Source organism: Sinohyriopsis cumingii, chromosome 16 (genome assembly GCF_028554795.1).
Source record: "Sinohyriopsis cumingii isolate HCF-2022 chromosome 16, ASM2855479v2, whole genome shotgun sequence".
NCBI classification, from domain to species: domain Eukaryota; kingdom Metazoa; phylum Mollusca; class Bivalvia; order Unionida; family Unionidae; genus Sinohyriopsis; species Sinohyriopsis cumingii.
In genome coordinates, this window is record NC_142976.1 from 61701948 (window position 1) to 61774036 (window position 72089).

At 37.2% G+C, this 72089-nt stretch overlaps 1 long non-coding RNA gene across 1 annotated transcript; it reads right to left on the reverse strand.

The window, feature by feature from the left end:
* Positions 1-9548: 9548 nt before the first annotated feature.
* LOC149780549 (uncharacterized) lies at positions 9549-31760 on the reverse strand. Its single transcript, XR_016414904.1, has 5 exons — positions 31081-31760; positions 30442-30563; positions 19595-19709; positions 10112-10218; positions 9549-9659 (listed from the first exon to the last, which is right to left on the reverse strand). It is a non-coding gene; the product is annotated as an uncharacterized LOC149780549 (long non-coding RNA).
* Between the last annotated feature and the right edge of the window lie 40329 nt (positions 31761-72089).

Here is a 72089-nt window from a genome sequence, read left to right on the forward strand (position 1 = left end):
AGTCATCTACTTTATTCACAATTTGCCTGTCAAAAGATTTTTTACTAGTACGTAATAAGACATTACTTTATTGTGCAGGTTGTTGGTATCAAGGCAAATAATCAGTTATCTTAACCTTTGCTTTTCGAGATTATCATCATTTCTTGTTTTACCATTTTACTACCTTTAGCTAGTATTAATCAGGATTTTCTACTTTTTTATCTGTGAGGTATCGTGATATTTCTACCTACCCCACCTCTTTCTTTGATGTATGAGCATACCATAATCTGTTACAAGTTCACGTTCTATGCATGATATTTTCAACTTTGCATCATGGGCTAATCATTGAGCATAATGATAGTGAGCACGGAGGACTAGTTCTAAAATTTAACAGCTTTACGGTAAACAAAAAACATTTTGATGGTATATGTGTTTAGTTGTTATAAGAGTCCAACATAATATCTTGAGTGTTGTGTCCATTTCACTGGCATATAATACTTTCAAAATCAAAATAAACGACTTGGGGAATTTGATACTGACATTTCAAGCTTGCAACTGAGACTTCTTCAGGCATTATCTCTATCGTTGTTTTAGTCATTATTGTTATAATTTTCATCCATTTAAATGATTTAGTCATATTTACAGACACATTATATGTCTATGATGTATGTTTATCTCTGAAGATATAAAATTTTAAATCATTATGACCATCATAATGAAACATTATTAGCATGTTTTTGTGTTTCTATTTCATTTTTTTTTTCTCGAACAGGTTAGATATACTTTCTCTCAGCTGTTCCACTGATGCATGTTCAGCCGTTTCTCACTTCTATTATTTCATAATCATTTGCTGATATGTCAGGTACATTTTCAAAATGACCAGGTGTCATCTATTTCTACCGGATATCGATTAAACGATTGAAAGTGTTTATCTAAGCTGTTGTATATTGATTACTTTTCTGCATGATTACTTCGTGTGTTTAACACAAAAATCCACTGCATAAATGAAACATCAGTTGTCTTCATTTTCCACGTTGACACAAGCATTCATCATCTTCTTCATCGATGCAGACAATTCTATGTAGGAGGTTCCTCTAATCGGTTGATACCCATGTGCAATTTTATATATTCTGTCCAGTCAAACATAGATCTTGTACATTCGAGGTGTTTATGATCATTGTAGAAAAAACGTCACCTCTGACCACATAAATTTTATATATATATATATATATATATATATATATATATATATATATATATATATATATATATATCACAACTGCTGTCTTATGCGTCATTGTCAGATTGATCTAATATTTTACTTATTATTTTTTTTATTTGTTTATTTGTTTGTCTTTATTTTGTATTTTTTAAATGATGCTCCCAAGTAGGGCTGGTTTGGTAATTTTAATTATTGAAGACAGATGAGGTCGATGCTCCTGGCATAACTGTAGTTTTAATTCAACAATATACTAATCTGTACAGAATATATATAAATACATACCATTTGCCATTATTCTTGTCGCACAATATATCCCCCCCCCATAACAGACCACCCCGATTCACGGTACCAGAAAGGAAAACTCAAATAAATTACAATAAAAACTTTGACATTTTAGTATTTATTTTAGAAAACCATGGTTTCTTGCACATTTTCATGGGAAATCAATCTAAGTCAGGTAATTTCGGAAATGATAAAAGCATCTTAAAATACAGTTGATATTTATTTAGAAAAAGGTTAAACTTATATATATATATATATATATATATATATATATATATATATATATATATATATATATACACGTTTTAGGTGCGTTGTGGGCAGTCATCCCGAAAGTGGGTTTACGGGAAGGACATGATATAGTTTACATTTCAAATCAAAATACATATACATAGGTTGTATTTCTTACATAGTAATTATGTATATGTTGAAAATAAGTATATACACTTATGTTATAGTCCTATTCATGTTTTCGGTTCGTGGGCAGATATATATATTTCATGGGCAGTTTTGACCTTTAGGTTGAAGATGACAAAGTAACTGCCCAAAAATACGTTCACGAAGAACAAACATATAGCATTCTGCCCGTGAATACGGTCACGGGAACAATATATAGCGTACTGCCCACGAATACGTTCACAAGTAACAAATATATAGCATGACTTTCCGGTGTGCGCGCGCAAAATGGTTGTCAAGACACGACGATAAACATTAATCTATTAAAGCATCCTTTGCAATGGCCAGCGTACATATAGCGGACGTGAGGTTCGTTTTTCACAGCTTGTTTGAAATAAATGGATGATTATATATCCAGTGTAACAACTTGTCTTGACAGCTTATGGATGCTAATGTTTGACATTTATTGTGAAGATGATTGTTCACTGCTTGTTGATGAATTCGTAGCTTCTGTTAATCGATGCTATAGCTCAATTTAACTGTCATACACTGATATGTTTAAGTCTGCTTGCACAGTTAACTATGCAGAGTTATGGAAATATAACAAATTGGTTTTAATAACTTTCAGAGTTTGTTTTACTATTACTCAATATTTGTTTCAAGTACTATAAAGGCTGTGATAGGTTGGGTGGCTTAGATTACAAATCAGGCCCTTCTCACTTGGGGGGGTGGGGGGTGGGTACTGCCCATTATGAATATTACTGGTCCTAGATGTCCAACCTGATATTTATGACATATAGGTTCAACATCTTACTGCCAGCAGAAATGGTGTTCTGTAGTATTTTTCCCAGTCAATAGTTTATGGATATATTATGTCATGTACTATGCTTGTTTAATTCTCTCATCTCAGTTCTGACGTTACCATTGAATGCTATAATGTTCCCAGACATCCGGTATTCTTGGTTATTAAAATTATATATATACACAGATAACTGAAGGTGAGTTCTCATTATTCCCTAACAATTGTAATTAGTGGGGCTGTAGCAATTGATGGTCTGAGAATTCAAGTTAACTGGTTCAAAACTTGGGTAAACAACAAACTGTTTTCTTCCTTTGACAGGCATCATAAAGTTTTGCATCTTTGTCTCTCTGATGACTGTGGTACACAAGTTACAGACTTTGCCTTAGAATGAGCCTGATTTTTGATACTTGTTACTGAATGGGGTGGGGTAGGGAAGTAACAAAATTATTAAAGGTGGAATGTATGCAAACCATGCTGGAAATAGATATGTGCCAGCAACTGCAACATGTAAGCTTCAATCAATTTGGAAACTATAAGCTTTATCCTGTAAATATTAACAGTTCACACCCTGTATAAAAGGTGATTTTGTGTTTGATTAACTGGAACTGTTAATTTATTATGTTAAGGAATTTATTGTTTTAACCCTAGTAAATGTAATATAATTAGGTCAAAAGTTCCAGTTTGTTTATTGTTTCCAGAGTTGATTATTGTAACTGGAAGAACCTGTTTCTAAGTGTTAAATGAAACGAAAGAGATATTGTTTACTCAAGTGATATAAAATAAAAGTTTAAAATGAACTGAAAGAAATATTGTTTATTCAAGTGATACAAAATAAATGCAAAAGTGTATATTCATTAAGAAGTGTATTGTCAATTGCAAATAAATGAAGATTTATCTTATTTTGTTCTTTACTTGTGTACAAAATTATACCTGGATTGGGCAATAATTACTTGGACTCCATTTGGAAAAGAAAAATCTATATGTCCTAAATACCTAATGTTCATATCATAATGCTCTTTTAATGGATGATTATGCTTTTCAGCTGACGTTACCATATTGCCAAGTGAACTAATAGTATGGCCTTCGGTGTGGCCCACTAATCACATTTGTAAATGAATTATGCATACAATAGAGAAATAGCTCTTAAAATATCTTATGAGTTGAACAATGTGTGTACAGAAATAAACATGATGCAAATCTTTGAACTTGTATGCCACACATGCAAGTGAATTGGTGGTTTTCATATGTAACTTGTGTACTCTTATGGCTTTTGTCTATATTACTTTTAGCCATTTCTATTCACACACCAGAACACAACCTTTTTTGTCTGATTCAGGTACTAATGCAAAACTTATTTCAGCTGTAACTGAAGTATACAGAATTTTTCCTGATGTTGAGGCCTACTGTGTAGACAGTATAGCTGTAAGTCATCAAATCAAATGGAAGACAACAGTGTGCAGTTGAAGAAAATGATTATTACCCAGTACCATTTAGAGTTATCTTAAAGAAAAGTCACAATGCACACTGATACAAGTAGTTTTAGAAAATGCATTTGTTCCACATACATTTTAACTTAACCCAAAAGTTCAGTCTCTTGCCTAAAATTCAATCAGATGTATGCATTTATTCCATAAAACACAAAGATATAATGAACCAAATCATTTTCATTATTGAGTTAGGTAGTAGGCTATGTTAAAGAGTGCAATCACTTTATCGATTTTTTTTTCCATTACATTTTTATTTATTATAAAATGACATTTCTTAGTGGAGTGCTAGCAACTGTAACTTGAGGAATATTTTGTACATGCTGGCCTAAGTGTCATGAATATACTGTGCTACATTTTGCTTTATTAGGTATAATACTATCATGAGACTTGCTTGATTAAATCCTGAATTTGTCAGTTACACTTACAAGTCCACTGGTAGAATTTAAAATCTGTGACAATTTGGGAACTTTTTTTGCAGTAACTGCAAATCACTTTGCCTTCACAGTCAATGAATTCAAGCCATTGATAATTGTCAAACCATTGTGACTGAAAATGTGATTGTCTCTTAGTTGTGTCCTATTTGATAATTTTGCTGCCACAGAGTCTGGATTGTGTCTCTGAAGAAATAGTTCATCTGGACTCTGTTGCAGTATTACATTTTATATGTTCAATTTAATGAATTTTCTTTCTTTGAATCATTCTTATGTCATAACTTGCGAAAATAGTTTAGTTAACAATATTTATTCAAACAGAAAAGATAACCTCACTTGACAAATCATCCTACTAAAGTGATCATGGCATACACTTTTATCTTTGAAATTCAAATATTGCCCACTCGTTAATTAACATAACTAATATTGCACATTGAAGGTGATCATATGTATCATCAGTTTTAAAAAAATAAAGACATAATACTATCATTTAATCACTGCATACAGGAAACAGACACTTGTGTCTGTAAAATGCCTTTCATTGGATTACTTTGGTTTATTAAAACCAAACAGCAATCCACTCAGGATTTTCTAGGATAGATACAAAGAATATATTATGGTCATTCAGAACGCTATCAATACATCAGACCAGATTGTTTTTATTATTATTTAGGCAAAATAACTTAGTAAGTCAGATGGCAAACATGAGGATGGTGATAGGTTATGTGGAATTTGCATTGAATCATCTGATCCCAGAAGATTTGATACAATGTCACTGGCTGTGGTAATCATCAAGTGCAGTTGCACGGCACCATAAGACTTATCAAGATACCATAAGCTAGAAAGATGAAGAAAAAGAAAAACGATGACCCAAAGACAAATCCTGCAAACTGTGTGCAAAAATGATTCCACAGATTATAGATGAAAACTTTACTATATTTAGCTTCAAGATATTAATAAATTCGGATTACTTCCTCCAGTCTGCTACAGTAATTCATGCCCATTGCACTCATAAATTGATTATAGTCCTTGCAGTATTTTGTGTGGGCCACAATATTTTAATTGATGCAGCTGATGCTCCATTCTTCAGTTCAGTGTTGATTCAAACATAGCAATGTCCCTTTGGGATGTGTGCATAAATAAAGAATGCCTGTCCCTTCATTACCACACTTGTTGAATTTATCGTGTCTCTCTGAAAACTGTACCATGTGAGAAAGAATTTTATAAACAAACTGGACATAAGTATTGCTAGACATATACTCAGACCTGAGACTTCATAAAAGACTGCTTACTTGTGAGGCATTATTAGTGCTAGGGCTTGAGGTAATAACTTGCTATATGTTTGGTAAGGCAAAATAAGGGGCCTTATGACTTAAATTGAAACTGTGAAAAAACAAAAGGTTCAAATGCAATAAACTTTTGTTTTTCCTCATTTGTTATATTACAGTGCCATGAAAGGTCATTTCTTTTATCTTTTTAATCCCTTGCCAATTTTAAGTCATCATCACTAACCAAGTCTCTAAATCAATTCTTGGCATATTTAGCTAAAATGGTGTCTACTGTTCCATTATATCATTGATTGTTTAGCTTGCTTGTATGGAGCTTAACACCATTTTTCAGGACATCATAGACTTTACATGGCAGCCAACATATTTATTGGAAGAAATCAACACACATAACGCTACTGGCAAGCTTTCTCATATACACACATTGGTTGGACTAGAGAGAGTTGATTAGTGATGTGTATGCCTAGACCATTCTATAATCCAGGGCCCCATGATTGAATACAGCTTAAAGAAATTAACCCTAATTCAATTTCCTTGTTGCATTTAAATCATAACACCCACCATGCAAAGTGACACATGTCTCAAGATTTTCAAATTTGTATATGTTTTGCAACTTTTAATTCTGAGTTGATGCATGTGGATGTGGAAATTCAGTTACTGAATACTTAGCTACTTATATAAGGAGCTCTCACACTGGTAAAAGCATGCAATTGGGATTGTATTTGCAAGAGGGCAATTAATTGTTCAAAATACTGTTTTAGCTAACTACATATGCGAAGGGTTGATGTATAAAAAAGAGGATCAAGAAATCCTAGCTGGTAAAGATAATTGTATCCAACTTGACAGAAAGTGAGAAGGCCTTTTAATTTTGTACAGCAGTTTCATTAAGGAACCAACTATAATACCATTAGAAGTTTATGAGCAGCAAAAACCACATTTAGGACCAACTAGACATCAAAACCATATGCATAGTTCCATTTACGGCCAACCAGACATCAAATAGGTCATCTAGTGAAAGCACAATGTCAAAATGACCAGCCATCTAGGAGAAGTAGCAAGGAAGGGGTTTTCCAGATGCCCATTAAAACAGCCATATTGGAGGTTAGATTGGCACTATTTTCATTTACGTCCAACTAGACATAAGAAGTCTTTCACTGATATGACGATTCATTCAGGAGAAGTAGTTATACCAAGATTTTCAGGATGGCCACATTGGTGGCCTTATAGGATGTCTGTACAGCACCATAATTCTCATTCAGGACCTGCTAGACATCAACATAAGTATTTTGTACACGTGTTGACACGCTGACACAATTATCCATTCAGAAGTAGCGATAAAAAGTTTCTTAATATGGCTACTGTGGCAACCACATTGTATGTGTGAGTGGCACCATCTTGTTTTTTCTTCCAGATATTTTCACACAAATATCATATTTAAAGATAACATGAATTCATACAAGATCTTGTCAGTTTATTTCATAACAGATTTTTCCCTCATATTAATATAATCTTTTGAAAACATTTATACATTATAGTTCTAGAAATTTTTCATGCTCTCAGAAACTATTAAAATCACAGCAGAAAGTGTTATGTTATATCTTTATTCAGCACTGAAAAATATTCATGAACTCTTAAAGTTTTTTCCCCTATATTAACTTAATTTAATGAAGATTTTCAGACTATAACCTTTCCATTGGATTTATTTTTTCAAACATGGCGTAAAAAGTATGTTATAGTAACCAATTTTTACATTGCCTTCACCATTGCAGAAATCTCTATAATCAATTTCCTAGTAAAGAAAAGCCAAGAAAATAAATGGACAGTTAATATTCACTTCAGGATCACAGACCTGAGGCAAATATGTCATTGTTAAATCAAACATTTTTATTGTGTTTCCTTAGACCTAAATATATATATATACTTGCTGTTACTCTAAACGAAGGCTGGTGATCCAGTTGATAACCTTTTGGGGGTTTTAAGGATGTCTTTAAAATTAAGGCCTTAAAAATGTTGAGATCTTATATTAAAAATGACAATTTGAGCCTTGCAGATTCATGTCCACAGGTGCCCAAATAAAAAAAAAAGGGGGGGGTGCAAGGGGCAAGCTTGTTGGTGTGTTATAAAATAACTGACTTATCATCGGTGTGCTGACAGGTGATGTGTAATTAAATCACTGTTGTAATATTAATAATGAGTGAGTCTGCACAAAGGAATTTCATACAGCTAAACTAGCTCAACAACTAGAGGCAATTAAGAAATATATCCACATTCGTGATTCTGTCAAATGGCAGATACAACAGCATCAGGAAGCTCAAGTGGCATTTACAGAAGGTAAAGAGCCGCTATACTTGTTATCTTTTTAGGGATGTGCTTGGATTTTGCCCTCAAGCTGGAGCAGTCATAGGATATATAATAAATCGCCACGGTCGGAATTTATCCCCAAGCTGGGGTAATCGATGGGTAAAGTCTTATCCACAGTCGGGGTTTTATTCAAGCTTCAGGTGCAAGTTTTTGTGCATCTCCATGCCCTTGCATAAAACACAGTTACACGTTTTTTTATATAGATATTTTTCAGTTGTAGACAGGAATAATAAGTATTTGCGAGTGTTTGAAATGAATGGGTTCATTATGAATTGAGTGGCACTACATTTCAAAAGCAAAATTGGATTGAAATGCAAGAACTGTAGTACGGAATTAGTGTTGGTTCTGGATCGTAGAATGGAATTGTGTGTGTGTGATTGGATTTTTAACGTAGCTTGAATAATTTTTCAGTCATATTGCTATGATGTCTGCAGTGTGGCAGTTTATAGTGATGTATAGCACTGGGGCATCATGCTGCAAACATGTAGTATGATGTTGCACCCAGTCACATTATCCTGACACCAGGCCGATCAGTCCTAACACTAACCTCTTAATGCTGAGCGTCTAGCGAGGTAGCTGTTAATACCATTTTTGTAAGTCTTTGGTATGACTTGGCTGGGGTTTGAACCCATGACCTCCCGCTTCTGAGGCGGACGCTCTAACCACTAGGACACCGGAGTGGTCAGAATGGAATTGTAACAATTACAATGGAAGCAATTTGTATTATGCTTGTTGGGGCATTCCTCACTGATGGCTGTCAGTGACATCATCATGGGAATGTGTAACAGCCACATTTTGTAAGAACAAGGTGTAGTTGGTGAACAATACAGACACTTTTCTGCCATTTCCACTGGCATCATCTCATATGATGTTATTTAAAAAAACTTCCTACAACATACTCACAACATATAAAACCTATATGCAAATCTGATGAAAGCTGCTTGTGTTTCTGAAACACATATTCCATACTGGTGGCAAGAATGTCCAAATCTACATTACAAAAATGAAAACATTACCATCCATCTAGGAGTTGCAAATGTATGAAATCCTCTTGTTGGGTAGTTTTACTAACAGGCTTTACAGCAGGGCCTTCCATTAGATTTAAATGTGGCAGGTAAGTTGACAAAGTAGGGTGGGGGGTTTGGGGGACCTACCCCAATGGGGATAATTCATTTTTTTTTTAAAGTAGCATGGTGTAAAGTAAAAGTAGATGGGCTGATAAGGAATCCACTGAATTTACAGACTAAAGGTTCAGACATTTGTTTTTAAGAGAAAAATGAAAGAAGGAAACAATACAACAGATATTTTAATATGACTTTAATGTTTATTTTCTAGATTTAATTAAGATTATGAATCAGAATCAGTCTCCAACTCCACTGTAAAGTTTATCTATTACTTCTTCTGCTCAGGCACCTGCAAATTAAAACAAAATTGTAATGCTTAAATAAAGTCATATCATCTCAGCACTAGTTACATATGCAGAAGTCATGTTAATCAGCATTATAAAAATGTATGAAATTTTCTTCACTGCACTTGTGCTTCCCTTACTATCGTTAAGCCATGATACAAGATAACTTTGCACTTACTTGTCATTTCTGGCAAGTGGATGGTGCAATCAATTTGCACAAAGATGAATTTATTTCATCCAAATATTTCATGTGAATAAAAATTCCAAATGGAGGCACTTGTCCGATCAGACAAGATATATGCATATTGTAGTTAGCTGGACTCTAGCTCTGATAGTCCTGGGCAATAGGATAAGCTGATTTTGTTATCAGTTTAGAAATGCATCCGCTTTGCAAATACTATGCTTTAAAAGACGAAACTGAATCCAATATTGATGAAATAAGAGTCATTTGGATTACCTTGTTTTTTATCATTCTGCGTTGGTTGGGTGCATAATTGAGGGTCTCTGATATGGTTTCTTCCATTCCATTTGCCTTTGCTTTGCCATTAGTTTTCAAGCAGGCTTCTGCATGAGTAATACAATGTTTTAAAATAAGTTTCACAACAAAGGATGCATTGCATTTTTCTAAATGCCAGCAATAATCAATGGAATATTTTTAAAACATGTACTTTGAAATGTGTCTCAAGTTACTTTATCAATTCATTTAAAAATCTCTGGCAAGTCACATGAAAAACACAATTTAAATCAAGCCATACTTACTTATCAAAGACTTTCTCATTCACATCCTTTACCTCACACAATAAATATCAGCAACACCAACATTAAATTCACACAATCAGTACAAAACCTAGGTGTTACTCTGGACAGTACTCTCACATTGCACCAACATGTCATGAACATATGCAAGGCTGCGTATCTTGAGCTGAGACGCATCAGCTCCATTCTCAGATATCTTTCAGTTGATGCCACTAAAACACTTGTGTGTTCATTACTGCTTTCAAGACTGGACTATGGTAACTCAATTCTGTCTGGTTCATCTTAATATCTACTGCAGAGACTTCAAAAAGTTCAAAACATAGCTGCTTGGATCATACTTAGAGTACCACAATCAGAGCACACCTCCCCGCTGCTCTGTACCCAACACTGGCTATCCATTCGATCCAGAATCAAACACAACATTAGTTCTCTGTGCTACGTTTCACTGACAGACTCTAGTCCAACATACCTATCCGACCTCACCTATGTGTACACACAAGCAAGATACTTACACTCCTCTTCCGACAATCATACACTCATTATTCTCACTATGAAAACAAAGTCACATGGACAGCATTCTTTTGCATACCAGGGCCCAGCAACATGGAATGAATTGCCCACTGAACTTAGACACAAAGACGCAGTGATCCCATTCAAGAGTGCTCTCAAAACTACTTATTCTGACTACAAAAACAAACTTAATGACTTAATAATGTTAACTACCTTAAATATTCTCAGCATGTTTTTTATGTTTTCTAATTTCATGGTGTTTGTTTTTGTAATCATATCATTGTGTATGTTTTTATGTTGTCTAATGTTGCAAAGCGCTTAGAGCTTCTAAAGATTAGGCGCTATACAAAGTCCTCATTATTATTATTATTATATTTAGCTTGGATGAATATTTTTTAAATCAGTGGCCATAACTAAAAAATGGGATTTTGTTTTATGATCATAAAAGTATGTTGGACACCATCCATGATGTACAATGCTGTCTGACATTTCTATGCACCTAAGGTTTCCATCTCAAATATTAAAGCAAAATGCATACCGAATTTGACAGATTGATGAAAATAAAAAAAAGCAATGCTTACCATTTGAAAAGAGGCAATTGTCACTAGAATATAAAATTCAAAATGATATTAATTTTGGACACAGGGGATACCACCCCCATGTTTTCCTGACTCGTGATATGTCGGCCTATTCTGTGCACAGCTTTAAAAGATGTAATGTTTATCCATCGAGCTATAGAAATGAAATACATTTACTGTAGACTGTTTCTGTCAGCAGTTAAGTTGAGTAATTAGGTCAGGTTTATAGCTAGTTTACAAAATTCAATGTAGAATGCCAATAAATGACAAGATGTATTTTTGCAAACTAAAGTATCTTGAAAAAAGATTAGTAAAGTTTAACATTTTATAAAAAATAAGCTATTATGTGGAAAAGAAACAACAATGAAATAGGATGCAATGTGTTTACGTCTAGTTTTGGAAGGTACTGTCTCTAAGGTACCGTCATAATTGTACCGTAGTTTAATGGGTGGAAAGGCCATTGAAAGGTAAGGGCAGTGCGGAGACCATCGAGTATGTTCCAGAATAGCTGAATCTTTGTAGATACATAGATCCATTCGTAACTTCAGTCCGCAAGCGAAACACTGTACTTCGTATCCCAATCCTGACTCGGGTCCGAAGTAGACAAATCCTGTTCTAGCTAAAACATACGAAGAAGGTAATCCTTCCCTATCCGTAGGCCATTTTTGAAACATGTCCAATCGACGGGCACAATCACAATAGTCAGGTAAGAAGACTGGAAAATGGTAGGGTTTGAACTTGGAGTTCTCACTGGATTTCTCACTCGATTCTTGCTGCGGCGAAGTCATCCTTCTGGTGGGTGGCTATCCTCTTACAACCAATGTTTTATACCGACATGTCCATACGGCAAAGTAAAGTGGGTGGGAAGCCGCACTCGCTTCTGCTACACGATTTGATAGACTTTTTCCAAGGGTCGACTGACGATGTGGTGTGTGGGTAAACGTACAATCTTGTTGGGTTGATAGGTGGTCACTATCTCTAGACTGCAAGGCTTCTTTCAATATGCCAAAGTTGACCACTCGACTGGTACGATAATTCAGAGTAAGTCCTTTCACTTTACACTTCGTGTGCACTTCTCCTTGTTTGGCCCAGTATTCGTAGCCGTAATTTTTGGGACCACCACTAACGAAACTTAGAATCTTGTCATCGGGGTGCTTGTCTGTCCAGGCTCCTAAACGGTCTCCTTCGATGTCAGGGTGCTGTTGACTCGGGTGATCGATATAAATGCAACTGTCCATGTCAAAGTACAAGACACGTTCCCCTAACAGTTCTAAAGCTTCGTACAATTTTAAGCGAGCATGAGCTGTCATGTAAGCTGCAATGATGACATTTCCAAAGGGGTCATCTTCTACAAAGTTCAGATCTTCTTCGTAATTCACCAAGATCAAATCCTCACGAACGACGTCCACGTGTTTCATGAATTTGGCTTTGTCGTGAATCATCTGAAAGTAGCGGGAAGGTTCGGTCAAATACTCCGTCTTGGGTAAACACGGTCATTGTGCCATTTTACCCCACAAGCAATTTAACATCACTTTGGCAAACGATCGCCTGCCTTCGTTTTTCTCAATGTGATCTGAAGTAATGCCTTCTTGTGCCCAGAATTTCTCTCTGAATGTCTTTTGGTCTTCGGGAGTGTGACACCAGGACAGATAGCCACTGGCTTCTTGCTCAGTTTCAAAAAGGCATCCACGTAGTCTGCGAAAATGCCTTTCTGCGTGGGGTCACCCTTGTGGAATTATTGTGTCTTGGGAAAGTGGCAAATTTCGTACACTTCTAACAGTTGGTATCCCATGTTCAGAGCTTTGAACAATTCTACGCTGACCCATGTCCCCGTCAAGGCCCGTTCTTCCTGGGTGTGATGACAAGGTTGATCTTGGTTGCACATTTCAGCACAAGTACGGCACAAAGGAAACATAAGTTTGCCTTGGCAATGGCGAGGTAAGACGGGATGGTATAGGTTCGTGGGAGGCAAAACTTTGCACTTGATCAAGCCTTCGTATTGTCGAATGTTTTTTAGGTCGATGTGTTCGGTGAACAATTGTGGGTGCCCTGCAGGAAAGCAACAATATTTGCACACGTAGGGATACAGTGAACACACGTCCAAGTATATGATTTCTTCTCCTTTCTCTTCGTCAGCTTGGTACAGCAAACAGGTGGCATTGGTCCTTCCTCCGTACAAACTATTACTTGGGTTCAGGGGGTCCATGAACTGGTAACTTTCCATGAGGCGTTTAAACTCGGGATCGGTGTTCAAACGGTGATTGTATTTGTGTTCCCACATTTCCACCACTTGGTATCCTTCCTGTTCTAACTTTAGGCGTGGCTGACAAATGGCCTGGTACAAGTCTTCCATGGTTCGTTGTAAGAACTGATTTTTAGTGCCGCGGTCAGGGTAACAGATGGGACATCCGTGAAATAAGCAACCGTTAAACTCGTACATGATCTTGGGGTTTTCTAAGTCCCAGCCATTGACCGAATGCATTCCGATGATCTTTCGCCCTGTCCGTTGCGGGCATGCTGAATCCATTTGTCTTCCTTGTCGCACAAGTAATGCAACCAGCATGGGGCTTTGACCGAGTATTGACGTTTGACATAGTTGGTCGTTTGAGGACTGATGACAGCCACAGTGTTTTCAAGCATGAATCGTTGTCGGTAGACTAAGGAACACGCTTTGGCAATGGTGCAAGCCTCTTTTAAATGATCAACCCCTCCGTGTTCCATGAACAGTTCTCGAAATTTTCCACAGCATCGCCGTAAAATGTCCATGTCGGAACGACGATACTTTAGCATTTCTTCCTGAAAGTCGAAAGGGTCGGAGGCGTGAGCCTGGTACCAAGCGTAGAAAGTTTCTCGTTCGGTACGCATGTTGTCAGGGTCGTAATAGTGAGCCTGAGGCAAATGGGGTAGAACGGCGTGTTGATTGGCTTCTGTATTGAAAAAGTGTGGAAAGTACCCTTTAGCCATTTCTGTCATTCCAAACATTTTAGGCATTCGACTCAAAGGCATGGCTAAGTAGCTCATCGAATCTTTAAACTGCACTTGTCCCACTTGCATGAAAATGATTTTGGCTCCGTTCAAAGTGATTTTAGGATGCTCGATGCCACGTTCCGTATAACATCTCAAAAGAAACTGTCCATCATATCCGGAGAAATTGTGAGCCATCACCGTGGCATGACAATGACAATCTCCATAATAATGTTCGATGTCCTCTTGGCTCCACGTCTTGTCGATGGGGTCTAAGACCCATTGTGTGAAATCGGCTAGTGTGTTCGGTCCTTGAAAGATTTTTTCACGCCCTCCAGGAATTTTACTGCAGTGAGGGCAATAACTCAAGATAGGTTCTTGAATCACTTCTCGCACGCTCGATGAGCCACGCAGAAATTAGGAATGTGAATACTGATCTCTTGCATGCATTCGAAATCGAAAAAGATGAAATTGCCTTTCTTCTTCTTGTGACCATCCTCTTTCTCTGGTTGGGATTGGTATTTTTGTATGTAGCATTGGTGTTCCAAGTCCACAATGCAGTGACAAATGTGACATTTTTTCTTTCCTGAACATACGTGTGCCTTGGTACTGTTGATACATAGACCTTGTCCACACATTGGGCACAATCTCAGGAGTTGACAAGCACATTTCTTCTGTGAACCTTGCATCTTCAGATGTTGTTGGTAACAGGCAGGGCTGACAAATGTGCGCAGACAAGCAGGACAATGCACTGGTTCTTGCCCTTCGCTCAGACAGGGTTGAGAGGCCAAACATCCTGAGCATTTCGATCCACAATGTTTGTGTTGCTCTCGATTATTATAACCATCATAAGTCACATTTCTCACAGTAATATTTGTATCCCAGGAATCCAGTGATAGTGGTAATGGTATCGAAAAGGTCATCGTGATGATAGAGGTGAATGTATTTTCCATCCTTAAAGTCTTTCCCTCGAAACAACAGAGACCCGCGCACTTCTTGAGGGTGCACTTTCAAGGTGTATCGTGGAGCTAGGGCATCTTGCAATTTTTGCATCTCAGGAATGCCACAGGATGTGTCTTTGGACAGGCATGCTTGTTGTAACAGAAGTTCTGCTTCATTTCGTTGTTTGGCTCGGTTCGATTTTCGAATGTTCTCCCAGGCTCTTTTCCATTCTACCGTGTCGTTCTTGTCGGCATAGGTTCATCCCACCACGATGGCTCGGGCTAAACACATGTGGTCTTGAAAATTGTTAATTTGGACAAGACTTGTTTTGGTAATGCGAAGGTTGTTGACCAATAAGGTCTTTCTGCATTGTCCGGTCCCTTGAGGAGGAGAGACGTGGGTCATGTCCAGTGTGGCTTTTCCATCGGTGATGTCAAACTGGTCATTAGATTGTTGCACGTGTTGAATCTTGTCCATGACTTTGGAAGTGGTCAATTCTGCAGGGCTGCTAAACTCGATCCAAACAGGGGATTTCAAGCCGTCATGTTGTATGGAAAGTCTCAAGCGATCATCTTCTTTGGGTTGACATTGTCGCTTGAGTGTGGTGAGCAAAGAATCCCACATGTCGGTGATGAACCCTTTTGCTTTCTCTAACAGTACTTCAGACTTGAAATCTTTAAACTTCACTGTGTATTTGTAAGCCGTAGTTCTAAATTTTCTAGAGGGACGCTTTTCCGTCTCTCGAATGTCATAGTACTTTTCAGGGTTGACTAAGGGTGGTAAACTTTGTTTAGAGGGTTTGGATTCTGGTTCACTCATGTCCTCTTCAAAATCACTGGCATGAATTTGTGCCAAGACTTCAGCCCTAGTACGAGGCGATAGATCACGTTTCTGCCTCTTACTTTCTTCTTCTTTCTTCTCAAATGAATTGGATCATTTCATCTCGATAGCAAAAAGTCAAATGACTAAAGTTTAAACACCATGGATTAATTTATAGTCATAGCAGACCAGCGTATATAAAGGGTATGTGTCTTGTCCTTTCACTATTCATTTCACTCTCAAACTGAGCACAACAATGGAAGAGACTACCAAGATTGAACGTTTCATCAGAGCTTTGCGAGGGGTCATTAGAAAATTCTCTTCAGACCAGCCGAGGGACTACTCTCCTTCCTTTCAAGATAAAAGTCAAGATACTTGCTATATCTGTCAGAAGAAAGGGCATTGGTCTTCAGAGTGTCCAGACCGTCAAAAAAGAAAAAAAAAGGGGTTAGAAGAGACAAAAGTCAAGATACCTGTTATTATTGTCAAGAAAAAGGACATTGGTCACCAGACTGCCCAAAAAAGAAACAAGAGGAGTCAGAAGAAGAGAGGGATTCTTCAGAGGAAGAGGAAGAAGAAGAGGAAGAAAACAGACAGGTGAAGAAAAAGAAACAGGAGAAGAAAAGAAGGGAAGAAAGTGAGGAGGAAGAGGAGGAAAAGACTATGACGGTGAAGAAATTAAAAAAACAGAGAGTGAACAATGAGACAGAATAAGTCTATGAACTTTTTAAAGTGCTCTGTTGTGAATTGTGAATTGTAAATATTTATAAAAGAATAAATTAATTATAAAAGGTAAGTGTCTTTGGGTTTTGATTTTAAAATAAGAACCTACACTCACGCACACTCATACACAGACAGGTACTATTGGGTAAAATGTTTTTTTTTAGTTATTGGCAATTGAAAGCCTATCTCTTTTCGAGAGACGTGGATGGCCCTGAAAAGGGCCTTTTTTGGTGTAAGGGGTGAGTTTAAACAATCAACTTTAACTGTCTTAAGCCTTTGCCATGGCCAAGGCCTACTTCTGGACTGCGTACTGTTGATGATGATTTCGTTGAAATCACTAAGGATGGTGCAGTAGGCGTAGTCACAGGGTTGGAGTGTTTAGCTTGGGAAGGTCGTATTCTCTTCGGCCGTAATAAAGAAGTCTGATACATCTGTTTCAGACTTCTTAACTAAAATGTCTAACAGTACCGTGACCGTTTGATTTTGACACCCTTGTTTCTTTGCTGCTGCGTCTTCTTCTTCTTGTTTTTTTCTTACCTCTTCTTCTTGCTGCTGTTGCTGTAGGAGAAAAGCTTGTTCCGCTTCCTTTTGCTGTTGTATAAATTTCTCCAATTCTTCTTTCTGTCTCTGTCTAAAATTTTCCATGTGCGGTAATGAAGGAGAAGGTGACGAAGGTTCAGGAACAAATTCTTGCAAGGTAAAAAAATCCACAAAATCCCAATTCACCTCTTCTGAAAGTAAGTCTGGGTTCCCTTGGGTAGTCTCCACCATCAGTGCACCCAAACTGATCGTTTTCTGAGTTTCCGTCATGTTGAAAAACTGTCACTTAGATTGACTACGCACAGGCGCTAGCGAATCTATATAGACTATGTGACGTCACAGACTGCTCTCTTCGGATTGGACGTGGGCTGACTGAATTTTGTAACGCGTGTTTGGATTGGTCAACAAACTCAATCCGTTTCAATCCTTCCTCCCCCTATAAATAAGTACAGTTCACTGCATTCCTTCACCTGTTACTCAGCACCCCAACATGTGGACCGATGTACAATCTTCAACGCTTGTGTCTTCGATGATGTTCCGGACGGACATATCAATGTATGTCCGTTCCAACTGGACAGTTATCCACAGGACAGACACCAGCCTGTGGATGCGAAGAATCTTATGTGGAGCATCAAGGATGCCTCAAAAGAGTCTTAATCTATGGTCCTGCAGTCAGGCACAGCCTAAGGTCAAGAAGAAGATGTCACAGATGCCCTTTATGTTAAGGGTATATTAACATAAAACCAAAGGCCCTTTTCAGGGCCATTCCTATCTCTCGAAAAGATCTTGACTTTCAATTGCCTACCCCTTTTTTTATTTTTTTGTTTAAAAAAATAATAAAAAAATAGAGACCCCTCCCTGTTTCAATTTTCGCCTGTTCCATTTTCATAGACCCATCAGGTCGGGACCTTATTAAAATAGGGTCCCGACCCTGTTCCATTTCCCCTAGTCCCAAGACAGTCCCACGATTTATTCCCCATGTTCAATTTCCCTTGTCCCTAGAGTGAATAGTTTTTTTTCTTTCTCCCATGTTAAATTCCCCTTGTCCCTAGAATGGATATTTTTTTTTTTTCTCCCATGTTAAATTACATAGTCCCCAGAGTGGATATACCCTTTTTAACATGGAAGTTCCCTAGTCCCTAGACCGTCCCTATTCACTACTACCATTGTCATTACCAGCCTGAAACCAAATTTAATGCCATTTGTATAAATTCATTTCAAATAAATATTATGATATAGTTGAAGTGTAAAGTCAAGCAAGTATTCTGTTTGCAGATTTTACATTTTAGATATTATAGTAAAGTCATATTTTCTCTTGTTTAGTAAACTTTATTGCAACTGGTTCCAAAATAGTAAATCTTATTTAATGTTCATTCACCAGAATAGGTATTAATACAATCCCGAATTAACTGTATGGTACTAAAATATACCCTGATCTTGTGTGAGATTGTAATATACAGAACTATACCTCAAGACAACAATAATATATTGAATTTATATTGTATCAAGACTGTCATGGTTATGAACTCCAACTTTATTCAGGTTTTTTCATAATAAATGATCATCTTGTGCTATGGTTGAAAAGAAATCAAAGTTCAGTTTAACTCCATTCTCTCCACATTTGTAAGTTGTTAAGAGGCATACTCATCCTCAGTGTTATAGTAAAATGTAATCTTATTTGGATCAATCTTGGTGGTGTAATATATGAATGGAGAAAGAATATTATCATCCAGATTAAAATATGTTTTATTCAGACTCTACTAAAATTTTTAGTTGGATATGGGTTACGGAGCCTGATGTGTACGAACAAAGCAATGTGTACCATGACCTTTTTAATTTAACATTTTAAACTCCTGCAGAAGAAAGAGATTTTTTAGATCCATTAATCTGTATTAACAAAAACATTTCTTCAGTATGATTTTCAATTACTTAGTATTGACAAAACTCATATTTTAAAGTTGTTGTTTTTTTGTGTTTGGTTTGGCCTTTTATGGTAAACCAACACAAGTAAGTTATTTAGTGCCAAGGCACTTTAAGTATAGTGCCTTGCCCAAGGACACACCATGGTAGCTAACCCAGGTTGGTCTGATGGTAGAATTTGAACCTACCTTATTTCACAGGTCCAGAAAGCTAACCACTGAGCCACTACAGCTCCCCATCTTATAGTGGAATGCTGGTATACTTTATGATCAAGAAGGATGGGTTGGGGTATGCATGTTGCATCTGAAAAAAGTGATGGAATTTTTGTTTACATAATATTTTAGTCATACAATATGAATCATTTTCTATAGATTTAAGATGTATCAGATCAAGTTAAGAAAAATCATATATTCTGTTTCCTGGGAATGTACTAAAATTCACTGTTATTGTTTGATTTTTTGGTAGTAAGCTTACTTGGTATTTTTTTCTTTTTAACTTGAATACCTAATTTGTTAACATCCTATTCTAAATCTTCAGAGTTCTGTCTATTAAGTGACAACTGTTGATACATGTAGGGAAGTTTTTGTTTATATCTTTTGATTTTTGTGATTCTGGAAGTTGCAGTATTTGTTGTTGTATTATAACCATTTCAGTAATTTAATGAATGCAGAGTATACTGCTCTATAAATGAAATTTAAGTGAAAATAATGTAAAAGTATGTTTCACTGCAAATATAAATTGTTTAAAATAATATATCATTTATCATATGACTATTCAATTGTGGTAACTAGTATTCCATCCAATATCTATATATTAAAATATGTCTTTTCATACAGCTGGTGATCATTTAGATACAAGTCCAATTGAACATAATCAAATTATCAATGCAGGTGTTTTTATTAGTAGTAGTATTGCAAGTGTAAGTGTTAGTATTAAGATTTCATATACAGGTATGATAAGTGTATCATAATGTTTAAATGATGCTCCTTGTTACAACATAAAATATGTTCATTGAAACAAATGGTTCACTGGTAAATTGGCAGCAAAGGTCTTCACTGAATTATGTTGCATAAACTATTTTACAATAAAACATATATGATGCATCTCAATTATGATGAATGTGAGGAGGAGGATTAATAATAATGCAATTTAAGTTATCTTCATAACATAAGTTCTAGCAGATGTGTAATTTTTATGTGGTTCATCATCAGTTTGAAACTGGTCTGTGATTTCTGGATCTGGACATACCTGGTCCCCTGCTGTTGTGCTGCTATGGTCTTTACAGTTCATTAGGATATCAGTTACACTTGGTTTACATTTAGAACCCCATGGGATGGAATGCCCAGTTTGAAACTGAGAGAATGGTTAATTATCCATAATATAACTCCTGCAGTTATTATTAGGTTTGATATCAAGGTCTTTCTTTAAAAGCTTTTCAACTCAGGTTCTGTTCTACCATACAGATAAATAAAGTCAAATTCAAGGCTTTCAGATTTGTCCAGTTTGTTTCATGTGTTGCGGCAGACAGACTGTATATTGCCACTGTACCATATAAATATCAGTGCTTAGTCTGCTCTCAGTTGCTGTGGTTTGATTAGTTACAAGTGTCATCACATGTGACTAATTATTGACCAATGTAATGAAACTTATATAATTAGAAGGCTGTATTTAAAAACTCTAAAGATCTTAAAAAGAAAATTGGATCGGGGTAAGTAAAACCTTTTACATGTACTTTGACCATTTGGCTAGAAAATAATTTTCAATAAGTTTAAATTGGATAATAGTAATATAATAATTAATTACACAAATCAGAATAAAAGCTATTTGCATATCCCCTTACAGCTGTTGCTTTTTCATAGTACTAAGTAGAATAAAGTATAGTTAAGACAGATAGCTTTAAGCTAGAATTAAACTCAAATAAATTGCAAGAAATCAAAACAAACCCAGGATTAAAACTAAAGAAATATCCCGTCATATATACCTTACATCAAATAAAGAAACTCAAGATGGATAACAACAAAATTAATGTCACATCATCAAATAGTTATCTCAGCTGCCTGGTCAAGCTAAAGGCAGATAAACTAAGGCAAACTTACTCCGAAGCAGTCTCATCCCCCCTAAGAGAAAAACGACAGATACAGTTCTTAACGCCAATTTTCAACTCGACCCCAACTGACTCGATGAGTAGACTCTACCTGTCACCAAGCGTAAACGAGAATGTGGACAATCTACCGAGTAACCGCAAAACTACATCCGACATGAGTACCCAAACTGAGGAACAATACTCAACAAGCACAAAAACAACCCAGACCACACTGGTTAAAAACACTAGCAGCCAGGGGACTCAAACTGAGAACCTACTAGATGAAACAGAACGCCCTCACCCTACCACAAATAAAGCAGTCACACACGACTCAACAAAAGGTAAGAATAATAGGAAAACCAAATCCCAAATACCAGTTAGAAAGAATAAGGAACACACTAACTGTCAGAATACAAGACCCAGCAAGCCGGTTATGGACAACGAAACAAAGTCAGCTAAAGAGACAAACACCAGGGGAAAAAAGACCAGTCTGCAAAATATCCAAAACAAGAAACACCCCGCTGAACTGACTCTCTTCGTCAAGGGAGTAAATTCCAAAATAACGAAGTTAGCCTTTAAAACCATAGCATGGCAATTGAACAAACATCACCAAGGAGAATTCACGCTTAAAAGCACTAGAGACGACTTGCTGATAATCAAATGCACCACTGAACAACAGATTGCCAAATATATGGAAATTGAAAGAATAGACCAAATAAATGTTCAGGTCACTAGACACAACAGAACAAAACAACACATAGACCCAAACCCCCCAAAAACACACAACAAAGGAGTCATATACGTATCAACTCAAAATAAAACCAATGAAATAGTAGACTACATAAGGAGTAAAGGACAGGAAGTAGAGAAAGCAATCCGCCTAAAAACAAGAAGGGGAAAGGATAGCACTGCAGTGGTACTCTTTTTTAAGGGCGCCACCCCAGAAACTATCAAAATAGCCGAAAAACTCGAGGCTAAAAAAATGTTTGCTTTCAAAAACAAACCACGGTTCTGTGGCAACTGCAAAAATTGGGGGCATTACTCTAAGAGTTGCGGAAACCTATTCCGGTGCAATCAATGTGGTCTTCACCACCCAGACCGGAAAACATGTAGCGCCACCAATCAGCACTGCGCTAACTGTAGTGGTAACCACAAACCAAACCACGCAGAATGCCCCAGGGCTCTTAGAGAAGCCCTAATAGTCGAATATATGATCTCCCATGGGGTAAACTATAAGCAGGCCAAAACAAAAATCAGGATACCAAAAACAAAATAAATAGGTAGCACCCTCACTGGTAGGAAACACGCATAAAACGAAAACAACAGTAAATTAAACAAACTATTAAGACTTTTTGCACTAGAGATGGATTCCAGAGCAGAAATCAAAATATGGCAATGGAATGCACGCGGCCTTAGGGCCCACGCTGACCAACTAAATAACAAAATACTTGAACAGGAAAGAAAACCAGATGTTATATGCATACAGGAAACCCACCTAAATGATACCTCACGTATCCCAAACATCATAGGCTACAACACCAAATACCTAAAGCATCGATCCCCCACAGCAAGAGGAGGGGGGTTAGCAACCTTTGTTAGAGATGGAATTACATCAGAAATGCATAAATTAACAGATAGTAGACCGCCCAATGACTTCGAAATACAGATAGTCAAAATAACCGCTCAAACTAAGCAGGTACTAATCGTTAACCTCTATGAAACAAATGAGCAGCGCAATTTAAGTGCAGACGAAACAATCAAAATGATTAAAGACTGTGGAGAATGGGTGGTAATATGCGGGGACTTCAATGCGCACAATGAACTATGGGGGAGTCAAAAGACGGACATTAAAGGAAAAACTGTAGAAAAATGGGCACAAAAATGCAACTTAGTTTTTCTAAACAACGGAATGCACACCCGGATAGATGACAGAACAGGCCACACATCAGCAATAGACCTATCTCTATGCACACCAAGATTAACAGGCATTTCTGATTGGCAAGTTGATGAAAGCGACCCTATGGGAAGTGACCATTACCTTATAAATATAGAAATACAAATTAGAATACCTCAAAATAAAGCGTCCTTCACACCAAGATGGAAATACGAACAAGCCAACTGGATTAGGTTCAAACAGATAGGTGACTCAATCGACCCAGAAACCATATATCACCGGGACATTGACACCTTTAATGACAAATTAATAGAAACCATTAACACAATGGCCCAAGAAACAATTCCTAAAACTAAAGGAGTAGCACCCAAACCCACGGTGCCCTGGTGGAATAATGAATGTAAAATAGCAATTAAAGAGAAAAAAAGAGCTCTAAACAAATTCAAAAGAACTAAAAATAATAGGGACTTTAACTACTACAAGGAAAAGGAAAAAACTGCCAAACAAACTATTATGATAGCTAAACAAAACTCATGGAGAGAATTCTGCTCAAAACTAGATATTAACACAAAATCGAAGGAGGTGTGGCAAAGAATTAAAAAAATGAGAGGCAAAACTAAATCAATAACCCCCAACATACCTGGACAAAACAACAAACATAAGGCAGAATTATTCGCAAACTATTTCGCCAACATGTGTAGCAATACCAACTTAGAGGATAAGTTTAAAAATCATAAAAGGCAATTTGAGGAAAGCAACTCTGACAACATAAAGGAAGCAGGAAATAATGACGGCCCACTAAACCTTCCGTTTACAGAAGCCGAATGGAGAAAGGCCCTCGCCGGCAAAAAGACCACATCCCCCGGGGAGGATACTTTGGGGTATGAAATGTACAAGAACCTACCCAAAAAACTTGTCACAATTGCACTTAACCTCATTAATAAAATATGGGAAACCGGTACCATACCTATAAGATGGAAAAAGGCAGTAGTGGTCCCGATTCTTAAGCCTGGAAAACCCTCAAGCGATATAAAATCATACAGGCCCATATCACTAACAGACAATATATGTAAAATAATGGAAACTATGGTAAACAACAGGCTGAAATACCATTTAGAAAGCAAAGGACTACTAGCTAATACACAGAGCGGGTTTCGCAACTACCGAAGCACAATAGACCAACTCATGAGACTAGAAACCGCTGTCAAATTAGCATCTAGAGAAAAATTTTAAAAATCCAGATATGTTACAGCCATCTTCTTAGACATGGAAAAAGCATATGATCTAATGTGGACTAAGGGACTGATAAGTAAACTTAAACCATACGGAATAACTGGCAATATATACAAATTTATTGCTAACTTCCTAACCGATAGAAAGATACAAGTCAGACTAGGACAAGACTACTCCGAACGATACAAACTGGAAAATGGCACGCCACAATGAAGCGTAATCAGCCCAACTTTATTTAATATAATGATAAACGACCTGGAAACAGCGGTAAAACCCAACCACCTTGACTTATCCCAATTCGCCGATGACAGCGCCGTATGGAAAACTGGCAACCCAGCCAGCAAGAAACGACCAAGCACTTACAAAAAGGACTAAACGATATAGGAAATTGGACAGATAAATTGGGATTTAAATTGTCACCTCTAAAAACAGTAGGCATAGTTTTCAATCCGGGAGGTGGCCACCCCCCACCCACTCCAAACTTAACCCTAAAGGGGGTACCCATCAAATTCGAAAAACAAGCGACACTCCTAGGTATGGTATTCGACCATGAACTCACGTGGGCAGCTCATATCCAAGAACTCGTAACGAAGTGCAAACGAGACATCAACCTCCACAGAAACCTCAGAGGGGTGAATTGGGGGGTTGATCAAAAAACACTCGTTACCCTATATAGAGCACTTATAAGAGCAAAATTGGACTACGGTTGCCAGGTATATGGAGCGGCGAACGCCACGTTACTAAAGAAACTAGACACAGTCCAATCAAAAGCGCTAAGGGTATGCACCGGCGTCCTAAATGGTACCCCCACACAAGATATCTTAATAATAGTAGGAGAACCCCCGCTAGACCTAAGGCGGAAGGAATTGATGCTGCAATACTCGACTCGAATATCAATACACCAACCCAACCACCTCACGCTACAAGCCCTCTTAGCATGCGACAAACCATTCGATACAAAAGGAAAAAATAAAAAAATACCTAGTGGGAAAATAATTATAGAATTAAAAAGGAAATTTCAAATCGCAAATATCAACCCAGAAAAAATAAGGTACTACCCAGACCCCCCCCTGGACCTGTCCCACACCACAAATAGATCTTAGCTTATGTAAACTAGGACAAAAACAAAATGACCCGATAGGACTAAGAGCATCAATACTAACGTACATTGACAACAAATACAAGACATACACGCAAATCTTCGCAGATGGATCAAAAACCAAAAATCCAAATAAAACTGCAGCAGGGATAGTGATCCCAAAATTAGATGTCGCTGTTGGAAAAACACTCCCAGACCAATGCGCTATATACACGGTAGAATTCATGGCAATACTAATGGCATTAACATACGTCAAAACATACCCCACAACTAAGGCAGTCATTCTAAGCGACTCTTACAGTGTACTACAATCGTTAGCAACAGACCAATCCAAGAGCAGACCTAATATGATTAATCATGCAAGATCGCTACTTAAAGAGATTGAAAAAAACAACAAACACGTTGAATTCGTATGGATACCCTCTCACATCCATAATCCCAGGCAATGACAAAGCAGATGCAGAAGCAAAAAACGCCACAAACGAACCAAAAGCCCAAAATATAGCATACAGCGTCACTGAAATCAATAACATGGGACAAGATCAATGACATGTGGCAAGAGCTATGGGAAAAATCGGATGCAAACAGTCTAATACACACGATGATGAAAAAAGTAAGTAGAAAAGTCGAAAGTCCGACCTTCAAAAATCCATACGATATAACAATAATAAATAGAATAAGAACAGGTAAAACACTATTGGCAGGATGCGCAGGGAAACACATAAAAAGGGGACCAACCGAAAACTGGCCCTACTGCCCAACTCCAGAAACAATCGCACACTTAATAAATATATGCCCCAAATACAACCAGGAAAGGGCCGAACTAAAATCTCAACAGGAACAAATAGGAGAACGGTGGACATACCCGGAGTTACTTGTGGCAAAAAACAATAACATAGGAATGACCTATAATAACATCATGACATTCATTAACAAAATAGGCAAAAGGGGACAAATCTAAACCGAATGAAGGGTTGGGTATAAAGAGAGACCATGTAAAGAAATTAAAACCAATAAACCTAAAAGATCGAACCAAAAAAGAAAAAAACCAATCAAAATATTACAAATCACTGTTTGGGAATTGTGACGGCCGGCTCGGGCTAGTGGGTTCACAGACTGACACCGCCGCTTATAACCCGAACAATAAAAACCAGATAAGGACGAATATCACAAAATCACTGTTTTGGAATTATAATGGCATGCTAGGCCCTGTAGGTTCAAAAAAAAAAAAAAAAAAGAAAAAAAGGAAAAAAAAAAACAAAAAAAAAAAACAAAAAAAAAAATATTAAAAAGTAAATCAAAGACCAGTCAAAATATTACAAATCACTGTTTGGGAATTGTGACGGCTGGCTCGGTATCGTGGGTTCACAGACTGGCACAGCCGATTATAACCCGAACAATAAAAACCAGATAAGGACAAAATATTACAAAATCACTGTTTCGGAATTATAACGGCATGCTAGGTCCCGTAGGATCAAAAAAAAATAAAAAAAATATAAAAAAATAAAAATAAAAAAAATATACATTAAAATAAATCACAAATAGCTAAGCTAAACAAAAATAACAGGTAAATAGCCAAGTGGTCAAAGCGAAGGGAAACAAAGGCAATCAAACCACCTCCCTCGAAGAAAACATCTCACGGCGAACATGGCAGTATCAAAAGGACGAGAAGACCAAAATAGAAACGGACACGGGATAAGGCAGAAAGAGCTGAAATAAAGAAGAGCAGGAAAAGGCACAGGATGAAGTTAAACGTCCTAAGGCAGTAAAAGAAGAAAGAACAGGACACTTGCAGACCTTGGGGAATGAAGGCAGAAACAATGAAAAGAGTATGCCTCAAATAATCAAACCACCCCCACCCCCCAGTATGAAAAGAATTGCCTTCCCGAAATCAAACAAAAGAAATAAGGCCACCCCCCCCCCCACATCTACTTATAAGTGTGAATGAGAAAGTGAGCGTGAATGTGTGTTGTCGGGATATGTGGGAAAAGCAGAAAAACGAACAAAAATGTCTATAGCCATCACACAAATATAGCATACACACTCCCTACCCACCTTTTTTTTCTTTTCTTTTCTTTTTTTTTTTCTTTTTTACAAACAAATTTTACCACATAGGGCTTTCATTCTGACCCACGAAAGCCCTCTTTTGACCAACAACTTACTGGCCCTGAAACACACTGATTGGTTTAAAGCCACACGTACGAAATACTTAACCAAATTGAGATCTCCAAAACAAAATAAAGGGCTACTAAAAGCCTACTAGATGTGAAAAGATTTTCGGAAAATTCAAGTACGCAAAGTACACAAAATTTAATAGACCTTACAAAAGATAGGAAAATTCACAACTCAGGAATATCTGAAGCGTATGTGACAATCACATGTTTGGCAAGATAGTACAGGAATAGCCCAATAAATATAGGGAACTGGGCATTGATTGCAACGAAAATTTCATAATACTGCTGCTGGTGTGCTTCGGTTACTGCCTGAAATGAGAGAGGAAGGAGATGCAGGATGCAGAAACAGACCACCAACGGAGTACAACGATGGAGAAGGTTGCAGCGATGAGAGCCTGGGCGGGACCTTTTGGGGCACCTGGGCTTCGGCTTGCTTGCTTGGGGGCATTGTATAAGTTAATCGCTAAATTCAAAAAGTACACAAACGTGTACAAACTAAACAGTCGCACATACCGAAAGGTGCACGTGACTTTAATCCAATGAATGAATGAAATGTGTGCTAGAGGGTAGGGTTAGCAGTTATACTCCCAATTATGTTTGTGATGAGCAAAAGCAGCTGCACAAATTTGAGCTTTTAGTTTGGTTCTGGTAGGGTCAAAGGATGCAGGTACATTTTACATTCATTTTTTACTAGAAATAGCTATTTTCAATATTTTTCTGTGACAAGGCAACTAAAAGAATCAGTATGTGCCTTATGCATGAATAAAGTTCACTAGTACTATAACAAATTAGCATACTTTTCATCACCCCTCTACCATCAAGATTTTTTTATATTTACCTCTGTAGCAGACACAAATAAAAGTCGGCAGCTCATTTGCAGACTAAGTTACGCATATGATCTCCAATGCTCATCTAACTGTGACAGGCAGTCACCAACAAGCCAACCTATTTCCATGCCTAACTCAAAGTAAATCTGAACCACATTATAGATTTAGCTTATGTGTAAATTTATAAATGCTAGGCTTGTGATAATTAGGTTCATGCCTTCTACCTTAAAAATTAGAGGGATGTCAAAATACGAAACTATCCAGTGAGACCTATGATGTTAATTTTAATCCCTATGGGATTTGTGACATAAAAAACCCAAATGCTTTATGTATTAAAAGGTAACTAATGGGGGCAGGATCTGCAGTGAATCAATGGTTAGTATGCTAGACTCCTGATAAAAATGTTTGTGTTAAAATCCTGTTATCAAGTCAACCAGGTTACCTACTGCAATGTACCCTTGCCTTACTCCAATTCCCTCAGTACTCAGTAAACAACTAGTGTTGCTGTACATAACAAAACCAGTCCATATTGATTTTACATATTTTACTAAATCCTGACAAAAATAATTCTCTAAATAAAGAATGATTAATATGTGATGGTCTCACATGTAATCAAACTCTTCCAAGCTTTTAATGATATGAACCGATTTATCAATGTTTATCAAATTTGCATGAAAAACTATTTCTTATTTGTCATCAAATATGTTCAATGTTTTGATCATATAAGCATTTCTGCTACATTAGATCAAAATAATCTTTTTGTCAGAAATAGAGCCCTTATATTATTTGCAAGGTCAACCAATCAGATGCAGAATTTGAGTTTAATATGAATGAATATTTTTTTTACAAAATTGCTCTTTTGCTATATCTTGATGAGATAAATCTATTCACCAAGTCTGATGAAATTAATGAGAAATAGTTTTAAGAGCAGTAGCAAGAATGGCTAGTGAGATGTAGAACCACCACATTATATGCATAGATTTTGCTTATAGCCTCAGACATACAAGCAAATAATTAAACAAGTCAGATCTAAATTGGATCATAAACACTGTTGTGCAAATCATAAGAAACTCTGCCAATCAGATGCAAGGTCACTTCACTACCATACCTTTATCACACTCATAATAAGCATCATTGTGAAACTTGACTCTATAAGCCCAATGGCCAAGCATGATCAAACTTGAATCAGCAGTAGTGGTTATAACCTCATGTATTTGTATGCATCTTCACTTCTTTAATCTAGATCTCATTTATATAAGCATGTATTCTACGTTTAGTAAAAACTGCACTACATGTATAAATATTGCATGCGGTGGTAACATACTCAGATGAAAGATCACCTTATTATTATTAATGGTTAACACTCATCAAACTTCAAGGACAACTTAATGATTTTAGCCTATATTGTGGAAGTATGGCTTTTAGGCTGGTTAAAAAACTCAACTAATCTTATACATGATCACATGTATATACTTGGATTTTGCTCATTATTAGATTTATCCAAGATGTTGATTTAAGCCCAAAACCAAGTTTTATATAAACAAATTGATCAGAACTATGGACTCCAAAGTAGCTAATTTCTTACTGTTGAAAGACAGAAGGGGATGTGAAATAAATAACACACTCTGGACCATTACATAAACCCACTTAGCCTTTTGACCAGTTGAGATAAAATATCAACAATAATGTTAAATAAGATTGATAAATTATGTTTTCTCACATTACCTCTAGCCCTTTTCAACATGGATGGTATTTTTCTTCCACATATGTCAGCTCTTAATTAGTGGCCCTTTCCCATCATGAATGTTGTAGGTGAAACTCTCAGAATTAGGCTTTTTAATTTATATCTGTAGAAGAAAAAAAATATTGGTCTGCATATATCAATGTCACCATTTCTGTATTAGATTAAAATACCATATGTGTGTGTGTGTGTGTGTGTGTGTGTGTGTGTGTGTTAATTTTAGAATTTAAGCAAACTTGTCTCCATGTGTTTATTTTAAAACTGATGATGATAACACATAACAGGTTCAATGGATAAAATGTTATTTCTTACTTCTTACAACTGCTCATTATATCTGAATTTACATTCAATGTTTGTTTTAATTAACATATTTGGGATATTGGGCAAATTATTTATTTTGTAGTTTATCATTATATCATTTACCACTCTTTTATCATTCAAATATGTAATATAGTACCATTATACTGACTTCATATTCTATATGATATCCCAGCAATACATATTAAGCAGATAAGTGCAAATAAAAATGTTCAGAATGTAAAATTTACTCCAAGCTCAAAGAAGATCAGCAAAAGATAATATCCAACAAATTACCAAACAAAAAGCGAAGTTAACGCAGTTACCTTTATTATGACGTCTCCAACACCAACGGTACTGTACAGCTACGTCTTCTGAGTTTTACCGTCATCTTGTCTTTCAAACCAGAATTAATTTCTTGAGCTCTTACAAAATGAAGAAACTTTTAAATACTATAATTTAAGCAGCTTCTTTACATGCCATCAGATAAATTATGGCACAGTGTTATGTCTGTCAGCAAAACGCAACTTCACATTTGGACGGCGCGCTGTGTGGGCATCGCCGACACAGCAACTGACATGAATTCTCTATTAGCAGACAATGATTCGGAATAAATCCTTCGCAAATCTAACATTCTCGATTTTTCATAGTTCCACTTTTCATTGTTGCATCTGTTTGATTGTACAATTGCTAATGATGTTCAATGAATCAACTTCAATTCATCTGCTGTCTGAAATCCCGGTTCAGTTGGTATTTTCTTCCGCGCATGATGCCGTGTAAATAAAAGATACGGTCGACATTCAAAGTGGTTTAGGTTAATTTATTATTTTTCTTTATTAAGGTCATTTGCAGAAAGTGTTTCGCTAGGGTGAGAAAAAAAAATATAACAAAAAGAAAACTTTCTTTTCCAACGCTAATACTGTATATATTTCAATTTGTGATTGATGCTATAAATTAAAAAAAATGATAATAAAGCATTTTAGCCCGTGGCTTCGGCACGGCACTCGTTTTTGTGGGTTTTTTAAAATGTTGTTAGTGTTGTTTTGGGGTTGTTTTTTGTGTGTGTACCACACTAAAAAACATACCAGGTATTAGGCCTAACGTAGGAAAAGAAATTATCCTCTATTTATTACTATTCTTACTGTCAAATGACGCAAAAGTGATCAAATTGCTATTAAGATTTTGTTTTGTATAACACTTACCGCTCGTTTTCCTCGAGATAAAGCAGCCACTTCAAAATGATTATAAAATCTGTGACAGATGAAAAACGTGGTTTAAATAATTCGTAATCGCCTGCCTTAAAATACTGTAGGAATTTGCTAATGTATTTCATGGCCCTCGTTTGAATAGATACCAACGATCATGTATATCGACCAAATTTTGTATATTCCTGCCCACAATCATGTATTTTGTATTAAACCGTATATTACACGAGCGCTCTGTGGCAAACTCGGGGGGGGGGGGGGTCTCTATTATACCCAGAGGCGTAGCTATGATATTTTGCGCCCGGGGACGAACTATAAAATTGGCGCCCCAGCCCCCTCCCCGTTTAATCACATTTTTGAATATTACCCTTGTTTACTTATTATAATGTAACGTTGTAAGCCTCATTTTGGCGCCCCTGTACCTTGGCGCCCGGGGACATATGTACTCCCCTTCCCCCCCCCCTACGCCTCTGATTATACCTGCTGTATCAGTTGAGAAATATATTGAACAGATCAGGCCCCAATACTCTCGCTCTGAAAAACATTAAAATAATTATATGCAGAATATCGGTAGGTCTCCCTCTTGCCGAAAATGTCAGCACCATATATATTTTGCAAGTAATGTAATGGGTATAATAACACACACACACACACACACACACACACACACACACTTTTTTGGGAGTGGGGGGGGGGGCAACGGACAGATGCCCCCATTTCCCAAAAAAAATAAAAAGTATTTTATATTTGTGTATTTCCCCCTCAGATGTGTTCTACGTTTTATTAAAACAAAATTTTATATAAAAAAATTAGTTTTTAGAATTTTTGATGGGGTATTTATGTTTCCATAGTGTTATCTAAAGGGTTGTTCGTCCGAGTCTGGTTTCCCTCACCTTGCTCGAAGTTCATTCCCTTGAAATGTTTTGTAACCTTTGCTATATGTCGCCTAGGTCTCAGTGTTTGCTATATGTAATGGTGTTATATTGTGTGTATGCTATATTTTCTTTATGTTTGAGACAGCAAGTATAGATCAAATATCTTTCCCAGTTGTATTTCTTCCTTTATGATGTTATATTGTATCTTTTAATTTGTTTTATGGTTTTCTAATTTTGACGATGGAATGGTGTACTATTTAGACTTTGTTTAAAAAAAATAATTTCCTATTTTATTATTCGAGTGATAATATGTGTCGTTCCTCATAATAGTCTTTAAAGATGTTGATAGGTAGGTTACGCTCGATCCAAGGTTCACGCTTCTTTATTCTCTATGTGTTTTTCCTGGGTCGCGTTAGGCCTCCTTTATTTAGTTTATCTGATTATGCTTTATTGAAAGATCCAAACGTATTTATGAGACCACATTATTCTATAGTGGTCAACCATGCAGTGCGGGAGAAGTTAGTAGGGTTTTAAACTAAGTGTTATACAGTATGTATTTGTGTCTTTATTTTGTCTGTTTATGTTCTACATTGGGTGTTTTCAAAGACTCATGATGGGCCTATGCACTTCACTGAGCCCTGTGACTTAGCCCCATGATGTCATCGCCATTTACTTCCCCCTTATATTTTCCCTGTATCCCTTCCTATATATGTCTTTAGAATTTTCTTTCAGAGAAAGAAGAAAAAAAATTAAATTACAAAATTCTTTTATTTTTTTCTTTCTTCCTTTCTTCCCTTTTCTCTTTTAAAAAAAAAAGTTATATGGGTTTCTTTGAAATATTTGAAATAGAATTTGAAATTTTCTTTGAAATATGGCTGTTGTGGGGTGCGAGGAGGGGGTATGGGTATGGCATCAGCTCGCAATTGCGCTACGCGACCCTTCGGTCTGTAATACCTATTCCTCCCTCCCCCTCTCTCCCCCAATTCCAACATCAATTGCGTTATATCAACCTGACGGTAAGTATCTATTCGTCGTAAGACGTACTGAGTTCTTGTTGTGGTTAATATTCTTATTTTTACCACGTATCTTATTTAAAAATCTTTATCACCTGTCCACAGGATATCATCGTAGTTACTATATAGTCTATACATTTTAGAACGATTTTGTTTTCGTAGTCTAAATCTATGAATAAAATGTTATTTTTGTTATACTTATATTTTTTGCAAATTTTCATTATTAACTTTATCCTATTATGTTTAGATTTATCACATTGGACAATCGTATGTAGTTTGGTGAAGTTCGCTGTTTTACATAAAGGGCATTTCGGCATTATCCTCAGCATACGATGTTTGATTGTTTCTTCGCCTGTTAGCCAGGTGTTGTGCAGGTATTTAAAAATTATACTTTGTGTTTTGACAGATCTTATTTTCCCCAATTTTTCCAATTTTTTGTCCAATTTACCCCCTCAGTTGTCCTGCTCTACTCTACATTTTATATTTTTGGTTACCTCCTCCCTAATCCAAGCGTGACTTTTACTTATTAAATTTTGCATAAATCTGTTTTGTCTCTATATTTTAAAATTAGTTCTCATATGTTTGCGTGGCACTTCGATTTTTTTATATTAATTTGTTATTTTTGTATATCTCTGGTCGGTTTCTCAAGGTGAAGCCGAACCAGTAGATGTACGGTGCTTCTCACGCTGTAGCCGGGTCTGAGTGCATTTTTTTTTTAATCTATTGATTATGTTAGTTAATTATAGTAGTAGAGGGCTCGGCAACCCCAAGCCCCCTCTACTTTTGGCCCTATATAATGTCTCTTTTTTTACGTAATGCATTTTATGATTCCATATATAATCTATTATTTCGTTGTCTGTTTTGTTTAAAATTGTATTATCCATATCTATGGATTTAATTATGTAGTTAATATTTGAGTATAAATAAGTCTTGGCCACTTGGGCCCGCTCCATGATAGGTAATGGCGCCATGGCCAGATTTTCACATTTTCTCTTATTTTATTGATAATATGTTCATAATTTTCTACAGCTTCTTTTTTTTTTATTACCAAAGTAAACCCCTAGAGCCTTTACAGTGTCTCTCAGTAAGTGTGTGTGTGTGTGGGGGGGGGCGATAATCCAGGGTGGTTGCCCCTCCAGTTAACTATTTTTAAGATTTCGTGCTTGTTGTGGTTTATTTTGGAACCCGACGCTTATAGCATTTCCCCTCTCTTATAAAGATGTTGCAATCATATGCATGTTAGAGCATTTTTTAATTCTTTTTTAGGTTTGGTATTTGTATGCCTTGTATAATCAGGGGCGGATTAAGGCTCACTGGTGCCCTAAGCACTGACAAATCTTGGCGCGCCCCTCTTTTCCACGTACACCTGAGAAGATAACCCTAGGGTGTACCATGATCAAGAAACAGAACATCATGATCAATTTGCACTAGTTGTATTAGTTTTTTTTACAAATCTTCATTCTTTTTTCTTTCTTTCTTTTCACCCTTTTCTCAACTTTGTGGTGCCCCCTTTGGCCCTGGTGTCCTATGCACGTGCTTAGTCTGCTTAATGGTTAATACGCCCCTGCTTGCACATCTGGGTTGTTTCTTATCGTGTGACGTAGGATTTATATTGCCATTACGTATTCTAGCATTGATAGTGGACATCCTTGTATCACTGATCGTTGTATTTCAAATTCTTTCGTGCATTTCCCGTTTAATTATCCCAGTGTGTAGGATTTTGGTCCATTTTGGAAATTGGGTCCGAAACCAAATTTTTTAAAAACATTCTTTATACAGTTTTGTTCAAATCAGTCGAAAGCTTTCTCCTGGTCGAAGAGTACCATAGCACTCATCATACCAGTTTCATTTATGTAGTTAATTATAGTTTTAATGTTTAAAATATTGTTTTGTATATCCCTCCCCCACAAGTTTGATTTACATTAATTATCTTGTTTATCCTACCCTTTACTGTATTTGTTAAAATCCTACTTAAAATCTTATAGTCCGTGTTTAAAAGTGATATAGGCCTCCAGTTTTTAATCTCGTCTCTATTCCCTTTCCCTTTGTATATAATTGTGATAACTCCCTCCCTCATAGATTTAGTCATTTTATTTTTACTTAAAACTATATTATTATACAAAGCGTTTAAGATCGGCGTCAGTTCACCGTGGAACTTTTGGTAGAATTCCACGATGAGTCCATCTTTCCCTGGTGACTTTTGTGAGTGTTGATATACTTTTTGTGATTTCTTCATCTGAGATGACTTCATCACATTGGTCTCTATGTACTGCTGATGTCATCTCACAGTCGACATTTTTTAAGTAGCTGTCGATTGTGCTGAAGTATATGTTCTGTGTGGTGTGTGGTGTATAGTTCTTTATAATATTTGGAAATATTATTTAGGATATCTTCTTTTACAGTATGGGTTACATTGTTTATTTTGATATTGTTTAAAATTGTATCACCCTCTTTTCTAAATTCTTCTCGCTTATATACGTTTTTTGCCTCGTTGTAGATCTCTGTAAATTTTCCCGCCCTTATTATTCTCCCCTGATTTTCGTCTTCTTCAACGATTTTAATTTTGTCTGTCAATCGTTTTTTTTTTTCTTTCTCCATCGTCGTTTGTTGTTTTGCTTAGTTTTAATTTGAGTTCGTGTTTGTCGTTTTTTTCTGGGGTTTTTCCGCCCTCTATTTGAGTACTGAATATTTATTCCTTTTATTTTGTTTTTTAAAACATCCCAATCAATTATTATATTAATATTTTCTTCATTTTTGACGGTTTCAATTTCTTTTTTTAATTATTATTTCGACATATTCTTTGTCATTTAAAATCTTATTATTTAGTTTCCATAGTCCTGACCCACATTTTTCTATTTTTTTCATTTTTAGGTCAATAGTGAGCATGAAATGGTCTGATAGCTTTTGGTTGGTTATTGCAGTATTAATATATATTAATGGATCATAAAAATTTCCGTAAAATTTATCAATCCTGCTAGACTGGTTTAATTTATAGTTACCCAGTTGAAATCTCCCCCTATGATTAGATTTTCCATCGAATATTGTTGTAGGTAGGTGTATAAGTTTTCTTTAAAATTAGTTTCTTATTTCTATTAGCTGGCATGTACACATTTATAATATGCCAATTAAACATTTTAACACGTAGCAACCGTCCCTTAAAAAATTCCCCCCTCCTCAAACCTTTCCCAGCTTTTTAAAAATATTATTGTTGCAACCAACTCTAATATCATTATTTGCAAAATTGTTGCATATCTTTATTGCGTTAAGTTTGTCTTCTACTAAAATTTCGAACTCTGGCTTAATTCTATAGTGTGTTTCTTGTATCATTATTACACCAAAGTTTGTTTCTTTGGCTACTTTGTCTGCTTTCGCTTTGTCTATCCCATTGCTGTTGATAGTAGCGATCCGGAAATTTGTTTCTTCCATTTTTGCTTTACTCCCAGGTGCCGCATCACTTTTATATAGAATTTAATTGTATATATTTCAGTTAAAGTTATTATATTCCATTTGTTTTTGTACACACACACCAGCACGCTCGACAAAGAGCGCTTGAGTAATATACAGTTTGATACATCCTACATGGTAGTGGGCAGGAATACATATATAGGTCGTTATCCTTCTCGACCGAAGTAGTAACATTGTTCCAATGCTAACACTCGACGTCCTCGATTTGTGCTTCATCGTATTTGCAGTCTATACACTTAAAGTTACAATGGAAAAGTGTACATGAACATATTTATACCATAGACAGACCCTTGAAGTACTACTTTTTTCGGTCTAAAACTGTCCCAAAAAAAAAAGAAAAAAAACCCAGCATGTAATAGTTCATTTCGATACAGTTGCACAGAGCATTTGACGTTCATTTTGATGTCAATATATATTGATATCGATTAAGTGCGATTTGTTTTCAAAGCTGCTTTATTGCTGGTAGTGCTTCTGTTTTCAAGTTCGATATATAATATACCCATGGAGCAGTAGTAATACAGAAATCAGAACAACAACCATCATCATCATCATCGGGAGTATTATTATCGTATATGTTGGTCACATCGATGATCATTAATAAAAAGCGGTTGAAATATGAACAATATTCCATCTCTTCAAATAGCAAATAACTAAGCAAAGTGTGTGTGTGTGTGTGTGTGTGTGTGTGTGTGTGTGTAATTTTTAACGTAGCTTTAAAAAAAAATGCAATCATATCGCTACCATGTCTGCATTGTGACAGTTTATAATGATGTCTAGCAATGTGGCATCATGCCACAAACATACAGCATTTTGTCCCACCCAGTCACATTATCCTCACACCAATATCTTAATGATGGGCGCCAAAAGAGGCAGCTGCTAGTACCATTTTTATGTCTTTAGTGTGATTCGGCAGGGGTTTGAATCCGCGACCTCTAGCATCCAAGGCGGACGCTCTGTACAGACACTGCACCACCTGAGCGATCGCTTAGCAAAGAATGTACGATACTGTTTCCTGTTGTTCATAACAACTCGACCTGGAGACCCACCTGACGGAAAATGAAAGCGCATTATAACGTTATAATATACGAATCCGGAATTTTTTTTGATTATTATAATTTTCAAGAAAGTTAGTGCCTTTTAGCATTTGACAAAGTGTGCTTGCAGTTGCATACTAAGGGGAGGGGGAGTTTACAACATACTTCGATGCTGACTACTGATTTGAAGCATAAAATTAAAACTAAACAACAGCATAACATGTTTATATATCTTATTAAATACGTCTTCATTTGTCTTTCCGTGCGCCAAAATGCCTTCCTACACGAACATGTTCCATATAGGTAAATAAGTTGTACCAATCGTAAACAACCACCGATTTCGACATATATGATATCAATTTATAGGTTTCTCATCAGTTTAAATCGATCTGTGCAAAAAAAAAAAAAAAAAAAAAAAAAAAAAAAAATAATTAAAAAAAATGTGTGAAAATGAATAATAAAAAAGTTGCTATTTGCGACTCATTGTCGCTTGCGACTTTACCGATCTTCGTATCCTTGATGCTTCCATCCTTCCCGTTTAGGGATGGTAGCACCTACTTGGATGCTAATACTATAGATTTGAAGCATATAATTAAAGCTGTACAACAGTAAATAATATGTTTATGTATCTTCTTATTAAGTACGTCTTCATAATGTATGTTCGTGCGCCCAATGCCTTCCTCTACGAACGGTTTCGATATACACGAATAAGTCATACCAATAGTAAATAAACACCGATTTTGACAAATTTCATATTAATATATAGGTTTCTCATCTGTCTAACTCGATCTGTGCCAACAGACATGTGTGAACATGCAGAATACAAAAAAGTGTACTTTTTACTGAATATTGGGTTCGACTTTACTGATCTTCATATCCTTGCTACGTTCATATACCGTTCCCGTTCTGCGATGGTAGCACATACGTCCATGCTAATACTATAGATCTGAAGCATAGAATTAAAGCTGTACATAATTATAAAATATGTGTATGTATCTTATTAAGCACGTCTTTATCTGTCTTTCCGTGTGCCTACATCTGACCTATACGAAAGTTTTCCATATGGGCGAATAAGTCATACCAATCGCAAAGAACGATTTTGACACGTTTGATATCAGTTGATAAATTTTTATCAGTCTAAATAGATCTGTGCCAATATAAATGGGTGAAAATGCAAAATAGAAAAGTTGGTATTTTTCACTCAGTATCGCTTGCAACGTTACCGATCATCGTATCCTTGCTACGTCCATCTGCCATTCCCGTTTTGCGATCGTATCACATTTTTTCGATGCTAATTCTATAAACCTGACACATATAATAAAAGCTGTTCAACGGTAAATAATGTGTATGCGTCTTATGAAGTACGTCTTCATTTGTACGTCCTTGCGTTTAGTGCCTTCCTAACCGAATATTTTCCATATAGGCGAATAAGTCATACCAATCGCAAACAACCAACGATGTTGACAAGTTTGATATCAATTGATACGTTTCTCATGATTCTAAGTCGATCTCTGCCAATAGACATGTGTGAAAATGCAAAATAAAAAAGATTGTTCTTTTTACTGAATATCGGGTGCGACATTACCGATCTTCATATCCTTGGTACGTGAAACTACCATTGCCGTTTTGCGATTGTACCACATATTTCGATACTAATACTACAAATTTGAAGAATATAATTAAAGCTGTACAACAGTAAATAATATGTGTGTGTATCTTATTAAGTACGTCTTCATTTGTCTGTCTTTTCTCCTAATGTCTTCTATACGATCGTTTAACAAACAGGTGAATAAGTCATTACAATAGTAATAAACACCGATTTAGCAAAATTTGATATCAATTGTTAGGTTTCTCGTCAGTCTAAATCGATATGTGCCAACAGAAATGTGTGAAAATGAAAATAAAATAGTTTGTATTTTTGACTCGATATCGGTTGCGACTTATACGTGCCTCTACCATTGCAGTTTGCCACGGTACCACATATTTCAATTTTAATATTATAGATCTCAAACATATAAGGAAAGCTATACAACAATATATAATATGTGTATGCATCTTATAAAGTACATCTTTGTGTGTCTGTATGTCCGCTCAATGTCTTCCTCAATGAGCGTTTTCCATATAGGCAAATAAGTTATAACATTAGTAATTTTTTAAAAACGCGATTTAGACGAATTTGATATCAATTGATAGGTTTCTCATCAGTCTAAATTGATCTGTGAAATATATAAATGTGTGAAAATGCAAGTAAAAAAGTTGATATTTTTTACTTGGTGTCGCTTGCGATATTACGGATCATCAACGGATCATCATATTCTATATTCTACCTACGTGCCTCTACCCTTGCCGCTTTGAGATGGTACCATATAATTCGATGATAATCATTTGAATGTTAGTGCTCCTAGATCTTTACAACACGAACGTTTATCTTAGAGTCGAATAAGTCATACCAATCGTAAGCACACACAGATTTTGACAAATCTGGTATTATTTGGTAGGTTTCTCATCAGTCTAAATTGATCTATGCCTACAGAAATGTGTGAAAATGCAACCTAGAAAAGTTTATATATTTTACCCAGTATCCTTTGCGACTTTACCATTACCAATCTTCATATCCTTGTTACGTGCCTCTAGTATTGCTGTTTTGCGATGGTATCACATACCTCGATGCTGATACTAGTGATATGAAGCATATACTTAAGCAATAAAACAGTAAAAATTATGTGTATGTATCTTATTAAGTACATCTTCATTTCTCTGTCCGTGCGCCTATATCCTTGCAACATGATCGTTTTCTATAAGGCTAAATATGTCATGTTAATCGTAAAAAAAGCTACAAAGATTTGGACCTATTTGATATCCAGTCATTGGTTTCTCATTAGTCTAAAACGACCCGTGTCAATATAAATGTGTGAAAATGCTACCTTGAAAGTTGCCTTTTTTGTCTCGGTATTGCTTGCGACTTACCGATCTTCATATCTTTGCTACCCGCTTCTACCCTTGCCGTTTTTTGATGGTTTGTATATAACCAAATAAGTCATGCCAATTGTAAAGAACCACCGATGTTAACACATTTGATATTAGTTTATAGGTTTCTCATCCTCCAAATCTTTCTGTTTTTAAGAAACGTTTTTCTAATTCAACTAACGGGTCATCACGCTAAAATTACGCTACTGACAAATGTCACCTTAATATCCTACATACTAAACTTAGACAAGCAGGTAGTCTCCTGAAATCCGACCTTTACATGGTGAATTTAGTTAACTCTTTCACGTGTGCATGTGCTTATGATAATGAAGAAGTTGAACACTTTGTCTATTGCCCCTTACCTAATGCCAAAGATCCCAGCTCTTTCGCTCTACCTTTCAATACACTTCTTGGTTAAGTCTAGATTTATCATTGAAAAGTGACGTGACTACTCACCTACAATAAGATGTCTTTCTGCTTGTGTGATGACCCGTTAGTTAAATTAGAGAAACGTTTCTTAAAAATAGAAAGATTTGGAGGATTTCGGATATCATCAGGCAGAGAGTTCTAAAGACGAATCGTATATGGTAAAAGGTCGTGTGAAAATATAAAGTTTGGTTGAGATTGGTGTGATACTTTGAGAGTAACGTAGACGATAATTAGATGCCTCATATCTCCTTTGTGGAAGAAGTTCGTTTAAATAGTTAGGTACTTGAGTATTTATAATCGAATACATAATGCATAATCTCTTCCTTTTCCTTCGTTGTGCAAACCAAGCAGTTTCCGCATAAAGAGACTATCTAGAAGAATTAATGGGTATAGATCTGGAACGATCCGTGCATCTTCCATCTGATTTTCCCCCCTTTATTCTGATCTTTCCGAATCTTCAATAGAACAATTATCCCAGACTCCAGAAGTATATTCTAAGGTTGGACTTATGAATAGTGTATATAATTTAGCTGAAGTCAACAATTAGTCTGCATTTAGACGGTAGTGTTTTATCTCCTTTCTTATACATCGGTATGTCATACGCTAGCTTGCACTGTGTTAGGAACACGCTGGCTGGGAGTGATTTATTTAAATGTATTTGCAATGGAACATACATTTCTTCAACTATACTTGTACAAGTTTATTACTTATTGGATTGGTTCCAGCGGTTTTGTTTAGGTCAAGACTAGTTACTACATCTATAATTTCTTGTTTATATATAATGATGGCAGAAATAAAAGTTTCATTTCTAACTTCAAAATGCGGTAACTGTTTATCATAATTTTTTAAACGTGTAACATATCAAACTTCCGAGTTCAACAGGTCGCACTTCTCCTGATCACTTGTTGCAAATTTAGATGATCATTTCGTACGTTTCAGTGGAGGTAATAGGTTCCATGTCTTTGTAGAATGTACTTGTTATCTCATTATTTTCCAATAAGGTCGAGGATTTGATCCGATGGCAGGGGTTGAACCTGCATCCTTTCGGTCGCAGGTCTGAGACGCTAACCACTGAGCCAATGTTGCTCCTCTTAAGATTAATATACCCATATGATATTTTCCAGTATCATACGTAACTATATGATACGTTTAATAACACCCAGTAACTCAGCAAATGCCGGCATGACGACATATGAATTGAAGGTGTAATGACGAATGCAATTTAAAGTCAATTATGTAACCTATTTTTATGCTTTTTATTGAATATCATTTCTGTCATGTGATACACATAACATAATCTTACATTTAAGTTTATTTAAAATGAAATTTATGAAATTCGTTAAATAGTTTCAATCTTTTGCGACTCTCGTGAAAAGATCCTTCATTGCTGTTCATGTAATTTTACATGTCATTATATTTCTTTATTGATTTGCACTTTGGTTACAAAAGAGACAACTTTTGCAATTTAAAACTTATTTCATCTATACTACACTAGTATAGCTCATGAAATGAAGGCAGTTTACTTGGCCTCTAATTCATCTATAGGGAATGATACCTGCGGGAGACTGCTCTATCTGACCAGTGTGTAACTATGGAAACGGTAATTTAGTGACCTCTTCTCCAGCCTCGAGCTTTAGGTTAAGACTGAAATTCGCTGTCTTATGTAATGTTCTGTATCTGTAGTTTAAAGCTGGGAGAATTATACAAAGAGAATAGCAAGTAAACCCTTCTGTAAATGGAGCAAACTCGCACTTTTACACTGTAAAACTAATTTATCTTACAATCATTTATGAATAATTAAAAATTACTGAGTAGTAACTAAGAATATATAAATTCTTTAGATGGAGACCCAAATTTCATTTTTTAAATTATCGTATTTTTTATGTTTACTTTCCAGATACATTTTTAAAAAAATTCTCAAGAAAATATGAAATCTGACAAAAGATAACGAAAGTCTTATTATTTTGATTTTTTGTAAAGAGCAAAGAAAGAAAACTATTAATGACATAAGCTTTCATCATGACATATACACACTAGCCTCCACAGAAGTACCTTTATGACAGTACGGTTAAAATAGAAATAAATATGCATATACAGTTGTAAACTTTCCCGATTTATGACTAAACATTTATACTGTGATAGGGTATTCTTAGTAAGTAAAATGTGTATTATACAATGAATGAATAGGAGGTATTCGATGAATGGACTGCACGCATTTCAGGTGCAGTGGCTACTCAAGATTATTTACTGATGCACAAACTAGTTATAGTTGTCATACTGGTTGTCATTCCAGGGATACTGACAGTCAGTGATTTCCACCTTGTAAAATCTTTCCTCTAGGGCGGACAATAATAATAGTTTCTGAAGCTGATTTTATTAGCAATGGTTTGCAAAATAACAACAAATATCCTTGTGTTTTATCAACTCATTATGGTTCCGCTGCTTTGGTAGAACAAAAAGGAATGTTCTTTATTGTTTTATGAATTTTATGCCCTGTGACAATGGCCAACATTTTGTAGGTCACGATCACCTTGGCATAAACTTATTTTATGCATGGCAGTTGGAAACTACGAAAATCTTCTTAGAGGCGAGCTGTATAATCGGCAGTTACATTGTTATTCTGAAAGAATTCTGATAACTAAATAAATAAGTAAATAAATAAAAACACCATCTTTTATCATTAAAAGTTGCCAAGTGTTGTTTATACATTGTACGTGGCGTAATTCGTAAGTTTACTCGGCATATTTTCAACTCGGTAACGCCTGGTAACGGTCATACTTTTACCTAAATATGTGGGTCCTTTGAGAGCATCGTAAATGTATGGAGGAAAAGAAATAATTGTATTTTATGCTCATCTCAAAAGATTTGTTTGTATTTCTGCGAAATAGTCATGCCTAACCAGATAATAGCACAGACCCCCCCCCCATTGTAACTACAAAGCCTTGAGCAAGTGCGAAGTTACCAGTTAATTTTATTGTTTGTTTCTATTTTTCAAGTTGTCTTCGTGTGTGCGCGCGTAAATTGAAAGCTTGTTATTACCAGTCAATATCGTCAATCATATTTGCTCCATTATTCCATGCAGATAAGAAAGGAACTAATTTTGTGTTGAATTTGTGCCCCCCCCCCCCATCCCACCCCGCCCCGGCACGGTACAATAAACAAACACTTGATTGAAAATAAAATAAAAGAAACTAACCTTGCATTGTTATAATGTATTCCTTCTTTTTTCATCATGCGAAATTTACAGAACAAAATATATCAACGAACTCCGTAAATGTAGCGGATGCCGGCATGCGTATGCATCCTTACTGTGTGTGTATCGCTAATGTCAGATAAAAAAAATATCGCAAAAGAGACGAAAATATCACCAGATTGCTTGAAGGCGCCTGCCATTCACGCATGATAAGTTTCAAGGTGCAAACGGACCAAGATTATATTGTATCCAGGTTAACTATACGACGATATCTCGCAAATAAAAAAAAAAAAATCATTATTTTAAAGAACATACAATGTGAGTGCAAATGATAATCTTTCGCAGGTATGAGTTACGAAAGTATCATGGGGGGGGGGGGCACCAGACAGATGACCCCCACCACATAAAAAATAAAGTGTTTTCATGTACTCTTGTATACCCCAAGATGTGTGTGCTTGTTTAAAGTTTAAAACAGGAATTTTGATCAAACTTTTAGTTTATAATTAGTCCTAGTGTTTTCTAAAGGGTAGTAGTCTGAAACATGGGTCTTATTCCCATTTTCAGATTTCATATCCTTGATTTTTAGTGATCTTTGTCAAGAATTTTCTATGTTCCGTGTATGCTATGTGTATCAATGCTATGGTGTGTGTATGCTATATAGTCTGTGTGTAGGGACAGCAATACTATGTCAAATTTGTCTCTGTTGTCTTAATATATATTTTTCTATGGACTTTTCAAATTTATTTGTTTGTCCTGGTATAAATTTAGTTGCTTTTGAATTAATTTGCAATTTAGAATTCCGGCGAGATGAACGGTATACTACCATTTGAAATTAAAATAAAACCTTTTGTTTTATGTGATTGACTATGGTGTTGTGTTTCTCACATTAAAGTCTATTTTCAAAATGAGGTAGGCTGTATTCGAGTCAGGGTCCGCACTTTCTTTCTTTATTTATTTGTGTTTCTCCCGATTCGAGTTAGGCCTCCTCTCTAGTATTTAATTTATAATGTAAAAGAAGTAAATATCCAACCCAAAACCCCTTAGGAAGCTTTATACATTTACTGGTTTGGTTTTAGCATGAAAAACATAAGTGACATCTACAAAAATAATAAACTGGTAAAAAGACTAGAAACAACAAGGACCTTTAGAAGTATAAAGGAACTTTTATGTAAATATAGGGAAAATGAGGAACTTTGGGGAATTGAAACTAAGGAAACATATAATTGGATAAGGGAAAATTTAACCTCTAAAATTAAAAATAAAGTAGAGGAGGAAATATCTCGGTTAATTGGGACAGACCTTAGAGGTACTGGACCAACATCGGCTCTCCAAAAATACAAAGCTTGATATTCAAATATCTACACGACATATGCATACATGTAAATTATCTCATGTGCAAATGTGCGAACTTCACAAAATATCATGCGATGGCACAGTGCGAGTTTAGGAAACAAGACAGGATACAATTAATTATGGAGATATCCAAGAAATAAAAATACAGAAGAAACCAAGTTTTATATCAAGACGGCAACTTTAACAAAACTTTAATAGGAAAAATAACAGATAACATAACTAAAACCATGATGGCGTGTGACCAAGTCATAAACATAAAAAAAATGAATAGGCAAATTTTTTTGTAATCCTTTCAAATTAATTAGAAAAAAGAACTTCTAGGAAGATTTGTGAATGGGAGGGACGGGGCTGCAAAGGGTGAAAAGAAGGGGAGGGAGATGGGGCAATGGATAATCTCCCCTTAAAGGGGACCATCACAAAGTGAACCCTTGCCCTCATACCCCCACCCCGGATTGGAATCTGCTGTAGCCGCCACCCTTTTAGATTCTTATAAATTTTCCTAAACAGCTTCAGTTTCTTTTTATTATCCATTACAATTAAAATTAAATAATTAAATAGACTTTAATTATATTACGTAAACTATCACAAATCCTAATTATCGGGACAGAGAAACTATATGGGAAAAGAACGAGATAATGACGTCATGGGGCTATGAAAGAGTCGGGAAAAACACCTCATATAGGAAACTTTACATACATACACGAAAACAAAGGATCTAATAAGTCTCTCTTCTAATTCTATTTGCTCAAAATGTGCAGCTGTCGCACTGCACGGTAAATCCCCACTGTGTGTGTGTATGTGTGTGTGTGTGTGTGTGTGTGGGAAGAACAACCATTTTTAGAGATTTTGGCAGAAATCCAATAAATAATTTGAGACGGCCTAACTCTAGGTGAGAGAAATACAAGCAAATAAAAAAGTGTATGGACTCCAACTCGAGTACAGCGGATTTCAATTTACAAATCCAATATGTGAATAATGACACAATATATTTGCACACACAACACATTAAGTTTTTTTTTTCTTAATTAAATTATAATACACCGTTACTTAGCCAAAATTCAAAAATATATTAAATAAATAAAAATAAACCTTTTCTTGATCCGATTATAAGGTCCTAAGATTACTGGGGAGATTTGGGAAAAAATAAAGGCTATCCCAACATGGAAGCAAAATATAGCATACACAAACTATAGCATATATATATATAGCACACACGGGATATAGGCGACCTCTAGCCAAGGTCAACCAAGAGTATAGGGAAGGGATTTCAAGTCAGGTGATGGAAAGATGGAAACCTATTCGGAAAAACAACCCTATAGATAAAACTAGGTTTTAAAAGAAATACCCCGTTAAAAAGGAGAATTAAATTTTTTTGACCTAAATTCTTTTGCATAATATAAAACATACAACACATGGGGGGGGGATAAATACACATAAAACACTATAATTTTTTGGAAAAGTGGGGTGGGGGGTCTGTCTGGTGCCGCCCCCCCCCCCCAGTACTTCGTCTTGTGGGGATAAATGTACGTCATTTCCTGCTGGCGTCCTCTATAGGTGGAAAATCGTATCTAAGTAACAGTGATGTATACTTTTATTTCGAGAAATTAAATTATTTTTTCTGTACACTTTATAGGTTTTTTTTGGTTCTTTTTGTTCAAGTATAACTACTTTTAATCATGTTATGCAAATCTGATGTATAAAGAAAAATGTTGGTGCATGGCCGGTAACTTTTATACGTCATGGCAACGGAAAATAAATTCCGCGCATGCGCATTTTGTGTGGGAGCACCAAAAAAAACCCCACACAAAAACAAGCAATTTACTAAAACAAGCCATTACGTGAGAACTTGGCCTGAAAAGAGCAAATATAGGTACTATAAAATATTGCTAGTCTCGGATTTGACAAGCCTTAGTTTTTTATGCTGATGAAACATTTTTCAGTAGAATTTTTTTTCCTACAGTTTAAATGCCTAATTTTACTGTTTATAATCATACATGTTCAAATGTACTGGTCACATATAACAATATCGTCGAAATATTAACTGATACCATGCTGGATTTATATAGAATGTCTAAATAATCATAAAACTAAAGGTGTAATTGATTATAACCAATATATATTTTTTGCAATAACAAGATAATGAGATCCGAACATTGACCAAACAGTACTTAGAGAAATTCAATATCGATTAGTTCATCCTCAACCTCCAACTGATATACTTTATTGCAAGGGGTAAATGGTACCGTATTGAAAGACGTGTTAGGATAAAAGATACCGTTGTTAAAGAATATCCTGACCGACTGAGATCTTAACATCGTACATCATAGCTGCAAACAGTGCAAGCCAATATACACATTTGCATTATGCTCACGCAAGAAATATTGTATCAACCAAATGGGTTTCTTGACCGAGCGATGTCAAGCCCTTGCGCGAATCCCGCTACGAGTCATAGGTTTCCCCGATTCAAAGGAATCCTGTACAACTACTTCTGCAAACTGGAAAGTCCAACGCGTCCAATCTATCAGTAATGTTACTCTAATTAATACATGACCACAAATCCCAACTTCCCAATTGTATGTCAATGTCACAACTGCAAAGCTTCTCTTCGTTAACTTTCCGTAACTTACCGCCAGTATTTCACGCCGTGAAACTATACAACTCAACAACCTAATACAGGGAACCGTTTTTACTACGCCACCTTAGGCCTTTTAAATCATGATTTTTAGCTTCATTTCGCCTGTAACTTTGTAACATATTTACCACCACAGCAACAATAAATGGCGCCCGCCGACGGCGGAACAGTCCTTTTCTGTTGATTCCATTGTATAATTTACCAATCTCCAGTCATAAATACTGCACCTGGAGTCACACGATCAATTCACGCAATTAGATTTGAATAGGGACTACTGAGTGACAGGGATACTCATGCGGCTCTTACCTGAATTCACCAAAAGTAAACCATGTCATCTTGAAACTCACTTACACTTCACTCCGTAACGTTTGCCCCTAGTAATTGGCTAATTATTTTGGTCTAAAGACTATAATCCCAGCACCGACTTCCCATATTCAAGCAAGTATATAAGGAATCCTTAAAATGGAGAGCGGTAAACAAATGCGCATACTCCAAAATATATTACAATATTATACATACCTTGGAATTTTATTAACTATTTTTGTTTACATATTTTCATTGTACTCGTGGATGGGTAATGTGATTTTGCGTTCTGCCTTGCTTATAAAATGTATTGTCTTTGGTCAACAAAAGTTGATTTAGAGAGGATAAGAAAAGAAGTTTTGTTAAACGATGATGGAATTAAATAAACACTGGGGACAATATCGTACGTTGCACATAAATCGCAGAGATTAATTGAGATTTTGCTTAACGGTCAATCAGTCCGCACTCGAAGTAGGGAAATAAGCGAATAGTGCAAAAGCCGACCATTGTCTGATAATCGACGTACATCTGCCACAGCCATATATTGTAAAAATCCCATTACTACAGGTAAAAAAGAATTAACTACAACTGCTTCTTTGGGGCGTCATGTGTGACCAGTGTATATTAGTACTGTGTTAGAAAAATATTGCGACAAACCAAAGTAAAGAAAACAGTCACTTTTATCAATCAGTCCATATCGTTTTACAAATTATACTGAATAACTGACTTCAGTAGAACTCAGAAGAATGTATTCCTGTAAGCACATCACGATTGCGGTGTTTGTACATTTATATAAAGTGGGATCATTTTACAAGCAAAGTATACATTTAAAAATTAACACTACAAATGAGACAACGCTTAAGTACATACGGATTATAATCGTGAGATGGCAAAGAATGGTTCATATGTTGAGAGGTAACCAATACACCAACAAAATAAGAGTTTGTAAGAACATCTTATTTCCTTCTTAGATATACTTAGCCATAATGCAAATTGTTTCCTAATATGAAACATGTAAACATATTCCGACCATGCTGGAAACAAAAATAGTAAATTTAATTTAGTTCAGCGTAAACTGTAAGTTAGTTCTTTCCTTTTGGCATGGTGTCTGAATAAAAAAGTATATTTCTCAAATTTGCTAACCACTACACTGTCATTATGTAATTAGATACCTAATTGATGTACCATGATTGTATACATATATCTATAAATATATATAGTTTTGTGGACATGTACGGTTGAATAATACCATCCCGTGTTTGTGTAGGGAAATGCGTACATCACAATCGCACTCGTAAATTTGAATCAATACCATCTCATGAATGGTTAGGGGCCGTCCATTTAGTATGTACGCATAGAGGGGTGGGGGGGGGTAACCCAAATGCATAGGCTTGAGCATGGAGGTATACTGATAATATATGTACGCATTTAAGGGGGGGGGGGGCGCTGAAACCTCGAAAATAAGTTGTATAATACGTAACCTGTTCGACTTGGTTCAGTAGGCTTTTGCATTTTAGCGGACATAAGACAAACTTGTCCCACCCAGTCACACTATCCTGACACCAGGCCGACTAATCCGAACACTAACCTCTTAATGATCGGCACCAAAAGAGGCAGCTGCTAGTACCATTTTTATGTCTTTAGTATGATTCGGCCGGGGTTTGAATACGCGACCCCTCGCATCCGAGGCGGACGCTCTATAGACACATTGCACCATCGGAGAAGTCGCTTAGTAAAGAATGTACGATACTGGTTCCTGTTTTTCATGACAACTCGACCTGGAGACCTACCTGATGGAAAATGAAGGCGCATTATAAGGTTATAATATACGAGTCCATAAATACATAAATATTTTTAAATTATAATTTTCGAGCAATTAGTGTCTCTTAGCATTTAACAAAGTCTGCTTGCAGTAGCGTACTAAGGGGAGGGGGGTTACAACATACTTCGATGCTAATACTACTGATTTCAAGCATAAAATTAAAGCTAAACAACAGCATATAACATGTTTACATATATTATTAAGTACGTCTTCATTTGTCTTTCCGTGCGCCAAATACCTTCCAACACAAAGATTTTCCATATAGGTAAATTAGTTGTACCAATCTTAAACAACCATATATTTCGACATATATAATATCAATGTATAGGTTCCTCATCAGTTTAAATCGATCTGTGCCAAAAAAAGTCGAGAAAATTAATAATAAAAAAGTTGGTATTTATGACTCATTATTGCTTGCGACTTTACCGATCTTCATATCCTTGATATGTGCATCTACCCTTCCCGTTTTGCGATAGTAGCACATACTTGGATGCTAATACTATAGATTTGAAGCATATAATTTAAGATGTACAACATTAAATAATATGTGTATGTATCTTATTAAGTACGGTTTCATATGTCTGTTTGTGCACCCGATGCCTTCCTATCCGAACGGTTTCCATATAGGTGAATAATTTATACCAATAGTAAACAAACACAGCTTTTGACAAATTTCATATTAATATATAGGTTCTCATCTGCCTAAATCGATTTGTGCCAATAGACGTGTGTGAAAATACAAAATAAAAAAGTTCCACTTTTTACGGAATATCGGGTGCGACTTTACCGATCTTCATATGCTTGCTACTTTAATACACCCTTCCCGTTTTGTGATTGTAGCACATACTTCGATGCTAATATTAGAGATCTGAAGTATAGAATTAAAACTATACAATATTATAAAATGTGTGTATATATCTTAATAAGCACGTCTTTATTTGTCTGTCCGTGCGCCTAGATCCGACCTATACGAAAGTTTTTCATATGGGCGAATAAGTCATAACAATCGCAAAAACAACGGTTTTGACACATTTGATATCAGATGACAAATTTGATTTTAATTGATATGTTTCTAATCATACTAAATCGATCTGTGCCAATAGACATGTGTGAAAATGCAAAATAGAAGGTTTTGTTCTTTTTACTGAATATCGGGTGCGACTTTACCGATCTGCATATCCTTGCTACGTGAATCTACCATTGCCGTTTTGCGATCGTACTACATATTTCGATGCTATTGCTATATATCTAAAGCATATAATTAAAGCCGTACAACTGTAAATAGTATGTGTATGTATCTTATTAAGTATATCTTCCTTTGTCTGTCATTTCGCCTAATGTCTTCCTATACGATCGTTTTCCATACAGGTGAATAACTCATAACAATAGTAAATAAACCCCGATTTTGACAAATTTGATATAAATTGATAGGTTTCGCATCAGTCTAAATCGATCTGTGATAGTAGAAATGTAAGAAAATGCAATATGAAAGTTTTGGTATATTTGACTCTGTATCGCTTGTGAATTTAACAATCTTCATAACCTTGATACGTGCATCTTCCATTGCCGTTTGTCTCGGTATCACACACTTCAATGTTTATAGTATAAATCTGAAGCATACAAGGAGAGCTATACAACAGTATATAATATGTGTATGAATCTTATTAAATACATCTTGATGTGTCTGTATGTCCGCCCAATGTCTTCCACAGCGAGCGTTTTCCATATTGTGTATTGTTCCACTTCCTATTTTTACACTACCTAATTTTGACCTAGTTTAATAAACACCCATTTCTACAGAGGACACATCTGTCGCAGCCTCGACATTTTTTTACACTTATCAGCATTGAGTCACTCGGACAAAAAGATTTGTCAAAAGTCATATCATTATTATTAATGAAGTGAAACAAGGACACATACGATGAAAAAAATAATACATTTCTCCAATTCACTTTTTTCCAACCAGGAAGTCCTCTTAAAATCTTTACCAACTATTCTGACAAGGCAAATACAATTCGTTCCATACCAATCATCCAGTCTGCTACTCAACATGTGTTAGCTATGTGACTCACAGCTGATAACTGCATCTCCATCACCTTTTTAGAATTGTGTTTTGTGTTTTACGTGAATATGTCATTACTGATTTTCTGAGGTGGTTCTTGGGTATTTTACTTTGGAGTAATGAACATGAAACACACGTTTATGGTATATTTCATAAATAAATCAGCATCCTCTACATTACTGCTAATTTAAATAAAATTACGTGTATTACTATTAGGATGTTTCTCTCAAAAATAGGCAATTTTACTTTAATAGTAAATTTTCAAACGTCCATTAAACTAATCTTGATATTTAACTTATTTTGACAAATTAATTCTTTCTAAATGTCTTCTGTCTCCTATTATTTGCACTATTAGAGAAATAAGTTATGAAGTATGCAAAACAGTTTTGTACCTTAAACAGTACATGTACATTAAAGAATTGGGGTTCTGCATATTCACAATGCCATTTAATTATTGCAAGGATGTTGTACACTAAATCCAGTATTCTTTTATTATAAGTAAACAATTGTATTATTATACCATCATGATTTTCCCCCAATTTTATTCTTTCAGCTTTTCCAACAAAATATCTGTTCCAAAACAAATTTTTTGATAAATATAGGAACAAATTCTGAGTAAACACCATTTTTCTTTTGTTGTCGTTGTTAATGGTAGACTGAGAGAAGAAAATGCAGCAGCATATAATATGAACTTAAGTGAAGTTATGAACTTACTAAGCCTGGATTTAAATAAATGGTATCACTTGTATTTCTAATGACAGCCACAATCCTCTTAGTTTGGGCTCAAGACCAGCAATAGTGAATAGAGGTATTTCGAAAGACATATAACAGCTCACTCATTATAATGTTACTAATTAGCATTATTGAAAACTTCTTAGATATCAAAATAAATAGTATATATGTATGGTGCTTGTTGGCGACATTGGCAGATTATTCACTCCACATCCTGGTTCCCGGGCAGTTTTGATCTCTCACAATAATAATCACGGGCATAGTGGCTCGTTACAAAGAAAATCAACAGATTTGGGTTCTAACCTGTAACACTATTAACATATTATATTGTTACAGGTTAGAACCCCATCCCTTGATTTTCTTTGTAACGACCCCCTGTCATCATGGGCAGTAAATTTGAAACATACTACTTCCGGGTCAATCTATTTTTAAGGTGCAATATATACTAGTACATAATGGGAGGTAACTCAAGTTGTGCTATTCAATTCAATTCATTAATGAAAAAATGGAAATAAATAGGTAAAAAGGCAATTATTTATTTTGCAGATGAATATTTATCGAATATTTAACATTCAGCAGCATAAATATGCATTTATTTTATTGATATTTGTGGCAAGAGTGCAGAAAAGGACGACGTGCTTCGTGGGCAGATGGAAATCTGCCCACGAACTTTTATCTGCCCACGAAACCGTCTGAGGACGACAAAACTGCCCACGACCCACCTTAAATAATAGTATATATATATATATATATATATATATATATATATATATATATATATATATATATATATATATATTCTGAAAAATGACGCACATATATTTTCGAGGCATTTCATTTGATCAATCAACTTATAATGAAACGATCTGTTGGACGTTTGCGAACTCATTGCACCTCTTCCATGCAAACTATCGAGTTTTATAACGAAGCTGAAGCGAAACGAAGCCTTCGAAATAGCTTTATAACAAACGTGAAAGAAAAACTATTTAGAGCCTTACAGTCATGTAAATGTAAGTCAATAATTTCTATTCATGCATGGAGCCAGTTTACCAAACGTATTAATCGAAAAAAATCGGTCGATGAAACTAAATACTGTATGCCAAGTTATGGCAGTATCGCTGTACATGTTTAACAACAATTTTAACGAAGTTGAGTAACAACTGCTAGAAAACCCCATGACTGTTGTTGACCGATTGGGATGGTTGAGTTTTAACGCGTCTAGAAATGGAATTTTGTATGTCTTTTCGGAAAAGACTATAATCAAACGTGCCTGTTCTATCACCCACCATATATCATCAATAATTTACAAAAGAGCGCACTGAAGCGGACGATCATATATTGGCCTCGGGATACAAAAATTACCAATAATAATCGTTATGTTCTTATATAATATTGTTGTTATTAACATACTGAAACATGTTTTAGGTTTTGTTAGTATCTTTTACATGCAAAACGAATTAACAGGCAGGGTAACAGAATACATGAGACACGAAGCGCCACAATGAACGTTCGCTAGTAATGGACAAAAGGACGAGGAGTGACTGTTTCTCGTAGTGTAAAACGAATACCAACCAAGTGGCCATAACAAATGTTGCTGATAAGAAAAAATGTTTATCAGCAGGTCTTATTTAACCCTGGGTTTAGTTTAAAAATAAAAAATAAAAAACAAGCGCAAAGTTTTTTTTGGGGGGGTTGGGGGGTTATGGTTTCTTTGTGGTGTGGGTGTGGGTGACAGTGGACATGGTTAACAGACCCCAAAATTACGGAGCAAGACACTGTAAAAGAGATTGTAGAGCAGGAAAGCATAAAAGACACAATGAACACAAAGATTTTAATTCTTGTGCTCTGTAGGAAGATTGGTAATTGCCGCGTTAAAATTTGTAAAGTAGCCAGCAACGTTGAGCTCAAAGAGCAGGTGAAAACAGCAAAATAAACTGACTCGTGGAGGGGGGAGGGGCAAGTATCTTTGATAATCAAATTAAGAAGTGGTACTAATTGTAGATATTGCATTGAAAGTAATACTTGTAAAGATCAGACAGAAACTAAATATACTGCATTATAACACTAAATATCTGACAGTCACCAAAAGTAATGACAGGGGAGAATTGCAGTGCTGACTAAACTACGTAAAAAATGAACTAAAATCCATTATTTCATCAAATGTCTCACGGAATATACATCAGTAATTGCATTTCAATGATAAAAGAAGATCATAATTGGTGTAATTAACTCATTAAATATAGAAATCACTAACTGTAATGCGTCGCTGTTGTGAATTGGATGAAATTTTAGAAGCACCGTCTTTCACTTATCTATTATTATTATTATTATTACTATTGCTGTTTTGTCTGTCAGTGTCCATGTACCGTAAGTTTGGGATTTATTATCTTATTATATATTATTATGTTTTTATGCAAATTATGAACACACGCGGAAACGGGTGACCAACGATGTTGTTGTTGTTGTTGTTGTTGTTATAGGGTTTAACGCCATTTTTCAAAGCTGTGTAAGCCATCAAAATGGCATGCAAAGTACTGTGTAAACCATCAATGTGCCATGCAAAGAACTGTGTAAGCCATAAAAATGGTATACAAAGTACTGTGCATGCCATGAAAATGGCATGCAAAGTACTGTGTTATCCATCAAAGTGGCATGCAAAGTACTGTGTTAAGGATTTATTATCTTATTATATCTTATATTATTATGTTTTTATGCAAATTATGAACACACACGGAAATGGGTGAGCAACGATGTTGTTGTTGTTGTTGTTAGAGGGTTTAACGCCATTTTTCAGCACAAAGTAGGCTATACATGGCGAAACGAAAAATTTAATTTTGACCTGCAGTGAATTAAAATTACCGTCAAGTTTCCATATATACTACCTGGTACTTTTTGTTGGGTCCACTCAGGAAAACAAGAACTGTCCACGATATAATACATAACCCCCACCCACTCAATATCTACTTCTAAACCTCACTACATGCACCTTGTATTTTCTCAAGCCTTCAAAAAGAGAGGAATGGATATATTCTGGGGAGTGAGTTAAGGAATTTACTTTGCCGAACAAGATGAATAAATGCTTTAATAGTTATACCAATATACAGTTACTTTAAAAAATAACGTAAATTCGTATGAATTGAGGTGAGTTTTTTTCTTCTTCTTCTTCCAGCACTCAGTCACACATACAAATGTGGCGTAAAACAATATTATTTTCATGCCATTAATGATTCATGATATAAAAACACAATTGTGCAAACAAAATGGTGTGTACACACATGGGTAAATACTAAAGATGCGCTTTAAATTTTATTAGAAGTAGCGTTGTGTGAAATAAAGAAACTGTTAAAGCGGTATAAATTGATGCAACATTAAGCTATTCAAATGATTTAACGATATCATTCTGTATACCGATCATGTCCTATTGGTTCAAATATTCACATAAATTACAATTATCGAACTATTTTTGCGTCTTCACTTTTTCTTTCTGACAGATATCATCAGGATTAAAAAGAAAGAAAGAACTAAGCTCTGACTTTATATGCGTAATACGGGATAGGAATACAGGCTTCCATATGTTTCATTGCTAGATAGCTGTAAAGTAAATGTCTCATCTCACCGATCTTGAACCACATGTCTTAACTTCAGCCACAGTTTATTTGGGTTTTATTGACTTTTTTTCTAAGGAGTTTCAGTATATTTAATAACGGCGAGGGAGGAGGGTGAAGAGAAAGAGAGAGAACTATTTCAATATAATTACAGCTAGATATTTGCCTTACCTGTTTATACGTATATTCGCTTTACATTAATATCGTAGTGAAATATTTACACAAATTTATTCAATGACTTTGTGATACAGCATCCATTTTTCCCTAAAGTAATCCCGTTTGCATCTTTGATATACAATATATTCTCTTTTAAATTCACGCCTGTTTTTACAATTTGTTGAAAGATATCCTTATATTATAAAATGACATGTAGCATGCAGAACATCTGCTGATACATGATTGTGACGTAAGTAAACGTAACTATGTATGACAGTGACAAAATAATGTTGGAGATGATGAATAATAATGGAAATCAATAATTACAACAATATATGAACCTAAGCAGGTGACGGACAGAGGGAACTCGATATGAGAGCACTGGGATACTAATGACTGCTTCATTCTATAACATATTTTAAAAATATTACTAGATGTAGGTAATAGAAGTTTTATACCTGATGACCAGTCCAAATCGATCAAAGATTTAGGAAATAAATACTCTTTTATAATCATACATACTGTCTTCTTTTCCTGCCAAATTAACCTGTTTAACAGTTGGACTCGGTGTAGTTTAGTGCCAGTTCCAAGGAGAAGCCGAAGCAGCCAACCCGGGATGGCTTGTGCGGGGATGAAAACCATGAGTACGACACTCTACCACTGAAATACCACGGTTCCTTGTAATTTGTATTAGTATCACACATGCAAATTTAACTATTTATCAAACACCTCATATACTGTATATGCTTTCGCTTTGGAGGAGGGATTATGTTTCACCACCTTTTGTGTTGTGCAATATACTCCTATCACTGCAGCTCTTGCAACTAACGATAAAAAAAAAATTATGGTGGCAAAGGCGATGGCGGCTGTGATAACATCGTCAATGATCTCGATAGTTTTCCATTTTCTTCTTCCTGTATTCTTGCTATCATCATTCCTATTCGTTTTTAGTCATGTCTAGCACTGGAGCATCCTGCCGCAGACATGTAACATCATGTCCCACCCAGTCACATTATTCTGACACCAGTCCGACCATTCCTAACACTAACCTCTTAATACTGAGCGCCAAGCGAAGCAGCTGTAAGTACCATTTTTAAAAATCTTTGATATGACTCGGCCTAGGTTGGAACCCGCGACCTCCCGAATCCGAGGCGGACGCTCTAACCACTAGGCCAACCTGAGCGGTCTAACAGGAAATTACACAAGGGAAATAAGTCGCGGAACGTGTTGTTGGCTATTTCCTGACCTAAACGAGTTACCTCCAATGATAACAATAGTGCGAAATAGAAAAACGCATATAAATACGCACGCCCCCCCCCCCAAAAAAAAATAAAGAGAAAAAAAGACAATTATTAAAAAGCAAATTTTCTGTCTAAAACACAGCGCTTTAAAAACAACTACAGAATAAACAAAAATACGTTGCGTCGTATTTTCCTCTGAGATTTGGGGATAACCTCACTGATTACAATCAATAATTGAAAAATACATTAAATGTTAGCTACGATATTTTTTCAACACAACCCGTCATATCTGGCAAATATTAATTTTCTTTTTAAAACAAATAACGTTTAATCACTTTTCCTACCATCCATTTATGCACTCAGCTGTTCGTTTAGAGTTCAGATAAATGATGTAACATTAATTTCTCAAGCCAACTGTATTACAGAAGCAATTGAAAAGTATCAGTTTGACACAAACGTCACTCTGTTACACAAAACACAGATAAGGCAGATATAGTAGTCTCCCTTTGGTACCTTTATGTCAATATGTAAGGGGGCGAGGTCTGAATTCATGATGAGTTGGTTAGAGTCCTCCTACACGCGATTTGGTTGGTGGGTGTAGTTACTGGCGACTCTTATAATTCCAGCTTGGATCGATTTAAACCGTTCGATTATATTTGTGTCATTCAATTTACACGGTGTTTATATGATCATATATATCCATTCAAGCAATATGGGATCCAAGGTTAATCGATTTCCCCTCTGTTTAATATATAGGTGTAATTTGTAATTATCCTTGTTTTCAGTGACGTGTACTGGTAACCTCTTATGCCGCCAATTTTGTTATAACACCAATTTGGTATGTAGACAATTGTTGACATTTTAATGATTGTCGATTGCAGGTACAATTGTGTGTATGTGAGTAGTGAAAGGGGATATTAGAGCGACAATGGGAATTAGCATTACAGACCCCCCTGGGAACATATAGCGACAAGGGAAATTTAACATGGAGAAAAATCGTGGGAACATATAGCGACAAGGGAAATTAACATGGAGAAAAATCGTGGGACTGTTGAGCGTCAAGGGGAATTGAACATGGGAATAGGGGACTGTATAGCGTCAAAGGAATTTAAACAGGGTGGGACTGTATAGCGTCAAAGGAAATTGAACATGGGATTTTTTTATATCTTTTTTAAAAAAAAAATTTAAATTTAAAAAAAGGGGTAGGCAATTGAAAAGTCATTCTCTTTTCGAGAAATATGGCTGGCCCTGAAAAGGGCCTTTGGGTTTTTTTCCTTCTTCTTCTTCTTTTAACTTCTTAACTTCTTCCACCATCCTCTTATTTTGTCCATCATTCCTTTCTTCTTTTTCTTTTCTGTTTCCGGCAGCCAGTCCGGGTGGCCCATGGCCCGGAACTTCTCTTGGATTTTCATCCAGTTTGTGTTCAGTTTTTCGAATTCATCCTTTTTTTTCTATTTTCTTCTTCTTTTCTTTCCTTTGACCACTTTTCTTTGATCTTCTTGACCTCTTCGGTCAGCACATTCCTCATTAGTTCTTCCGCTTTCTTAAGTTTTTCTAACCCCCACTTCGCGAAACACCAATCTGTCCATTCTACAATGTCTTCTAGAAAGCACCTTGCACTCGTCACATGATCTATTGCTTCTTTTAACTTACCCACTTTCACATACGGTGGGTTAATTAAACCTCTGATTCTCTTCTCCTCATCCTCTATCATTTCTTTTACAATATTTACGGATAAGTGGAGGCTGGTTACTTGTCTTGAAACGAAGTCTTTTGTCACTGCATACCTCCATTCCTGTTCAACCCTTTCTACTACACTCAATCCATCCACCATCCAATACCAACTTCCCATAAGATCGTTGTATAAAGCTGAAGCTGCTGGCATCTTCTTGTTTGCTTATTCCGTAGAATGGGCTCCAATGGCCAACACTGTTAGTTTTATACTGAAAGCGCGGACGTGATGGAAAACATCCCCTAAAACATAAAATTGATCTTACTTAGATCATGACCAAGCAACGCGCGAACGTGAAGGAAAACATCCCCACTTTTCTCATTTCATATAATATAACCCAAACTATACTCTCCACATACGCTAAGAAACAATAAAGAAACCCATAATCTACTATTCCCACAAACATACCTTAACTCTTACAAACACAAACACACAAACACACTAACACATACCCTCACATTTTTTAAAAGAGTTAGTGTTTATATTTACACTACTCTACCTACACACATTGGCAAATGGATAGTTATTTCTTTTCTAGAGTATTGGGTAGCCCTGAAAAGGGCTGTTGGTTTTTATTTTTTGAACTCCAGATGCACCTATCTAATGGTTGCACCTTCCAGGCCTGGCGCCACACACACATCTTTGACTCCAGTCTCTTTTTACTTTTTGTCTTGAGAGTGCAGAGGCGGGATGATTCGCTTCAGCACCCCAGTCCTCTGTCTCGGGAATATTGAACGACATCCTCTCTCCTCTTTTCTTTTCCTCCTCTTCCCTCTCTCTTCTCTCCTCCTCTTCCTTCTTTATTCTTGCTTCTTCTACGATAGCCTCCGCTGATAGTTCGTTTACTATGCGCCTGGCATATTCCAGGTGCATCTGGAGTTCTAACAGTTTCACAGTTCTGGTGTTCATTCTTCTGGCGGTGTTGATCAATCAACAAGGGTAGCTAGACTGCCGAGCGAGTTTCAATTTATACTGAAAGCGCGGACGTGATGGAAAACATCCCCCTAATAACATAAAATTGATCTTACCTAGATCATGACCAAAAAAAAGAAAACAACGCGCGGACCTAAAAGAAACACTCACTCACTTTTTATGCTACCCATCACTATTTTAAAATTTTTTATAAATCACTTCAATAGACTATCCACATACGCAAATCAATCCAATCTAACTCCAAATATACACCTCAAGAACCAAAAAAAGCCCATCATTTTAATCTACTATCCATACCAACTTACGTTAACACTTACAAACACTCTAACACATACCCTCACATTTTTTATAAAAGAGTTAGTGTTTATTTTCACACCACTCTACCTACACACATTGGCAAATCGATCGTTATTTCTTTTCTAGAATATTGGGTAGCCCTGAAAAGGGCTGTTTTTTTTGTTTGCTATGGCATTCTTTTTTTAGTTTCTAAGAATGCGATGTCCTCTGAGGATAGACTTTCTGGCGATAGGTCTGCTTCTTCGGAAAGAGAAGAAGAACTCTTTGGTGTCGATACGGCAATCGACAAAACCTCTGTCAGCTTCAGATTGCTGCTGCTGCTGTTGCTGCTGTTGCTGCTGTCTCTGAAGTCTGTACTTCTCTGTCCATTCTTCTTTTTCCCTGTTCATTTCTTCTCTGAAGAGCTCTTCTATCAGGTCTTCAGTGATTTTTAACATTCTCACATTCTCTATTTCTTCTGGCTTCGGTATCAGACTGTGTCTGACCCTATGCAAATTCACGTAGGCTTCGTTGAGCTTGGCTAGTTTGGAGCACATCTTCGTAGGAGGATGAGTCGACAATGGATGGTTAGACTGGAAACTACCCCCTGTTTTAAAGTCTAAGCGCGGACGTGAAGGAAAACATCCCTTCACGGTTTTCGAGCCGCAACGTTCAGTGAGTGTCATGAGAGGGATAGTAAGAAATGAAAGAGCATCAATCCAACATTCTTATAGCTAAACAAAAGACAATGGCATTTTTTTCTTCAAAACACAACATTTTTTATTCAAAAATCACTTAACACTAAACAAGAACTCTAACATATTTTTAACAATAATCCAACACTATAACATCAAACAATTTTTTTCAAATCACCAACATTTTTTCTCAATTGACAATCTACTTTGAACAGGGCTGACAACGTTGTGAATGAAATTGTGATTTCCACTGTTGGAAATCATTAGGCCATTGATGGACACTACGTTTCCTAGCTTGAGACAAAAGATAAGCATAATGGTCACAAAACCATCGATCTACTTTCACATCGTTTCTAGCAGAAGAACGAGGATCGAAATGAGTCACTAAATGTTCTAAGGAATAGCCCAGGCTGCGATGATGCAGAAAATACACACAGTACTGTCCACACACCAAGGAATCTGTGCCTTGTAATTTCACGTTATTGAATCGGGTGGTTTGAGCATTTCTTCTCATAAAGTCGATGATATCGTCTTCCAAAGGGGGCAATCCGTACGAATCGAAATATTCCACACATCCTTCTTGAGGAAAGTAGACGGCTACCCAGTGGGTTCCTGGGAGATGACTGTCATCCGTGTTGATCACGTAAGCTTGATGGTCTTTAGGTTTGCGATGAGGGAGTTCATCTTTAGCACAGACGACAGGATTCCAAGAAGACGTATACGAACTGTGGTTCAAAAGGTAATAAAGTTCCCAGGTATCCATTGTTTTGTGTTTTTTCTTCTTCTTCACAGGTAATAATAAGTCGTCAATTCGATCCTGACTTTTTGCTTGAAAATGTCTGACGAATAAACGGTTATTCGTTCTGTTTCCTCACTCTGATTCAGGAGAGCTTCGATACGATGGATCTCTTGAGTGGTTAATGGTGGACAAGAATGTTCACGCAAGTCTTTATACCACTGGTGCAACACGTCTTTGTTCGAGATGAGACTCCAAGCTTCGTCCAGATATTCGTCCAATTTTTCTTCTTGACTCAACATCAGGCATTTATCGTGTTGAATTTGACTGGGATGATCGTTTTGACATCCATAGCAATTTTTCTTGATCAATTCCGTCATTTTGTCGACCAAGTGTTTGGCAAAACAGGAGACTAAATGGGCTTCTTGTTCTGGCCATCTCGACTTCATCATGATCACTTCTTCTTCCACAGTTTCCTCACATTTCATGTCTAAAGTTTCTCCACTAGGTAAAGAGGGATAACAGTCTTCCATGGCTTCTAATAGTCTAGAATGACTTCTCTCAAACTGTTGATTTCTATCGTATTGTCAAATTCTGCATACAGGATGACGTTCAACGTTGGATCAGCAGGGTCTCGGTTTGCAAACTGAATTTCCACACGAATCTGGCCTGATTTTATAGGGTGGAAATGTCCCTCGTCGCTGCCTTGGTCTGGAGTGAAATCGAAAGCCCACAAAGCATAGCCTCCTGCATAATCGTCGTACGTAATCCCGTGACTGGTGTTGGTCCCTAACTGTCCCGTGGCTTCGTACAGGGACAAGTACGATCTCAAGTAATTGTTCTGGGCAAAGTTAGGCTCAAAGAGTCGGGTACACAAGGTCTTGCCGTCGCGACTGACTTCGATCTTGGACACGCTAGAGTGTCGAAACTCAAAAGGATTTTCGTTGTGAAGTCCATTGAAAGCTGAATTCCTGACGATACCAACGATCAAACGCTTGGGTAACTGTCCTTGGAACAGATGATCTTCGATCATGGATCGCTGTCCAACAGGAATGGTGAACGTTTTCACTTCCACGCGTCGTATGGGATACTTGGCGGTCGTTCTGCTCAACGTCTGACTGATGTCGTTTCCCACTTTAGGTAACACTTCCACACGGCGTACGTAAAGTCTGGCTTCTTGGATAACAGTTTTGTATTCGTTGGCATTGGCCATCAAATGGAAAGCGGCAGTGCTACGATTCAGTCTCAGGCGGATATCCACGCCGTTCAGCAAATACTTTTCTTGTAACCACATGTCCAAATGCAAACGATCCATCAGTTCTAAACTTCTCCCTTGGAGAATTTTAGTTCTACGTGTGTTAAACCCCACATTGTGAGGATCGTCATCTGCTGTCAGGACTGTGTCGTTAAACGTGCCTGCCGTGTCAGGTTTCCATACCACGCAAGCATCCAGATGAGTATTCTTGGCTTCTTTTCCGTACGTCAAGAGATTTTCCAGGTAGGCACGATATGGGTAAGTATCCATGCTGCTGCTGACCAGTTTGTTATTCAAGTACAAGTCCACTTCGCTGAACAAGGAATGCATGAAATTGTTAACAGGAGCTACCCTATCATTGGCTCCAGGATTGGTGTTGTCCGTTTTGCTCACTTTGACTTTCAAATACAGGTAACTGCTATTTAGATCGATGTAATCTTCGGGCTGTCCTTTGATTTCAAACTCGATGGGAGCGGAATCGGTCAATGAGGAGACGGGATGAAATTCCACCCACTGGGATTCTTGCATGGTCATCATGGTGGGGGGCATGGCAAACATATCCAGTTCCGTCTTGGAACAAGCGCAAGACTCTCGGTGCATCATTTTTTTGTTGCTGTGTCTCAATAATCGAAAACGTCTAAGTCTCGAACGGTTCTTCTTTTCTTGGCCTTTCTAGCTTGAAGTCTGGTGAAAGGGTGTTTTCTTCGTCGTCTCTTTCTGCCTTGTCCTTGCTGAATGCCTGACTCGGTAGCGTGCAGGGCATTTATAGGTGTGTCTCGGCGACCCAAAATGTCTTTGCCCGTTTGCAGCAAGACATTTTTGCCTGCCCTCATGAAGGCTTCTTTAGGGTTTTGTTTGTCGATGATGACATTTTGGAGAAATTCTTTGCCTTGCGTCAGTGCCGCATCTTTCAAGGCGTGCAATCCGCGTGTCACCATCGGTTTCAACACCGGGGCCACCGAACGAAAGGCTGATTTTAACATGTCTCCTAAACCGTGTCCTCGCTGTCGAGCAACCCCTCGGTACACTGGATACATGACTTACTTACGAGTCGTGAGAGAACCGTTTTCGAAAATGGAGTTTCACCGTGACTTTTCCTTTGGTGAATGGAATATTTTGTCCCAGATCTCCTTTTACAGCAATGTTGACCGTGTCCAAATAAGACTTGCTGGCAGGCAAATAATGAGGATGGACAAATTCGCGGTGGATGTGGTAAGTGTTTCCACCTTCCTCGTCAGTGACCGTGGCAGAATTTACTTTGAAAGGAATGACACGTAGTAACGGTACGGAGGTGTGTCCCACCACGTTGTACTCCACCACATCGGAGTACACGAAGATCAAATTCAGTCCTTGGTTCAGTTCTACCGGGTAACGAAAATACCTTGCAAAATGCCCGTCGTTGTCAATCTCTGCCCTTTTAATCTTTTTGGTGTCCTTATCCGTGACCATTTTGAGGTCTCCACCCAAAATGTCATACAATTCAGGGCAAAATTTAATACGTATACTTCTTTCCTTACTTTCAAATTTGATGAGTAGACGGTGAGACAGTTTGTGGTACTCGATGGTGACACGTTTTTTTGCTGTGGTCAGAACTTTGTCAAAGGTTGCATAGAATTTGTCAGCGATGGCTTCCACCAGATGTTGACCACTAAAATAATGGCCTGGGTTAATTTTAAAGTGATAAACGAAAAGAGGAGGAGGAGGAGGAGAAGAAGAGTCACTGCTGCGGGGTAATAGCTCCTTTGCAGAATGTGAGTTATGTTGAGGACTGCCCGTCATCTTTTGCTGCAGTGCTGGGTCCAAAATTTCGACGTCAAAAGTGTTTTGACCTTCAATGATGTTTTGGATTTGTGTTGGGTGAATCATTTCTACCAAAGCCACTTCCCAATGGGCTTCGTGATCTAAGGGGATGGCCTGAGGTAATTTGGCCGTGTAACAGCACAACGTGTTGTGGGGAAACACCTCCATGGAACTGTCACTGGGTAAAGTTAAGTAAAATTGGTTTTGGTGACTCATAATTCCAGAGTTCTGTGGCTGTCCGAGGGGTTAGTGGACGTCAGAGGCGTGTCTCCGCCCAAAATGGGGTTCTGGTTGTGGTTGGACTGGTGACTGGCACTGGCACTGGACACAAAGTTCCCGTGGTTCCCGTTCGAGGAGAATTTCAGGGAGGGATTGGGAAGCAGGTAACCGATGCAGCTGCTCAATAAAATGGTCCACAATTGTTTGTCTCCTTGTTGCAAACTCAAATTGGCGATGGCTGCCCCGATGACACAATACACCACGAAGATTTGGCAGAAAAAGACGATTTGCGTTTTAGGCACACGTTCTCCACACCACACCCACAAGGGTTGTTTTTGTAAATCTTGCACAGAAGAACTAGGTGAAGAAGGAGTGGTCGACGTAGCTGCGTCTGCTGTGTGAAAGGGCATGATGGTCACTTCTTTTTATAGTCGATGACTTGCGAAGCGTCGATCCAAGAATCGAAACTGGGTGGATATCCTTTCCAACGTACTTTGACTTCTTTGACACGTCGTTTGCCCACTTTACGGGTTCTGCGTTTGAGAATGCTTTCGATGTCGTACACGTCGTCTTCTTTTTTGGTGACACGTTGTAACTCGGGTAAATAAAACGTTCCTTTGAGTACTTCTCCGTTCATGTCTTCCAATTTATAGACGGCAGGATGACGGCCATGCACTCGTCCAGTGACGCGAAACAATTCGGTCGTCCAGTTAGGTAAGTAACCTTTGTCAAAAGTGCGTTTGGTTTTGCCAATGCGCACCCAATCTCCTACGGTCAACTCTCCACTTTTCTTGGGGACAGCCCTCGTCGGGGACGTACCAAACAGACGCTCAAACACCAGCACTTCGTTGTCGGGAGTCACGTCTTGCGGGGCACGTCCGATGCTTCGATGGTAAGATTGGTTGTACGCTTGCACCAGGTGCGGTAAGATGTCGATGTACTTCAGAGTGTGGTGATGCGTAAAATAATTCCACATGCGTTCTTTCAAAGTGCGTTGAAAACGTTCCACGATGCTGGCTTTGGTTTCGGGATTTTCGGTGGTAAAAAAATGAATGTCACGTTTCTTTAATTCTTTTTGGAAAGCTTGGTTCAGAAATTCGGTACCTTTGTCCGTTTGCCATCGAAGAGGGTGACGACCACTTTGTTTCAACACCCGTTGCAGGGCTCGCACTAACTCGCTGCTCGATTTGGAAGTCAAGGGTACGACCCAAGCAAATTTGGTAAAGACGTCGATGACACAAAACAAATATTTGTAACCACGATTGTAGCTGGCCAAATGAGAGACATCGGCTAAATCGGCTTGCCATTGATGATCGATGCCTTCCACTCGGGTGCGACTTCTGGCAAACTTGCGTCGAATGGGTTTGTGTAAAGTGTAGGTAGCTTGTTCTTGTAACCATCGTTGCACTTGAGGTAAACGGAGACTTTTCAGTCGCGTTTTGGCAGCACGATACAATTTTTGAACTCCTCCGTAACCTGCAGGATGGGAGGGATCGTAGTAAATGCTGGCTAAGACTTTTTCCATTTTTTGTGTTGGTTGGTGTGTTAATAAGGCACCCACTCTTGGAGGATGCTACTCTTTTTCTCTTGGGGTATTTTCTTGGATTGCAATGCTTTGCGTGTGCGACCGGCAATAGGTGTTGAAGAGGAGGAGGATGTCTGAGCGGGGGATATCGGTTCTTGTTTCACTTCTGTCTTCACTTCTGTCTTCACTTTCTTTTTCTCTTGTGATGAAGAAGGGGTGGCCATCATCTTTTTAATCCATCCAATTCTGGAGGTAGGTGGTGTTGTTAACTTGCGTACTTTTTCTGGTGGAGTTTGAAACCCTTCTTCTTCTTCTTTGTCTGTCTTGGTCACTGGTACTGGTACTGGTACTGGTGATGGTGTTGGACTTTTCATCAAGGTCTTAAAATCTTTCAAAGTGGGTAGAGCTGTTTCGTCTAAAGCTTTCTGGTGAAAGAGTTGCAGTCGTTGCAAGAGTTGACCGTACTTTTGCGATTTTTCTGTTTCGGACAAATCTTGGCGATCCATCAAGGATTGCAATTCGTGTTGTAACTGGGACATCTCGCTCAAATTGGGATTGGGAGGTAAATGCGGGGTGCGTTGTTCTTGCCACCGATGGTATTCCATCCATCGTTTGTAAGGCACTAAAGCTAGTTTTCGTCCTTCCATGGGGTTGTCAGGGGTCGATTCTGAGATCTTGGGACTTCCGAGGGCATTTTTATCTTGCTCCCACCAGTCCTCCCAACATGGTTCCCAAGACTCCTTTCAGTATGGGACCTAACAAGAGAGGCAAAATGCCTCCACGTTGCACTAACATCTTCTTTTTTTGACGAATGGGAATTTTCTTTCGAACCATTTGGCGAAGAACGTGACGATGTTTGCTTAAGCATTGTTTCTGGTGTTTGGACAAAGGGATCGTGCCTTTCAAGACGTTCAAACAACATTCGCACACGGTATCGATGACCTCTTTGGAGGCCGTTTGAATGAGTTTTTTTTGTAGGGGTGGAGAAGCTTTGGACAGGACAGATAACATGTCCCCATGTTTGGCTAAACGTGGTGGCAGTCCTTTCCTTTTCTTTCCTTGGGGTTTTCTGGAGGGTGACATCTTTGCTTGTGGGTTCCGGGACATTCACCAAACAGACACTAACGTCGATCCCTTTTATCTTTTTTTTGGGACTATCGCTTTGTCATAAAGGTGACAATGTTTTTCCCAAAATCGCCAAGGAATCCTCCCCTTTGTTGACGCCTCTTTTTCTTGGAACGACTGTGTCTTTTCTTAGGGTAATGTCGATGCTTGGCTAAGCGCTTTGTCGGATGACGCGTCTGCCTTTGTCTCTTTCTTTTGTGGCTTCTTGGAGGTGACATCTTTTACAAGTTCACTGATACCCCTACTTGGTCACAGGCCTTTTTTATACTGGAACGCGTCGCCACTGATTGTCTTTACGTCGTATTAGTTTGAGGACAGGCATGACACGTCGTGCAGGGGTACGCAACGGACTAAATCGAGCCAGTTCTTGCTTGGACAAATCTAGTAAACTTTGTAACATGCCCGATCTTTCATGGACTTTGATTTTGGGAGAAGGTACTTTGTGAGCAGCAGCCACTGCCGCTAAATTGGAGGGTCCTGCCACTGGGGAAGTTCTTTTGGGGGTCATCAACGGAGAAGTTCTTGGTGTGATCAACGTCTCCAAGTACTCTTCAGTTCCTGGTGTCATCAACGGAGAAGTGCACAAACGTGAGGATGCCGGAGACGCAGTCACTGCCGTGGTGGCAGATCGTGGTTTGCGAGTGTAAGGTTGCGTCCTGGCCGAAGTGCCTCTCTTGCGACTAGTTTTCTTCTGTTGACTTTTCTTTTTCTGGGGACTTTTTTTCTGTTTCTTTTTCTGGGCGCTTCTTTTCTTTTTCCGGGGTGGTGGTGTCTGGTCAGAGGAGGGTCCCGCCACTGGAGAAGTTCTTTTTGGGGACCTGGTCTTTTTCTTTTTCTTCTTGGGGCTTCGTTGGACTTTTGTCTTGGGGATAACTTTGGGGGCATTAGGATCCCATCTTAAGAGAAAGCGAATGATGACCCCTCCTAGAGTACCGCTCCCTCCAGGTTTCAAAATGATTTGTTTTTTGGTTTGAGTGTCGATGCGGGGATCGGCCAGTTGGACCAAAGCGACTTTGTTTCGATCGAAAAAGCGTTTGGTTTGATGAGGAATCTGAATGATTCCTTGGAGTAATTGACGTGCCGTCACCGTGAACCATCGTAAGACTTCTTTGAGACTAGCTTCTAAGACACGAGCTCGCGTTTGTGGATTTTTTTCTCGACTGATGCCATACAAGGCACGAATCAATTTGACGGGAAGATGCGACTGAAAGGACGTCATGTTCACACTGTGTGAGACAGACGAAAAAGGGTCTGAGGTTTTTATAGATTTTTTTAGGTGGAGTGAAATGAAGTCGAAGACGGAGACGTGTACAGGACAGGCCCTCTGTCTTGGCACCAGTGGTGAAACAAGTGGGTACGAAATCGCAAATCCTCGGGAGTCGTAGGTTTCAAATCGACGAGTAAATAGGCGTGTGGAGTTTGAGTGGCATCGTCGTACGCCTGAGTCAGCCAAGGCGTTCCTAACTGTTTGGCTAAGACTTGCACTTGCGATTTATCTCGAGGGCTTTTAAACAAGACCACGTAATGCGCATTGAGACTGATGGTGCGATGGGCTTTACTTTGTTGAAACAAATTTTGGGTGATGTAAACGACACTGGCATTACGGTGATGCCCTTTGCGCGTGAACCACAATTTAATTTCTTCTTCGTCTTCTCCTAACATGTCGTCGAAAATGACCAAATGGGTTTGACGGGAGTCAGAGACGATGCCGTCGTCTTCTTTAGGAATGCCTTCCACAAACACGATGGAATCGCCTTGACTTTCTCGCAAGAGGTTGTACGCCGATTGCCACTCTTTGTAACACCACACGATCCGTTGAGGTGGCCGATCGATCAAATGATGCTTATGTTCGATCAAACGTTTGACGAATTCGGTTTTGCCTGAACCGTTAGGTCCAGCAATGAGCATGTTAAAGGGATGGCGAAGATACAAAGCCTCCCAAGTGGCACGATCTAAGCGTTCGTCGATGACTTTGACAGTAGAGGAAGAGAGAGCAGAGACAGTAGAGGTAGCCATTGTGTGAGAAATGTCACTTGTGACACGAAAACAAACAAGACAAGAGTTTATATACTTTTTCAGAACACGTTTATTGAATGTTTTTTTTCAAACATGAATACGAAAGACAAAAATACATAAAAGCCAAAGGCTTAAGTACAAGGATAAAAGGCACATGATAACTATGAACGTGGAATAAACACAAGTGTCTGTACAACCACATGTTTTGGGTAATGTTCTAACCAGTTCAACAGGGGGTAAGGTTACACAAGTGTCCTCCCGAAAGGGTCTTTCAGGTCTGTCCACGACAGTCCCGTCCTGGGTGACGGGTTCTTCTGGTACCGTCAGTAACACGGGTTGAAAAGTAACTTTTTTCCTTGAACAACTCTCGTGCATACTGGGCCACTTCTTGGGTCCAAGCCTCAAAATCCCATTCTTTCCAGGCACGGACATCTGTCCAATGGGGATGTAAGTCACAAGCTACACACACATCGTCATACACGTCTTGGGTAGCTAAAAGTTGACGAATCTTTTTTTCCTGTTGAGGTCGAGAAGTATCCAGATGAAAACGCAAGGCTTTGAGCAAAAGGAGTTTTTCGTGACCATTTAAGGCCATTGAGGTGGTAAGTACTGATCGTAAAGAGTCCACAAAGAATCGGCTGGTAAACGAAATCCCAGAAAACAAGTCACTAAGACACACACCACTTGTCGTCCCAAATTGAATGGATACAGTTCTTGTAATAATTGATGGTAATGATCCACGGTTTGAATATGGTCATTGAGTTCCTTCCACGGAATCTGTTGGATTACATACGACATAAGTCGTGGCATGGCAGCCTGTTTTTATACTCTCTTTGTTTCGAAAAGAATACACGTGCTTTCTAGCCAGACATCTTCGCTCTCCCGTGGGGAATCTAAATCTTGCATACTGTAACCGAAACGTCAGACTTTGTTTAG